Here is a 70914-nt window from a genome sequence, read left to right as displayed (position 1 = left end):
GAGACAGAGTGGTCAGTAGCTGGGAGACAGGGAGGTCAGTAGCTGAGAGACAGAGTGGTCAGTAGCTGGGAGACAGAGAGATCAGTAGCTGGGAGACAGAGTGGTCAGTAGCTGGGAGACAGAGAGGTCAGTAGCTGGGAGACAGAGTGGTCAGTAGCTGGGAGACAGTGTGGTCAGTAGCTGGGAGACAGAGTGGTCAGTAACTGGGAGACAGAGAGGTCAGTAGTTGCGAGACAGAGTGGTCAGTAGCTGGGAGACAGAGAGATCAGTAGCTGGGAGACAGAGTGGTCAGTTGCTGAGAGACAGAGAGGTCAGTAGCTGGGAGACAGAGTGGTCAGTAGCTGGGAGACAGAGTGGTCAGTAGCTGGGAGACAGAGAGGTCAGAAGCTGGGAGACAGAGTGGTCAGTAGCTGGGAGACAGAGTGGTCAGTAGCTGGGAGACAGAGTGGTCAGTGGCTGGGGGACAGAGAGGTCAGTAGCTGGGAGACAGAGAGGTCAGTAGCTGAGAGACAAAGAGGTCTGTAGCTGGGAGACAGTGTGGTCAGTAGCTGGGAGACAGAGTGGTCAGTAGCTGGGAGACAGAGTGGTCAGTAGCTGAGAGACAGAGTGGTCAGTAGCTGGGAGACAGAGTGGTCAGTAGCTGGGAGACAGAGAGGTCAGTAGCTGAGAGACAGAGTGGTCAGTAGCTGAGAGACAGAGTGTTGCAGTAGCTGAGAGACAGAGTGTTGCAGTAGCTGGGAGACAGAGTGGTCAGTAGCTGGGAGACAGATTGGTCAGTAGCAGGGAGACAGAGAGGTCAGTATCTGAGAGACAGAGTGGTCAGTTGTCTGGGAGACAGAGTGGTCAGTAGCTGGGAGACAGAGTGGTCAGTAGATGGGAGACAGAGAGGTCAGTAGCTGGGTGACAGAGTTTTGCAGTAGCTGGGAGACAGAGAGGTCAGTAGCTGGGAGACAGAGTGGTCAGTAGCTGAGAGACAGAGAGGTCAGTAGCTGGGAGACAGTGTGGTCAGTTGCTGGGAGACAGAGAGGTCAGTAGCTGGGAGACAGAGTGGTCAGTAGCTGGGAGACAGTGTGGTCAGTAGCTGGGAGACAGAGTGGTCAGTAGCTGGGAGACAGAGAGGTCAGTAGCTGCGAGACAGAGTGGTCAGTAGCTGGGAGACAGAGAGATCAGTAGCTGGGATACAGAGTGGTCAGTTGCTGAGAGACAGAGAGGTCAGTAGCTGGGAGACAGAGTGGTAAGTAGCTGGGAGACAGAGAGGTCAGTAACTGGGAGACAGAGTGGTCAGTAGCTGGGAGACAGAGTGGTCAGTAGCTGGGAGACAGAGTGGTCAGTGGCTGGGAGACAGAGAGGTCAGTAGCTGGGAGAAAGAGAGGTCAGTAGCTGGGAGACAGAGAGTTGTGTAGCTGGGAGACAGAGAGGTCAGTAGCTGGGAGACAGAGTGGTCAGTAGCTGGGAGACAGAGTGGTCAGTAGCTGGGAGACAGAGTGGTCAGTAGCTGGGAGACAGAGAGGTCAGTAACTGAGAGACAGAGTGGTCAGTAGCTGAGAGACAGAGTGGTCAGTAGCTGGGAGACAGAGTGTTGCAGTAGCTGGGAGACAGAGTGGTCAGTAGCTGGGAGACAGAGTGGTCAGTAGCAGGGAGACAGAGAGGTCAGTAGCTGAGAGACAGAGTGGTCAGTTGTCTGGGAGACAGAGTGGTCAGTAGCTGGGAGACAGAGTGGTCAGTAGCTGGGAGACAGGGAGGTCAGTAGCTGAGAGACAGAGTGGTCAGTAGCTGGGAGACAGCGTGGTCAGTAGCTGGGAGACAGAGTAGTCAGTAGCTGGGAGACAGAGTGTTGCAGTAGCTGGGAGACAGTGTGGTCAGTAGCTTGGAGACATAGTGGTCAGTAGCTGGGAGACAGAGTGGTCAGTAGATGGGAGACAGAGAGGTCAGTAGCTGGGAGACAGAGAGGTCAGTAGCAGCGAGACAGAGTGGTCAGTAGCTGGGAGACAGAGAGATCAGTAGCTGGGAGACAGTGTGGTCAGTAGCTGGGAGACAGAGTGGTCAGTAGCTGGGAGACAGCAAGGTCAGTAGCTGCGAGACAGAGAGGTCAGTAACTGGGAGACAGAGAGATCAGTAGCTGGGAGACAGAATGGTCAGTTGCTGAGAGACAGAGAGGTCAGTAGCTGGGAGACAGAGTGGTCAGTAGCTGGGAGACAGAGTGGTCAGTAGCTGGGAGACAGAGAGGTCAGTAGCTGGGAGACAGAGTGGTCAGTAGCTGGGAGACGGAGTGGTCAGTAGCTGGGAGACAGAGTGGTCAGTTGCTGGGAGACAGAGAGGTCAGTAGCTGGGAGACAGAGAGGTCAGTAGCTGAGAGACAGAGAGGTGTGTATATGGGAGACAGAGAGGTCAGTAGCTGGGAGACAGAGTGGTCAGTAGCTGGGAGACAGAGTGGTCAGTAGCTGGGAGACAGAGTGGTCAGTAGCTGGGAGACAGATAGGTCAGTAGCTGAGAGAGAGTGGTCAGTAGCTGAGAGACAGAGTGGTCAGTAGCTGGGAGACAGAGTGTTGCAGTAGCTGGGAGACAGAGTGTTGCAGTAGCTGGGAGACAGAGTGGTCAGTAGCTGGGAGACAGTGTGGTCAGTAGCTTGGAGACATAGTGGTCAGTAGCTGGGAGACAGAGAGGTCAGTAGATGGGAGACAGAGAGGTCAGTAGCTGGGAGACAGAGTGGTCAGTAGATGGGAGACAGAGAGGTCAGTAGCTGGGAGACAGAGTGGTCAGTAGCTGGGAGACAGTGTGGTAAGTAGCTGGGAGACAGAGAGGTCAGTAGCTGGGAGACAGAGTGGTCAGTAGCTGGGAGACAGAGTGGTCAGTAGCTGGGAGACAGAGTGGTCAGTGGCTGGGAGACAGAGAGGTCAGTAGCTGGGAGACAGAGAGGTCAGTAGCTGGGAGACAGAGTGGTCAGTAGCTGGGAGACAGAGAGGTGTGTAGCTGGGAGACAGAGAGGTCAGTAGCTGGGAGACAGAGTGGTCAGTAGCTGGGAGACAAAGTGGTCAGTAGCTGGGAGACAGAGTGGTCAGTAGCTGGGAGACAGAGAGGTCAGTAGCTGAGAGACAGAGTGGTCAGTAGCTGAGAGACAGAGTTTTCAGTAGCTGGGAGACAGAGTGTTGCAGTAGCTGGGAGACAGAGTGTTGCAGTAGCTGGGAGACAGAGTGGTCAGTAGCTGGGAGACAGAGTGGTCAGTAGCTGGGAGACAGAGAGGTCAGTAGCTGAGAGACAGAGTGGTCAGTTGTCTGGGAGACAGAGTGGTCAGTAGCTGGGAGACAGAGTGGTCAGTAGCTGGGAGACAGGGAGGTCAGTAGCTGAGAGACAGAGTGGTCAGTAGCTGGGAGACAGAGTGGTCAGTAGCTGGGAGACAGTGTGGTCAGTAGCTGGGAGACAGAGTGGTCAGTAGCTGGGAGACAGAGTGGTCAGTAGCTGGGAGACAGAGAGGTCAGTAGCTGAGAGACAGATTGGTCAGTAGCTGAGAGACAGAGTGGTCAGTAGCTGGGAGACAGAGTGTTGCAGTAGCTGGGAGACAGAGTGGTCAGTAGCTGGGAGACAGAGTGTTGCAGTAGCTGGGAGACAGAGAGGTTAGTAGCTTGGAGACATAGTGGTCAGTAGCTGGGAGACAGAGAGGTCAGTAGCTGCGAGACAGAGTGGTCAGTAGCTGGGAGACAGAGAGATCAGTAGCTGGGAGACAGAGTGGTCAGTTGCTGAGAGACAGAGAGGTCAGTAGCTGGGAGACAGAGTGGTCAGTAGCTGGGAGACAGAGTGGTAAGTAGCTGGGAGACAGAGAGGTCAGTAGCTGGGAGACAGAGTAGTCAGTAGCTGGGAGACAGAGTGGTCAGTAGCTGGGAGACAGAGTGGTCAGTGGCTGGGAGACAGAGAGGTCAGTAGCTGGGAGACAGAGTGGTCAGTAGCTGAGAGACAGAGTGGTCAGCAGCTGGGAGACAGAGTGTTGCAGTAGCTGAGAGACAGAGTGTTGCAGTAGCTGGGAGACAGAGTGGTCAGTAGCTGGGAGACAGATTGGTCAGTAGCTGGGAGACAGAGAGGTCAGTAGCTGAGAGACAGAGTGGTCAGTTGTCTGGGAGACAGAGTGGTCAGTAGCTGGGAGACAGAGTGGTCAGTAGCTGGGAGACAGGGAGGTCAGTAGCTTAGAGACAGAGTGGTCAGTAGCTGGGAGACAGAGATGTCAGTAGCTGAGAGACAGAGTGGTCAGCAGCTGGGAGACAGAGTGTTGCAGTAGCTGGGAGACAGAGTGGTCAGTAGATGGGAGACAGAGAGGTCAGTAGCTGGGTGACAGAGTTTTGCAGTAGCTGGGAGACAGAGTGTTGCAGTAGCTGGGAGACAGAGTGTTGCAGTAGCTGGGAGACAGAGTGGTCAGTAGCTGGGAGACAGAGTGGTCAGTAGCTGGGAGACAGAGAGGTCAGTAGCTGAGAGACAGAGTGGTCAGTTGTCTGGGAGACAGAGTGGTCAGTAGCTGGGAGACAGAGTGGTCAGTAGCTGGGAGACAGGGAGGTCAGTAGCTGAGAGACAGAGTGGTCAGTAGCTGGGAGACAGAGTGGTCAGTAGCTGGGAGACAGTGTGGTCAGTAGCTGGGAGACAGAGTGGTCAGTAGCTGGGAGACAGAGTGGTCAGTAGCTGGGAGACAGAGAGGTCAGTAGCTGAGAGACAGATTGGTCAGTAGCTGAGAGACAGAGTGGTCAGTAGCTGGGAGACAGAGTGTTGCAGTAGCTGGGAGACAGAGTGGTCAGTAGCTGGGAGACAGAGTGTTGCAGTAGCTGGGAGACAGAGAGGTTAGTAGCTTGGAGACATAGTGGTCAGTAGCTGGGAGACAGAGAGGTCAGTAGCTGCGAGACAGAGTGGTCAGTAGCTGGGAGACAGAGAGATCAGTAGCTGGGAGACAGAGTGGTCAGTTGCTGAGAGACAGAGAGGTCAGTAGCTGGGAGACAGAGTGGTCAGTAGCTGGGAGACAGAGTGGTAAGTAGCTGGGAGACAGAGAGGTCAGTAGCTGGGAGACAGAGTAGTCAGTAGCTGGGAGACAGAGTGGTCAGTAGCTGGGAGACAGAGTGGTCAGTGGCTGGGAGACAGAGAGGTCAGTAGCTGGGAGACAGAGTGGTCAGTAGCTGAGAGACAGAGTGGTCAGCAGCTGGGAGACAGAGTGTTGCAGTAGCTGAGAGACAGAGTGTTGCAGTAGCTGGGAGACAGAGTGGTCAGTAGCTGGGAGACAGATTGGTCAGTAGCTGGGAGACAGAGAGGTCAGTAGCTGAGAGACAGAGTGGTCAGTTGTCTGGGAGACAGAGTGGTCAGTAGCTGGGAGACAGAGTGGTCAGTAGCTGGGAGACAGGGAGGTCAGTAGCTTAGAGACAGAGTGGTCAGTAGCTGGGAGACAGAGATGTCAGTAGCTGAGAGACAGAGTGGTCAGCAGCTGGGAGACAGAGTGTTGCAGTAGCTGGGAGACAGAGTGGTCAGTAGATGGGAGACAGAGAGGTCAGTAGCTGGGTGACAGAGTTTTGCAGTAGCTGGGAGACAGAGAGGTCAGTAGCTGGGAGATAGAGTGGTCAGTAGCTGAGAGACAGAGAGGTCAGTAGCTGGGAGAAAGTGTGGTCAGTAGCTGGGAGACAGAGAGGTCAGTAGCTGGGAGACAGAGTGGTCAGTAGCTGGGAGACAGTGTGGTCAGTAGCTGGGAGACAGAGTGGTCAGTAGCTGGGAGACAGAGAGGTCAGTAGCTGCGAGACAGAGTGGTCAGTAGCTGGGAGACAGAGAGATCAGTAGCTGGGAGACAGAGTGGTCAGTTGCTGAGAGACAGAGAGGTCAGTAGCTGGGAGACAGAGTGGTCAGTAGCTGGGAGACAGAGTGGTAAGTAGCTGGGAGACAGAGTGGTCAGTAGCTGGGAGACAGAGAGGTCAGTAGCTGGGAGACAGTGTGGTCAGTAGCTGGGAGACAGAGTGGTCAGTAGCTGGGAGACAGAGTGGTCAGTGGCTGGGAGACAGAGAGGTCAGTAGCTGGGAGACAGAGAGGTCAGTAGCTGGGAGACAGAGAGGTGTGTAGCTGGGAGACAGAGAGGTCAGTAGCTGGGAGACAGAGTGGTCAGTAGCTGGGAGACAAAGTGGTCAGTAGCTGGGAGACAGAGTGGTCAGTAGCTGGGAGACAGAGAGGTCAGTAGCTGAGAGACAGAGTGGTCAGTAGCTGAGAGACAGAGTTTTCAGTAGCTGGGAGACAGAGTGTTGCAGTAGCTGGGAGACAGAGTGTTGCAGTAGCTGGGAGACAGAGTGGTCAGTAGCTGGGAGACAGAGTGGTCAGTAGCTGGGAGACAGCGAGGTCAGTAGCTGCGAGACAGAGTGGTCAGTAACTGGGAGACAGAGAGATCAGTAGCTGGGAGACAGAATGGTCAGTTGCTGAGAGACAGAGAGGTCAGTAGCTGGGAGACAGAGTGGTCAGTAGCTGGGAGACAGAGTGGTCAGTGGCTGGGAGACAGAGAGGTCAGTAGCTGGGAGACAGAGAGGTCAGTAGCTGGGAGACAGAGAGGTGTGTAGCTGGGAGACAGAGTGGTCAGTGGCTGGGAGACAGAGAGGTCAGTAGATGGGAGACAGAGAGGTCAGTAGCTGGGAGACAGAGTGGTCAGTAGCTGGGAGACAAAGTGATCAGTAGCTGGGAGACAGAGTGGTCAGTAGCTGGGAGACAGAGTGGTCAGTAGCTGGGAGACAGAGTGTTGCAGTAGCTGGGAGACAGAGTGTTGCAGTAGCTGGGAGACAGAGTGGTCAGTAGCTGGGAGACAGAGTGGTCAGTAGCTGGGAGACAGAGAGGTCAGTAGCTGAGAGACAGAGTGGTCAGTTGTCTGGGAGACAGAGTGGTCAGTAGCTGGGAGACAGAGTGGTCAGTAGCTGGGAGACAGGGAGGTCAGTAGCTGAGAGACAGAGTGGTCAGTAGCTGGGAGACAGAGTGGTCAGTAGCTGGGAGACAGTGTGGTCAGTAGCTGGGAGACAGAGTGGTCAGTAGCTGGGAGACAGAGTGGTCAGTAGCTGGGAGACAGAGAGGTCAGTAGCTGAGAGACAGATTGGTCAGTAGCTGAGAGACAGAGTGGTCAGTAGCTGGGAGACAGAGTGGTCAGTAGCTGGGAGACAGAGTGTTGCAGTAGCTGGGAGACAGAGAGGTCAGTAGCTTGGAGACATAGTGGTCAGTAGCTGGGAGACAGAGAGATCAGTAGCTGGGAGACAGAGAGGTCAGTAGCTGGGAGACAGAGTGGTCAGTAGCTGGGAGACAGAGTGGTCAGTAGCTGGGAGACAGAGTGGTCAGTAGCTGGGAGACAGAGAGGTCAGTAGCTGCGAGACAGAGTGGTCAGTAGCTGGGAGACAGAGAGATCAGTAGCTGGGAGACAGAGTGGTCAGTTGCTGAGAGACAGAGAGGTCAGTAGCTGGGAGACAGAGTGGTCAGTAGCTGGGAGACAGAGTGGTAAGTAGCTGGGAGACAGAGATGTCAGTAGCTGGGAGACAGAGTGGTCAGTAGCTGGGAGACAGAGTGGTCAGTAGCTGGGAGACAGAGTGGTCAGTGGCTGGGAGACAGAGAGGTCAGTAGCTGGGAGAAAGAGAGGTCAGTAGCTGTGAGACAGAGAGGTGTGTAGCTGGGAGACAGAGAGGTCAGTAGCTGGGAGACAGAGTGGTCAGTAGCTGGGAGACAGAGTGGTCAGTAGATGGGAGACAGAGAGGTCAGTAACTGAGAGACAGAGTGGTCAGTAGCTGAGAGACAGAGTGGTCAGTAGCTGGGAGACAGAGTGTTGCAGTAGCTGGGAGACAGAGTGTTGCAGTAGCTCGGAGACAGAGTGGTCAGTAGCTGGGAGACAGAGTGGTCAGTAGCTGGGAGACAGAGAGGTCAGTAGCTGAGAGACAGAGTGGTCAGTTGTCTGGAAGACAGAGTGGTCAGTAGCTGGGAGACAGAGTGGTCAGTAGCTGGGAGACAGGGAGGTCAGTAGCTGAGAGACAGAGTGGTCAGTAGCTGGGAGACAGAGTGGTCAGTAGCTGGGAGACAGAGTGGTCAGTAGCTGGGAGACAGAGTGTTGCAGTAGCTGGGAGACAGAGTGGTCAGTAGCTGGGAGACAGAGTGGTCAGTAACTGGGAGACAGAGTGGTCAGTAGCTGGGAGACAGATAGGTCAGTAGCTGAGAGAGAGTGGTCAGTAGCTGAGAGACAGAGTGGTCAGTAGCTGGGAGACAGAGTGTTGCAGTAGCTGGGAGACAGAGTGTTGCAGTAGCTGGGAGACAGAGTGGTCAGTAGCTGGGAGACAGTGTGGTCAGTAGCTTGGAGACATAGTGGTCAGTAGCTGGGAGACAGAGAGGTCAGTAGATGGGAGACAGAGAGGTCAGTAGCTGGGAGACAGAGTGGTCAGTAGCTGGGAGACAAAGTGGTCAGTAGCTGGGTGACAGAGTGGTCAGTAGCTGGGAGACAGAGAGGTCAGTAGCTGAGAGACAGAGTGGTCAGTAGCTGAGAGACAGAGTTTTCAGTAGCTGGGAGACAGAGTGTTGCAGTAGCTGGGAGACAGAGTGTTGCAGTAGCTGGGAGACAGAGTGGTCAGTAGCTGGGAGACAGAGTGGTCAGTAGCTGGGAGACAGCGAGGTCAGTAGCTGCGAGACAGAGTGGTCAGTAACTGGGAGACAGAGAGATCAGTAGCTGGGAGACAGAATGGTCAGTTGCTGAGAGACAGAGAGGTCAGTAGCTGGGAGACAGAGTGGTCAGTAGCTGGGAGACAGAGTGGTCAGTGGCTGGGAGACAGAGAGGTCAGTAGCTGGGAGACAGAGAGGTCAGTAGCTGGGAGACAGAGAGGTGTGTAGCTGGGAGACAGAGTGGTCAGTGGCTGGGAGACAGAGAGGTCAGTAGATGGGAGACAGAGAGGTCAGTAGCTGGGAGACAGAGTGGTCAGTAGCTGGGAGACAAAGTGATCAGTAGCTGGGAGACAGAGTGGTCAGTAGCTGGGAGACAGAGTGGTCAGTAGCTGGGAGACAGAGTGTTGCAGTAGCTGGGAGACAGAGTGTTGCAGTAGCTGGGAGACAGAGTGGTCAGTAGCTGGGAGACAGAGTGGTCAGTAGCTGGGAGACAGAGAGGTCAGTAGCTGAGAGACAGAGTGGTCAGTTGTCTGGGAGACAGAGTGGTCAGTAGCTGGGAGACAGAGTGGTCAGTAGCTGGGAGACAGGGAGGTCAGTAGCTGAGAGACAGAGTGGTCAGTAGCTGGGAGACAGAGTGGTCAGTAGCTGGGAGACAGTGTGGTCAGTAGCTGGGAGACAGAGTGGTCAGTAGCTGGGAGACAGAGTGGTCAGTAGCTGGGAGACAGAGAGGTCAGTAGCTGAGAGACAGATTGGTCAGTAGCTGAGAGACAGAGTGGTCAGTAGCTGGGAGACAGAGTGGTCAGTAGCTGGGAGACAGAGTGTTGCAGTAGCTGGGAGACAGAGAGGTCAGTAGCTTGGAGACATAGTGGTCAGTAGCTGGGAGACAGAGAGATCAGTAGCTGGGAGACAGAGAGGTCAGTAGCTGGGAGACAGAGTGGTCAGTAGCTGCGAGACAGAGTGGTCAGTAGCTGGGAGACAGAGTGGTCAGTAGCTGGGAGACAGAGAGGTCAGTAGCTGCGAGACAGAGTGGTCAGTAGCTGGGAGACAGAGAGATCAGTAGCTGGGAGACAGAGTGGTCAGTTGCTGAGAGACAGAGAGGTCAGTAGCTGGGAGACAGAGTGGTCAGTAGCTGGGAGACAGAGTGGTAAGTAGCTGGGAGACAGAGATGTCAGTAGCTGGGAGACAGAGTGGTCAGTAGCTGGGAGACAGAGTGGTCAGTAGCTGGGAGACAGAGTGGTCAGTGGCTGGGAGACAGAGAGGTCAGTAGCTGGGAGAAAGAGAGGTCAGTAGCTGTGAGACAGAGAGGTGTGTAGCTGGGAGACAGAGAGGTCAGTAGCTGGGAGACAGAGTGGTCAGTAGCTGGGAGACAGAGTGGTCAGTAGATGGGAGACAGAGAGGTCAGTAACTGAGAGACAGAGTGGTCAGTAGCTGAGAGACAGAGTGGTCAGTAGCTGGGAGACAGAGTGTTGCAGTAGCTGGGAGACAGAGTGTTGCAGTAGCTCGGAGACAGAGTGGTCAGTAGCTGGGAGACAGAGTGGTCAGTAGCTGGGAGACAGAGAGGTCAGTAGCTGAGAGACAGAGTGGTCAGTTGTCTGGAAGACAGAGTGGTCAGTAGCTGGGAGACAGAGTGGTCAGTAGCTGGGAGACAGGGAGGTCAGTAGCTGAGAGACAGAGTGGTCAGTAGCTGGGAGACAGAGTGGTCAGTAGCTGGGAGACAGAGTGGTCAGTAGCTGGGAGACAGAGTGTTGCAGTAGCTGGGAGACAGAGTGGTCAGTAGCTGGGAGACAGAGTGGTCAGTAGCTGGGAGACAGAGTGGTCAGTAGCTGGGAGACAGATAGGTCAGTAGCTGAGAGAGAGTGGTCAGTAGCTGAGAGACAGAGTGGTCAGTAGCTGGGAGACAGAGTGTTGCAGTAGCTGGGAGACAGAGTGTTGCAGTAGCTGGGAGACAGAGTGGTCAGTAGCTGGGAGACAGTGTGGTCAGTAGCTTGGAGACATAGTGGTCAGTAGCTGGGAGACAGAGAGGTCAGTAGATGGGAGACAGAGAGGTCAGTAGCTGGGAGACAGAGTGGTCAGTAGATGGGAGACAGAGAGGTCAGTAGCTGGGAGACAGAGTGGTCAGTAGCTGGGAGACAGTGTGGTAAGTAGCTGGGAGACAGAGAGGTCAGTAGCTGGGAGACAGAGTGGTCAGTAGCTGGGAGACAGAGTGGTCAGTAGCTGGGAGACAGAGTGGTCAGTAGCTGGGAGACAGAGAGATCAGTAGCTGGGAGACAGAGTGGTCAGTTGCTGAGAGACAGGGAGGTCAGTAGCTGGGAGACAGAGTGGTCAGTAGCTGGGAGACAGAGTGGTAAGTAGCTGGGAGACAGAGAGGTCAGTAGCTGGGAGACAGAGTAGTCAGTAGCTGGGAGACAGAGTGGTCAGTAGCTGGGAGACAGAGTGGTCAGTGGCTGGGAGACAGAGAGGTCAGTAGCTGGGAGACAGAGTGGTCAGTAGCTGAGAGACAGAGTGGTCAGCAGCTGGGAGACAGAGTGTTGCAGTAGCTGAGAGACAGAGTGTTGCAGTAGCTGGGAGACAGAGTGGTCAGTAGCTGGGAGACAGATTGGTCAGTAGCTGGGAGACAGAGAGGTCAGTAGCTGAGAGACAGAGTGGTCAGTTGTCTGGGAGACAGAGTGGTCAGTAGCTGGGAGACAGAGTGGTCAGTAGCTGGGAGACAGGGAGGTCAGTAGCTTAGAGACAGAGTGGTCAGTAGCTGGGAGACAGAGATGTCAGTAGCTGAGAGACAGAGTGGTCAGCAGCTGGGAGACAGAGTGTTGCAGTAGCTGGGAGACAGAGTGGTCAGTAGATGGGAGACAGAGAGGTCAGTAGCTGGGTGACAGAGTTTTGCAGTAGCTGGGAGACAGAGAGGTCAGTAGCTGGGAGATAGAGTGGTCAGTAGCTGAGAGACAGAGAGGTCAGTAGCTGGGAGAAAGTGTGGTCAGTAGCTGGGAGACAGAGAGGTCAGTAGCTGGGAGACAGAGTGGTCAGTAGCTGGGAGACAGTGTGGTCAGTAGCTGGGAGACAGAGTGGTCAGTAGCTGGGAGACAGAGAGGTCAGTAGCTGCGAGACAGAGTGGTCAGTAGCTGGGAGACAGAGAGATCAGTAGCTGGGAGACAGAGTGGTCAGTTGCTGAGAGACAGAGAGGTCAGTAGCTGGGAGACAGAGTGGTCAGTAGCTGGGAGACAGAGTGGTAAGTAGCTGGGAGACAGAGTGGTCAGTAGCTGGGAGACAGAGAGGTCAGTAGCTGGGAGACAGTGTGGTCAGTAGCTGGGAGACAGAGTGGTCAGTAGCTGGGAGACAGAGTGGTCAGTGGCTGGGAGACAGAGAGGTCAGTAGCTGGGAGACAGAGAGGTCAGTAGCTGGGAGACAGAGAGGTGTGTAGCTGGGAGACAGAGAGGTCAGTAGCTGGGAGACAGAGTGGTCAGTAGCTGGGAGACAAAGTGGTCAGTAGCTGGGAGACAGAGTGGTCAGTAGCTGGGAGACAGAGAGGTCAGTAGCTGAGAGACAGAGTGGTCAGTAGCTGAGAGACAGAGTTTTCAGTAGCTGGGAGACAGAGTGTTGCAGTAGCTGGGAGACAGAGTGTTGCAGTAGCTGGGAGACAGAGTGGTCAGTAGCTGGGAGACAGAGTGGTCAGTAGCTGGGAGACAGCGAGGTCAGTAGCTGCGAGACAGAGTGGTCAGTAACTGGGAGACAGAGAGATCAGTAGCTGGGAGACAGAATGGTCAGTTGCTGAGAGACAGAGAGGTCAGTAGCTGGGAGACAGAGTGGTCAGTAGCTGGGAGACAGAGTGGTCAGTAGCTGGGAGACAGAGAGGTCAGTAGCTGAGAGACAGATTGGTCAGTAGCTGAGAGACAGAGTGGTCAGTAGCTGGGAGACAGAGTGTTGCAGTAGCTGGGAGACAGAGTGGTCAGTAGCTGGGAGACAGCAAGGTCAGTAGCTGCGAGACAGAGTGGTCAGTAACTGGGAGACAGAGAGGTCAGTAGCTGGGAGACAGAGTGGTCAGTAGCTGGGAGACAGAGTGGTCAGTAGCTGGGAGACAGAGTGGTCAGTAGCTGGGAGACAGAGAGGTCAGTAGCTGCGAGACAGAGTGGTCAGTAGCTGGGAGACAGAGAGATCAGTAGCTGGGAGACAGAGTGGTCAGTTGCTGAGAGACAGAGAGGTCAGTAGCTGGGAGACAGAGTGGTCAGTAGCTGGGAGACAGAGTGGTAAGTAGCTGGGAGACAGAGATGTCAGTAGCTGGGAGACAGAGTGGTCAGTAGCTGGGAGACAGAGTGGTCAGTAGCTGGGAGACAGAGTGGTCAGTGGCTGGGAGACAGAGAGGTCAGTAGCTGGGAGAAAGAGAGGTCAGTAGCTGTGAGACAGAGAGGTGTGTAGCTGGGAGACAGAGAGGTCAGTAGCTGGGAGACATAGTGGTCAGTAGCTGGGAGACAGAGTGGTCAGTAGATGGGAGACAGAGAGGTCAGTAACTGAGAGACAGAGTGGTCAGTAGCTGAGAGACAGAGTGGTCAGTAGCTGGGAGACAGAGTGTTGCAGTAGCTTGGAGACAGAGTGTTGCAGTAGCTCGGAGACAGAGTGGTCAGTAGCTGGGAGACAGAGTGGTCAGTAGCTGGGAGACAGAGAGGTCAGTAGCTGAGAGACAGAGTGGTCAGTTGTCTGGAAGACAGAGTGGTCAGTAGCTGGGAGACAGAGTGGTCAGTAGCTGGGAGACAGGGAGGTCAGTAGCTGAGAGACAGAGTGGTCAGTAGCTGGGAGACAGAGTGGTCAGTAGCTGGGAGACAGAGTGGTCAGTAGCTGGGAGACAGAGTGTTGCAGTAGCTGGGAGACAGTGTGGTCAGTAGCTTGGAGACATAGTGGTCAGTAGCTGGGAGACAGAGTGTTGCAGTAGCTGAGAGACAGAGTGTTGCAGTAGCTGGGAGACAGAGTGGTCAGTGGCTGGGGGACAGAGTGGTCAGTAGCTGGGAGACAGAGAGGTCAGTAGCTGAGAGACAGAGAGGTCTGTAGCTGGGAGACAGTGTGGTCAGTAGCTGGGAGACAGAGTGGTCAGTAGCTGGGAGACAGAGTGGTCAGTAGCTGGGAGACAGAGTGGTCAGTAGCTGGGAGACAGAGTGGTCAGTAGCTGGGAGACAGAGAGGTCAGTAGCTGAGAGACAGAGTGGTCAGTAGCTGAGAGACAGAGTGGTCAGCAGCTGGGAGACAGAGTGTTGCAGTAGCTGAGAGACAGAGTGTTGCAGTAGCTGGGAGACAGAGTGGTCAGTAGCTGGGAGACAGATTGGTCAGTAGCTGGGAGACAGAGTGGTCAGTAGCTGGGAGACAGAGAGGTCAGTAGCTGAGAGACAGAGTGGTCAGTTGTCTGGAAGACAGAGTGGTCAGTAGCTGGGAGACAGAGTGGTCAGTAACTGGGAGACAGAGTGGTCAGTAGCTGGGAGACAGAGTGGTCAGTTGCTGAGAGACAGAGAGGTCAGTAGCTGGGAGACAGATTGGTCAGTAGCTGGGAGACAGAGTGGTCAGTAGCTGGGAGACAGAGTAGTCAGTAGCTGGGAGACAGAGTGGTCAGTAGCTGGGAGACAGAGAGGTCAGTAGCTGGGAGACAGAGAGGTCAGTAGCTGAGAGACAGAGTGGACAGTAGCTGGTAGACAGTGTGGTCAGTAGCTGGGAGACAGTGTGGTCAGTAGCTGGGAGACAGTGTGTTGCAGTAGCTGGGAGACAGAGTGGTCAGTAGCTGGGAGACAGAGTGGTCAGTAGCTGGGAGACAGAGTTGTCAGTAGCTGGGAGACAGTGTGGTGAGTGGCTGGGAGAGAGTGTGGTCAGTAGCTGAGAGACAGAGAGGTCAGTAGCTGGGAGACAGAGTGGTCAGTAGCTGGGAGACAGAGTGGTCAGTAGCTGGGAGACAGAGAGGTCAGTAGCTGGGAGACAGAGAGGTCAGTAGCTGGGAGACAGTGTGGTCAGTAGCTTGGAGACATAGTGGTCAGTAGCTGGGAGACAGAGAGGTCAGTAGCTGGGAGACAGAGAGGTCAGTAGCTGGGAGACAGAGAGGTCAGTAGCTAGGAGACATAGTGGTCAGTAGCTGGGAGACAGAGAGGTCAGTAGCTGGGAGACAGAGAGGTCAGTAGATGGGAGACAGAGAGGTCAGTAGCTAGGAGACAGAGAGGTCAGTAGCTGGGAGACAGTGTGGTCAGTAGCTGGGAGACAGAGAGGTCAGTAGCTGGGAGACAGAGAGGTCAGTAGCTGGGAGACAGAGTGGTCAGTAGCTGGGAGACAGAGAGGTCAGTAGCTAGGAGACAGAGAGGTCAGTAGCTCCATCCGTCTGATACCAAGGAGTGTTGTCCTGGATGTAGGATGAGATGTTTCATCATGGTGACAGAAGTCTCCACAACATCACCTCGTGTCCAGCTGAGCTCCACTCCAGTCCTGTTGCACAGGTCATTGAGGTCTGGCCAGTCTGCCAGTGGAATCTTCCACCTGTGTGTGTGTGTGTGTGTGTGTGTGTGTGTGTGTGTGTGTGTGTGTGTGTGTGTGTGTGTGTGCTCTGTGAACAAGTAGTAACAGAAATGAGAAGGCCCTGGTTAGAGATCCAAGAGAGAAGAAATAGCATCATTTAGCCAAAGAACTAGGGAATGAAAGAAGAATGGAGAAAGAACAGTTTTGTTATTTGAAGTTTACCTCCAGAAATATTTGTCTTCCACCCACTCTGTCTGTCTGCCCCTCGATCTGGCTCGGGAAGCTCCCACCCTCTCATCTCTCTCTCTCACACACACACGCACACACACACACACACACACACACACACACACACACACACACACACACACACACACACACACACACACACACACACACACACACACACACACACACACACACACACACACACACACACACACACACACACACACACACGCACGCATGCAGACACACCAAAACATTTCACAGGAAGTTCCTAAAGCCTTGCAGCAGATAAAGTGGAGTGGATAACTGAACCCTAAAAAACGTCTGGTACACTCCGTCTCTGTCTCTCTCCCGCTCTCTAACCTGCTTTCTCTCTCTCTCTCTCTACTCTCCTTTCTCTCCCGCTCTCTACCCTCCTTTTTCTCTCTATCTCTCTCTCTACCCTCCTTTCTCTCTCTCTCTCTCTCTCTACTCTCCTTTCTCTCCCACTCTCTACCCTCCTTTTTCTCTCTCGCTCTACCCTCCTTTCTCTCTGTCTCTCTCTCTACTCTCCTTTCTCTCCCGCTCTCTACCCTCCTTATTCTCTCTCTCTCTCTACCCTCCTTTTTCTCTCTCTCTCTACTCTCCTTTCTCTCTACTCTCCTTTCTCTCTACTCTCCTTTCTCTCTCTCTCTCTACTCTCCTTTCTCTCTTTCTCTACTCTCCTTTCTCTCTCTCTCTACTCTCCTTTCTCTCTACTCTCCTTTCTCTCTCTACTCTCCTTTCTCTCTACTCTCCTTTCTCTCTACTCTCCTTTCTCTCTCTCTCTACTCTCCTTTCTCTCTCTCTACTCTCCTTTCTCTCTCTCTCTACTCTCCTTTCTCTCTACTCTCCTTTCTCTCTACTCTCCTTTCTCTCTCTACTCTCCTTTCTCTCTACTCTCCCTCCCTCTCTCTCTCTCTCTCTCCCCTTTCTCCCATTCTCTTCCCTCTCTCTTCCCTTTCTATCTCCTCCTCTCCCTGTCTCTCTCTCACACAGAAAACGTATCTGTAGTGAAGATGGTTAGTGTTGTATTTTCAGCTGCCTGCAGGCATTAGGCTTCTCACTGGAACTCCCAAAATGATCACTGTGAAAACCCCTCAACTCCCTGCTTCCCTAAACACCACACCCTCTGTCCAATAGAGTCAGGAGCTCTGTCATGAAGAAGAATAGGGACACAGCAGTTGTACCTGTGTGTGTGTGTGTGTGTGTGTGTGTGTGTGTGTGTGTGTGTGTGTGTGTGTGTGTGTGTGTGTGTGTGTGTGTGTGTGTGTGTGTGTGTGTGTGTGTGTGTTGAGCCATGTTCAGGGTGGCATCAGGGATCAAGGGTCAGAGTGTGACCTCACATGTTAACTCACATGGCACACGTGCAGTAGGACCCTGTCAGAGAGGATGACATCACCACTCTAGGTCATTGTTGTTCTTGGTGAGTCGTGTTGGGCGAAGTCTCAATGACTCAGAAAGAGAGGGAGGGAGGGAATAGAGAGGGAGGAGAGAGTGCGAGGGAGCGAGAGAGAAAGAGAGGGAGGAAAGGTGAAGGAGAGAGAGTATGAGAGATAGAGAACTCGGTCTGAAGAGAAGGATAGAGGCAGAGTGTTAGCGACAGATAGCTGGGAGGGGCCAGTTCCAGATTTTTCTGGTCTATGAGTGACATGGTGTTTGGAGTTGGCAGATGGACAGACATTCCTCCTCATTAGTAAGAAGACAGATTGCTCTAGTGGTGAATCATTATTACACTCCTTCTGGGGAATTCCCCCAGAGCTGGTCAACATGTATGTGTTTCTGGTAAAAATCAATTCAATTATGCTTTATTGGTATGAATGGAATACATGCAGTTGGTACTTATTGCCAATGCAGAAACCTCTGCCCTCTCTCTGTCTCTGAGAGACAACACCCCAAATGCTCATCCTGATTCAGTTCAAATCAGAATTAGTTCATGAATCAGTTTATATCAGAGTCAGTTCATATCAGAATCTGTTCATATCTCAATCAGTTCATATCTGAATCAGAGAGATGAGATGTTTACAGCTGTGGGAAACTTGTTTTCCCCCAAGTCCTCAGCATCATACTCTCCCTGATCATCGTTGTCCTTACTCTGTCGTTCCATGACCCCATTCTGACACAACTCTGCTATGGCTGATTAATGTGTGGGAGCCTCCAGACCTCCAGACCTCCAGGCCCCCAGACCTCCAGGCCCCCAGACCTCCAGGCCCCCAGAAGAGAACCAGAACAGAACACCAAACAGTCAACAACAGACTTTGACCACACTGGCATCACCCTCTCAATGCACACACACTCAGACACACCCGCAAACAGACACACACAAGCATGCCTGCGCACACTCAGACACACTCACACACACACACACACACACACACACACACACACACACAGTTAGATCATCCATCATCTTTACTAAAACCATAAAACATTTCACTGCATGTATGAAACACAGAAAACCAGCTGTTGTTGCTTTATTGTCAATTGTTGTTTAAATTCCTAAAAGAAATCAAAGCACCAACTAGATGGTGGTGATGAGTTTTTACTGAGACAAAATAACATCTCTACCATGTCATCATCATTAAAATGTTATACTTGGTGAGTAAAGCTTTGTATAAACTCTCCCCACAATATAATGTTTACACAGAGAGTATAGACAACATATCTGGGTCAGTCATATAAAGGACAGTACATACATAGTCTATATGACAAATCAACGTCCCCTGAATATCCTCCAACTAAAGAGAAGACTTCAACCTGCATCCCAGAGTCTTATGAAGCAGACGCAGAGCCTTCAACACATCATGATCTATGGAGCGTTTCTATTCACACATGTTGATCAGACAGGATTAGCAGACAGATGTGGTGCAGACACCAGCCACTAGAGGGAGGTACAGGAGTGGTGTGTGATAATAGAATCACATCAACAAAACCAGAACAAAACACACTGAACTTCCTCAGGAAACACTAAACATCAGAAGTCCCTCCTGTACGTCCTGTTCTCTTCCATACTGACCTATAGATGGGTTCAACAGTCAACACTGATTAATATACAAGAGCTACTGTTCCTGATATAGACTGCATATATAACACTCTTACTAAACAAACCAACCGACCATTTATGTCCATTGCTCTCTAACCAAGCAATACAGCGGACATACTATCTCATCATTAATTATACAAAAATAAAACAATGAATTGGTATGTTAATGTTATTACTTGAAATTATGACATTATCTACAAAAAACGAATACATTATCTGCAGATTTCTAAAATATTACATGAGGAAATATGATGTAATATTACCATTATCTGGTGGCTATTACATTATCAGTTATTTTAACATTATTTCAATGTTTGGTATAAACCAGTCATCCAGTTATATCTACAGGAGTGATGACCAGTGGGGTTGAGTTTTTACCAGTGTAATTATTACCAGGGCTGAAGAATAGATAGAGTTTCTCAGTGAAGGTGCAGCCAGTGAAAGAGTAGATATGGGACTTGGCCTCCACATTGTAGAAGGAGACCAGACCCACATCATAATCCACAAACACCCCCACCTTCTGGGGCTTCTCTCTCAGGGAGAGGTGGACCAAGGGAACATAGAGAGCCTTGTACCCGTCATACCTCAGGCACACAGTCCAGTATCCATCCTCAGGGTTCAGATAAATCGTCCCCTCCTGTTGATGGACTCTCTGACCACTCCTAAAGACCAGCCAGTCTTCCCCTTCACCTGCACCTCATAGTAGAATCTCCCTGAGGAGAAACCCTCCTTTCCCAGGACACTGACACAAGTATCAAACCTCTCTGGGTTGTCAGGGAGATCCTGCCATACATCTCCAAATATAACTTGTTTCCTGTCTTCAGACAGGATGAGTTGGGGATGTGCTGTATCAGGATCTAGAGTCACATCCACTGTGGAGAGAAACACACACTTCATTAGAATTAGAAAATATCAGTGGATATATAACAAATCTGGGAAAACGCATTTGACTGTATAATACATTATTCTCTGACATATGGCTATTTTTGCAATTGGTCATGACATGTAGACTAATGTAATGGACTAGAGAGTAGACTTGATTTCCAGCGTCAGATCACTTTGTGGCAGACACAGGGCTGTTCATTAAAATGACTAACTGTAGAGTAACACACACTGACCATACACACACAGGGCTGTTCATTAAAATGACTAACTGTAGAGTAACACACACTGACCATACACACACAGGGCTGTTCATTAAAATGACTAACTGTAGAGTAACACACACTGACCATACACACACAGGGCTGTTCATTAAAATGACTAACTGTAGAGTAACACACACTGACCATACACACACAGGGCTGTTCATTAAAATGACTAACTGTAGAGTAACACACACTGACCATACACACACAGGGCTGTTCATTAAAATGACTAACTGTAGAGTAACACACACTGACCATACACACACAGGGCTGTTCATTAAAATGACTAACTGTAGAGTAACACACACTGACCATACACACACAGGGCTGTTCATTAAAATGACTAACTGTAGAGTAACACACACTGACCATACACACACAGGGCTGTTCATTAAAATGACTAACTGTAGAGTAACACACACTGACCATACACACACAGGGCTGTTCATTAAAATGACTAACTGTAGAGTAACACACACTGACCATACACACACAGGGCTGTTCATTAAAATGACTAACTGTAGAGTAACACACACTGACCATACACACACAGGGCTGTTCATTAAAATGACTAACTGTAGAGTAACACACACTGACCATACACACACAGGGCTGTTCATTAAAATGACTAACTGTAGAGTAACACACACTGACCATACACACACAGGGCTGTTCATTAAAATGACTAACTGTAGAGTAACACACTCTGACCGGAATACTGTCTGATTGTTCTGATTGGTCTAAAATACAACAAACAATAAGTAGCTAACACTACTTGAAGCGTGTTTATACCACCTTTAGGAAACCAGTCATAACATCATTATGCTGCAATATCATTCATAACAAACTTCACAACTTCTTCGCTAACTATCATTCATAAGTAGTTTTGTTTTCAAATCCCCTTGAACACATGTTTTTATCCATTGTAAAAGTTTGTATTTTACTGTCTCAGTACCCAACCCCCTGACACACTAGTCAAGCAACAAGCTGGGAGTAGCACAGCCTCAGAGCATTACCCTTGTAGGCTAGAGGTTAAATGATTTGCTTAAGACAACAATGGGAGTACTTTAGCTAGATGTGCTTGATTGAGCTTGCCTGGTGCAATGAAAATAATGGAATAGTTCCAAAAGTGTAAACCCTGTCCATCTCACAGGCTCAAGCCAAGACTTCAAGTATTATTTTAATCCAGGTCTGGATGGGACCCGAGCAATTGATAGCATTGTAACATGATAAACAACCTTGCTTGAGACCTGAAGTCACGCCCTAGTTCCACAAGCTGGTAGCCCAGGGGTTGAGAGTGGTGGGCCAGTAACTGAAAGGACTGGGTGAAAAATCTGTCGATGTGCCCTTGAGCAAGGCACTTAACCCTAATTGCTCCTGTAAATTGCTCTGGATAAGAGCATCTGCTAACTTTAAGCTAATGACTACATGCTCAGCTGACTAAAATATATATGCTTTATCTCAGGAGCCTGGCTTGCAACATTACTTTAGCTTGTTGCAGTCTGACCAAGCTTTTATCATCCCTCTCACCTTGGGTCAGGAGGCTTGATGTTGTTCTAGGGTTGCTACATTGACTTGTCACTTCATAGATGGACAGGTGGGAGCAGGAGACTCCACTCTCTCCTGCTTGACACTACACAACAAATAAGATACTATAGTTCATATATTTATAGATTCATTCATTCATTTGTTTTACTTTGACCTTTATTGTAACATATTACAATGTTTTCTATATTTACATGTTGTTATTGGTTTTGGGACGTTGTTATTGGTTATGGGTTGTTCCTCCAATTCTGTGCCTTTTGAGATGTGTAATTTAGTGGAAAAAAAACTTTTGATTTCACCAAATTTTAACATTCTGTCATAAAGAGCAGATGTTCAACTTCATAAAAAACACGTTTTCTCATCTCAAGAGGTTATTATTATTATTATTATTATTATTATTATTATTATAATACCTTTATTTCAACAAGGAACACAGACATAGACCAAGGTCTCTTTTACAGCTGGGCCCTGTTGTCACGTCCTGACCTTAGAAAGCTGTTATTTTCTATGGTAGAGTAGGTCAGGGCGTGACAGGGGGGTTTTCTAGTTTCGTTTTTCTATGTTCTCAGGTTCTAGTTTTGTATTTCTATGTTGGGTTTTGTTTGGGATGATCTCCAATTGGAGGCAGCTGGTCCTCGTTGTCTCTAATTGGAGATCATAATTAAGTAGGGTTTTTTTCCACCTTGGTTTGTGGGAGATTGTTTTTGAGTTGGTGTATGTTTCTACTTTGCGTCACGGTTTGTTGGTTTTTCGTTCTTTAGTTTATGTGTATGTATCGCATAGTTTCACAGTGAAAATAAAATGTGGAACGACACACACGCTGCACTTTGGTCCGCTCCTTCCTATGACAAACGTGACAGAATCTCCCACCACCAAAGGACCAAGCAGAGTGGAGTGGACTTGGGAAGAGATATTGGATGGGAAAGGACCCTGGAGGCAGGCTGGGGAGTATCGCTGTCCTAAAGAGGAGATTGAGGCAGTGAAAGCGGAGCGTCGATATTATGAGGCACTATACCAACCACGAGGCAAGAGGCAGCCCCTAAAATTCTTTGGGGGGGGGGGGCACACGGGGAGATTGGCAGAGTCAGGTTGGAGGCCTGAGCCAACTCCCCGTTCTTACCGTGGGGAGCGAGTGACGAGGCAAGCACCGTGTTATGCGGTGATGCGCACTGTGTCGCCAGTGCGCATTCACAGCCCGGTGCGATCTGTGCCCGCGCCTCACATTTGTCGAGCTAGGTTGAGCATCCAGCCAGGACGGGTTGTGCCAGCTCTACGCTCGAGACCTCCAGTGCGCCTCCACGGCCCAGTATATCCTGTGCCTGCCCCACGTACCCGGCCTCCAGTGAGTCTATCCAGCCTGGTACGCCCTGTGCCTGCTCCTCGCACTTGCCCTGAGTTGCGTGTTACCAGTCTGGCACCACCTGTGCCAGCCCCACGCATCAGGCCTCCAGTGCGCCTGCCCAGTCCGGGGTGTCCTGTTCCTGCTTCCCGCACTCGCCCTGAGGTGCGTGTTACCAGTCTGCCGCCACCTGTGCCAGCCCCACGCATCAAATCAAATCAAATGTATTTATATAGCCCTTCGTACATCAGCTGATATCTCAAAGTGCTGTACAGAAACCCAGCCTAAAACCCCAAACAGCAAGCAATGCATGTGAAAGAAGCACGGTGTCTAGGAAAAACTCCCTAGGAAAAACTCCCTAGAAAGGCCAAAACCTAGGAAGAAACCTAGAGAGGAACCAGGCTATGAGGGGTGGCCAGTCCTCTTCTGGCTGTGCCGGGTGGATATTATAACAGAACATGGTCAAGATGTTAAAATGTTCATAGATGACCAGCATGGTCAAATAATAATAATCATAGTAGTTGTCGAGGGTGCAACAAGCACGTCCGGTGAACAGGTCAGGGTTCCATAGCCGCAGGCAGAACAGTTGAAACTGGAGCAGCAGCACGGCCAGGTGGACTGGGGACAGCAAGGAGTCATCATGTCAGGTAGTCCTGAGGCATGGTCCTAGGGCTTAGGTCCTCCGAGAGAAAGAAAGAAAGAGAAAAAGAGAGAATTAGAGAGAGCATATTTAAATTCACACAGGACACCGGATAAGACAAGAGAAATACTCCAGATGTAACAGACTGACCCTAGCCCCCGACACATAAACTACTGCAGCATAAATACTGGAGGCTGAGACAGGAGGGATCAGACGACACTGTGGCCCCATCCGATGATACCCCCGGACAGGGCCAAACAGGCAGGATATAGTGGAGGCATCAGGCCTCCAGTGCGCATTCCCATTTTGGTGTGTCCTGTTCCTGCTCCTCGCACTTGCCCTGAGGTGCGTGTCACCAGTCTGGCGCCACCTGTGCCAGCCCCACGCATCAGGCCTCTAGTGCGCATTCCCAGTCCAGAACCTCCGGTGACGGGCCGCAGTCCGGAACCTCTGGCGACGGGCCGCAGCCCGGAACCTCCTGAGACGGGCCGCAGCCCGGAACCTCCTGAGACGGGCCGCAGCCCGGAACCTCCTGAGACGGGCCGCAGCCCGGAACCTCCTGAGACGGGCCGCAGCCCGGAGCCTCCTGCAGCACGGAGCCTCCTGCGATGATCTACGGTCCGGTTCCTGCGACGACGATCCACAGTCCGGTGGCACAAAAGCAGAGGGATCAGCGGGCGGAGCAGGGGTTACGCCCCGAACCGGAGCCGCCTCCTCTGTTGGAGGATCCGCGGGATGAGAAGGTTCTGCTTACTGCACCAGAGCCGCCATAGACATTTGTCACCCTCCCTAACCCTCCATTTTTTGGGGGGGTTCTTTGTTGTTTTGGTGCGTTCAGAGTCCGCACCTTTGGGGGGGGTACTGTCACGTCCTGACCTTAGAAAGCTGTTATTTTCTATGGTAGAGTAGGTCAGGGCGTGACGGGGGTTTTCTAGTTTAGTTTTTCTATGTTGTCAGGTTCTAGTTTTGTATTTCTATGTTGGGTTTTGTTTGGGATGATCTCCAATTGGAGGCAGCTGGTCCTCGTAGTCTCTAATTGGAGATCATAATTAAGTAGGGTTTTTTTCCACCTTGGTTTGTGGGAGATTGTTTTTGAGTTGGTGTATGTTTCTACTTTGCGTCACGGTTTGTTGGTTTTTCGTTCTTTAGTTTGTGTATGTATTGCATAGTTTCACAGTGAAAATAAAATGTGGAACGACACACACGCTGCACTTTGGTCCGCTCCTTCCTATGACAAACGTGACCTGTGTATACATGTTTACACATACAGTTTCGGTACAAAGATTAAGAAACTACACAAGACAAACAAAACAATCACAGATAACACAAAAAAATACAGCAGCAGATTATTACATTTACAGGTTATTCCTCTAACAGAACAAGAATTTGCATTACCCGAAACAGTTACAAGCAATACTAAAATAAAAATCCTCCAATAAATGGGCAAGGGGGACAAGAGTTAAATAACAAAATTACTATAGTAAGTGCCTATTAATTTCCAAATAAATTAACAGAATTTCCAATTTAATCAGCCATAAATCCCCTCGTGACATGGGCAATGGAAGCTTGTTGTGTTTATCTATGGGTAATGCTCGACCCGCTCAGTTTCCCACAACACCAGCAAATGGCCAAAAAGAGTACAACCAGCACACCTGCTTTTACACTATGATTTGACTATTAGATGTTCAATGTTTCTTTAAAATATTAAAATGGGAGTTCAGTTCACTTAACAGGTTTAACTTAAAATGAGGGACACTTTCTTTAACTTAAAATTAATCACATGAAATATATAATGTTCAGAATGAGTGTCAAAGCAAAAGAATAACTAGGGCTTTACAATGATGGAGAATACCTGGATACATGTTGGGGTTCATAGGGTCAAATCTTCTTGGAAGTCAGAGGGTGCACGGAGGGACATGTCAAAATGCTGAATTCTGGCACTTTAGCAAGTCTTAATTCATATACATTTTTGTTTGATTAATTGAATTCTCAATGTAATCTATATTAAAGGGCACTTCATTGAATGTAACAGGCTTTTAACATTCAATATTGGTGCAGAATTTCTACTTAAAATATCAAAGGGACGCAGAAGGCGCAGACTCCAGGATCTCCCTCAGGCAGCCTCTCTCTCTGACTCACCTCCTGCTCAGGACTCCAGGATCTCCCTCAGACAGCCTCTCTCTCTGACTCACCTCCTGCTCAGGACTCCAGGATCTCCCTCAGGCTCCAATGAGTATAACACGTCTCTCCAGGAGACAAATGTCTCTCTCAGAAAGGCTAACCAGTGAACACAAACACAAGCTTGTGGGAAGACACTAATCAATATGATACTGTCAGCAGAAGCCTGAACTTGTGATAGTTACTGATACTTTTATATAAACAGATAAAAGTAAGAAAACATTATATTCTGTAGGCTACTCCAGAATACAGATGTACTTGACTAACAGCTACAGTTGATACACACTAAAACTGTATCAGAAGAAACATGGAAATATGATATATAATTGGTCAGAACTACACTGGAAGTCCACTTCTTGGTTGTACAGCATGGTAGCTATTTTGATGTTTTAACATACGGACAAGAAGATAAATAAGACATAAATGCAGTTTTTTTCCCCTTGAGACACTACATGTTTGGATTAAAGTTGTATCCTCTAGGCCTACCTGTTGTCTCTGACTTACTGAGCTTAGTTGGGTTCACAAATAACAACCCAATGTATCACCAGCGCCAAAGATTTGTATAACTAAACCAAGATAGACCACAGCTTGTCATTTCCAATGAGAACAAATTAGTCATAGTGGGCAGAACAAGCAAGGAAGTGGGCAGAGCCAAGCACGCGCTAGTGATATCTTATTGGCGCATTTTAGTATACATTTGCATATTTCAGTTAGGAAACGCCTCCTCTGTGAAGTACGCATGTGCAATAACTCAATTCACCTTTGCACTCCTTCTAAATAGCGCAATCTTAAAAAAACGTTGCAAAGGGTAAAGTCTACAAAACGTAGTCCACTCATAATAGATTCTAGTTTTGGGAACAGAAAACTGTAGAGATCAAAGGTTTCGTCGATGAGAAAATGTACAGAATGTCGGACAAAATCCATCTCGTTCCATCTCCCACCAGTGGGCTTCCTCTCATCACCATATTTTGTAGTGAGTGGAAACACCAACAGGATGCTTCACATTTATCCATCCAGTGATATATCGGTCTCATTGCTCTATCCGTGCAAATGCAGTAAGTAAGCAGGGAGGCATGTTGGATTCAGGCGGCCATATTGGATTAGCAATCAACCAAAGTTTAGGGTGTCAAACTAAATTCCTGGAGAGACGTGTCTGCTGGTTTGTTATTTCCTTTAAATTTGGGTCCAATTAAGACCTAGACAACCAGCTGAGGGGAGTTCCTAACTAATCAATGAATTACCTTAATTTATCAATCAGTAGAAGGGAGGTGTAAAATTCCACAGACACCCGACCCTCGAGGACTGGAGTTTGACACGTGCTTTAGGCCCATACTTCTAGTCACACAAAGATCCCTATCAAACATATAGGATATTTACATGCAACAAATAGACAAGACAATATAAAAGACAGGAGTGTATGTAGTTTACTTAAACAATTTAATGACATTATTAATCAGTCCAGATGGAGAAGAACAGTAACGTTATGAGAAAAGCCTCTACATGTTGCTAGTGCTGTACAGTCAGAAAGAGAGACATAGAAAGACCAGGGACACACTGGGAAAATAAAAGCTACTTCATTCAACCATTTTGTTTTGACATGAGTTACCAGAAGGTGGTTACAAGTATTATGGTATTTACATAGTGCAAAGGACACACTGGTTGTCATGGCTCCAAAACACACTGATGAGAGTTAGAGAGAAACCTGCACACAGCCAGAGTACATTTTAGTTCTAGACACACCATCGTTATCACCTGTATCAGGGAAGGGCTCAATTCAACTAATGAATAAAATCCTCATAGAAAACATGGTCCGTTTTCAATTGACAGAATTTTTTTTCTTCCTCAATTACATTTTTGTCAGTTGAATTTCAATTCACTTCCTGAATTGAAAATGAATTGACCCAACTCCTAACTGTGTCTATTTAATACACAACTCCCTCTCCATCCCTCCTTCCTTCATATTGCATATGACCCAGCATGCCACTCCTATACATGGCCTCCTCCTCCATCTAATAACACATAACTTGATTTCTATATCATTTACCATCAAATTACATGATCAACTTATTCAGATATTTTCTATCAAATGGCTTTAAGAAAAAGGTGATTGGGGTGTTTAATACACTGTAGTTCAAACATGTTATTTACATGGTTCTAACTGGTGAGGTGGATAATTACTTCATGAATATTCAGAGGCTCCTGTGGTGGCTCCCCCCCTTTGACCCCTGTGTTACCAGTGAGTCACATGTCCTGGGTCAGGTTGGACTACCTGTCAGCTTCAAACCCAAATAGTCTCTGATAATAGCTAGTTACAGTACATTTACCTGTCCACCCCAACAAACACACACACACACACACACACGCCAACACCGGTCAATGGACTGGGACCTAAACCAAATGAAACCAGAGGGCTATAGTAAAACACAGAAGTCAGCTAGCAACAACAACAAAAAAACTATCCACTCAGAAAACAACCCCAAACAGATTAACACTTGTCAATATTATCATCAATATTACAGGTTAAAAGAGTCTCAGAAACAGCTGTACAGGTTATGTACATCATACATTTGTTCTAGTTTCAGTTACTGTTAGTATGTCATGTGACATGTCATTCATGTTTTCAAGGGACACGCCATTACTTTTTAACATGCCATTTTCACATTAGTAGACATTGGTTTGGTCCTGGAGATAATGACTGAGGTTAAAAAGTGGTGACATGTCCCTTTAAATCACACCCACTGAAAATAATACATGATTACTGTGATGGTTGACCAATGTCAGAAAAACATTGTGTAGGTTTGTAAATTACAGCAACTTTCCGGAATTTCCAAGGTTGGAGGATTACATATTTTCTGCTTATTCCCAACAGATTCTGGGAACCTTCCAACCGGGATTCCTGGAAAAGATGGGAATTTTGTAACCCTAACAAGGTTTTAGATTGGTTTTGGGAGACAGCCTGTGTATCCAATCAGGGTGATGCTGCAGATAGAACCACCATGAATAGACCTGATGTGATTCCTCTACATGTCAGAGAGGCATGGCTGTTCTACACAATAAGATTTTCTATCTGAACAACACAGCCCAGGTGATGGGAGTAAACTAACCTCAGGTTGCAGGTAGTCCTAAAGCCAATAGAAAACAAATACACAAGCAACCAACCAATAAGTATCCTATGCAAGCTCCTCCCTCCCAGAGCATGTTATGACGACAGTGGGGGAATAAACAAGGCCGACAGGTCAGAACAGAATGAAGTTGTATTGTATTGAGATAAAGCTGTAGCAACACAGTGGGGGAACATATGAGGAGGCAGATGAAGGTAATAAACATGGGAAGGATGACAACGATGTAACATAAGTCTTTTGATGATGGGACGGAGACACACACACTTCCAGCTGTAAACTCTCAGCAACCTTCTGCTTGGACTGAACCAGCAGACCTTCACTATGAATAACCCAGGGATGACAGAGGGAGGGTGGCTCTCTGAAAGGAGGGAGACTTCTCTTCTAGTTAAGTCTTTATAGTCAGCAGTCTCACTGACAGTTGTATCATCTCCATGGCTCTGCGTCATACAGGCAGACAGAGGGGAAGCCTCTCCTCACAGCCTCTTCCTATCCTGGGGAAACCTGGAGTGGTGGGAAGGGAACCAGGGCTTCCCTTAGCCAGACCAGACCAGTCGATGCCAGACCGACCAGACCAGTGTAGGTGAGGCAGTTGTTTCAGGTCCACATCAGTGAGAGGATGAGAGGAACAGAGCAGTCTATCCATCAGAGAGACCAGGAGAGATACTGCTGTCTGTAGTTTGAAGGTTGGTCTGTGTGTGTGACTGCGTATCTGTGTGTGTGTGTGTGTGTGTGTGTGTGTGTGTGTGTGTGTGGTCTGATTCCTGAGATACTGTCTGAAGTCCAAAGTTACAGACAGAGAGGAGAGGAGAGTTGCTGGTTCAACTGTGAGAGAGAGGGGGGGTGAGAGTGTGTGATAGAGGTGAAAGAGTGCAGGTTAGGGGAACAGGTGTGAGGGGGGGAGCGAGGAAGACAAGTGATGGAGTGTACACAGACTGAACTTAGCGAGAAACAAAAAAGAGAAAGAGGGAAAGAGAGGGATGAATGAGGTCTAAATCAGCCAGTGATATTATTGGCCTCCATCTTCTCCATCCTCTCCAGCCCAGTCTCTGTGACATCAGCAGAATCCAACTCCTCTTCCTCCTCACTCTGCACTCCCTCCTCCTCCTCTTCCTCCTCCTCCTCCTCCTCCTCTGTGCTGTCCTGGCTCTTCCCCAGCTGAAGGTTCTCCAGTGTCTTAGACACCCAGGACTCAATACGGCTGATGACCGCAGGCACCTCCACAGAGATGGGTTCTGGTGTGTACTCTTCCTCCTCTTCCTCCTCTTCCTCTGCCTCCTCCAGCATACCGGGGACCAGGGTGGAGGTGGTGGAGGTGATGGAGGAGTTGAGGAGGTCCCTGCAGCTCCCATCCAAACTGCCTGTCTCCGTGCTCTGCTGGGAGGCCAGCTCCAACCGGTCGTCTGAACGGCCCTCCTCTCTCTCCCCCGGGCCTGAGCCTGGAGCAGGGACAGCTGCTCTGAGCTGGAGGGTAGTGGAGTAAGGGCTGCGGTTGGTGGTGGTGGAGGGGGGCTGGTTGTCTCTCTGGAACCCAGAGGAAGCAGCAGGATGGCTGGGTTTAGCCTCCACAGGCTCCAGCCCATCTGACGACTCCACCATACTCCTCCAGTTTGTCTCTGAGGAGAGACATTTCAGATTATATTCACATGTAAAGAGAGAGACCTCTATGATCTCAGAGATGGGTCAGAGTCAGGGTTAAAGGTGGGGATCTTACCGTACTCCTTCTCGTTGACCTCAGAGATGGGTTCAGAGATGACGGAGCAGAAGGAGATGGCAGAAGCAGCGGAGGGGTTCCTGGAGTGGCCCATGTGGTGGGTGACCTTCTTGACGTTCTTCAGCGCCTCCTCAGCCTGCTCCTGCTCCAGCGCTGACACCATGTCCTTGTAGGACTTACGAGCATCCTCCGTCAGAGACACTAACCGGTTAAACAGACCCTAGAGGAGGGTGGAGAGGGAGGGGTGGAGGACGGGGAGAGGGGAAAGAGAGAGAGAAAGACATAACATCAAGACTTTACACACTTCCATTTGCTTTTTTCTGTCAAACAAACCACACCAACTTACAGTATTAACAGGCGTTATAAACACGCAGACAGGTTGTGTTCAATGTCTTACCTCTGCTCCAGAGAAGTTGAAGACGCCCACCACACTGACCGGCACCAGTTTGTTGACACAGCGTCCCAGAGCCTTCCTACCCAGAGCAAACACAAACGGGATCTCCTGTTCTCTGGCCATGGCTATGACGTTGTACAGAGCCTCATCTAGACCCCCTGCAATAGACAACACAGTCACTAGTTATGTAGAAGATTTGATGCAGCCTGTGCTGAGCACATCAATATGCTGCTGCCCTCTGGTGGACACTTAAATGGCGACTGGGGATGAATATTTGAAATATTCATAAACTTAGCATGCATTTGGAACCCCACACCCCAAGATCAGGGTCATGTTCAGTTAGGCACACTAGCTAAATGCTTAGCAACCGCAAAAACAAAACCCCGTTTTCTTATTGGACCTGGTTGAGTAGTACACTCCGTGGTTCACTCCTTTTCAAAAACATAACCCAGGATTAATGACCAGAATGACCCCTGACCTTTGGCCTGGATCTTCTCACAGTTGGGTGAGATGAGGACACACTTGATCTTGTGGAGCTTCATGTGTTTGGTGACCTCTCTAAGGCCCATGACCAGTCTGCGTTTGGTCTTGGCTTTGCTGGGGTCCTTCTGATAAACCCTCTCCTGAAACCGGACCAGTTCCTGCAGCAGCATCGTCACACTCTCATCTATCTCCTTATTCAACACCTGGTTACAGTACCTGGAGACAGAGAGAAACACACACTAATATCAAACACACACAAGATAAAACACATTCATCTATCTCCTTATTCAACAGAGACAGTAATATTAAAACATACATCAGACTGTTAAACAGCCGTCACTAACACAGAGGCTGCTGCCTACATACAGATAGTCACTTTAATAATGTTTACATATCTTATATACTCATCTCATATGTAAACTCAGCAAACAAAGAAACAACCCTTTTCCAGGACCCTGTCTTTCAAAGATAATTTGTACAAATCCAAGTAACTTCACAGATCTTCATTGTAAAGGTTTAAACACTGTTTCCCATGCTTGTTCAATGAACCATAAACAATTAATGAACATGCACCTGTGGAACGGTCGTTAAGACACTAACAGCTTACAGACGGTAGGCAATTAAGGTCACAGTTATGAAAACTTAGGACTAAAGAGGCCTTTCTACTGACTCTGAAAAACACCAAAAGAAAGATGCTCAGGGTCCCTGCTCATCTGCGTGAACGTGCCTTAGGCATGCTGCAAGGAGGCATGAGGACTGCAGCTGTGGCCAGGGCAATAAATTACAATGTCTGTACTGTGAGACGCCTAAGACGGTGCTACAGGGAGACAGGATGGACAGCTGATCGTCCTCGCAGTGGCAGACCACGTGTAACAACACCTGCACCTGCACATCACACCTGCGGGACAGGTACAGGATGGCAACAACAACTGCCTGAGTTACACCAGGAACACACAATCCCTCCATCAGTGCTCAGACTGTCCGCAATAGGCTGAGAGAGGCTGGACTGAGGGCTTGTAGGCCTGTTGTAAGGAAGGTCCTCACCAGACATCACTGTCAGCAACGTCGCCTACGGGTACAAACCCACTGTCGCTGGACCAGACAGGACTGGCAAAAAGTGCTCGTCACTGACGGGTCGCGGTTTTGTCTCACCAGGGGTGATGGTCGGATTCGGGTTTATCGTCGAAGGAATGAGCGTTACACCGAGGCCTGTACTCTGGAGCGGGATCGATTTGGAGGTGGAGGGTCCGTCAGGGTCTGGGCCGGTGTGTCACAGCATCATCGGACTGAGCTTGTTGTCATTGCAGGCAATCTCAACGCTGTGCGTTACAGGGAAGACATACCCTGATGTGGTACCCTTCCTGCAGGCTCATCCTGACATGACCCTCCAGCATGACAATGCCACCAGCCATACTGCTCGTTCTGTGTGTGATTTCCTGCAGGACAGGAATGTCAGTGTTCTGCCATGGCCAGTGAAGAGCCCGGATCTCAATCCCATTGAGCAAGTCTGGGACCTGTTGGATCGGAGGGTGAGGGCCATTCCCCCCAGAAATGTCCGGGAACTTGCAGGTGCCTTGGTGGGAGAGTGGGGTAACATCTCACAGCAAGAACTGGCAAATCTGGTGCAGTCCATGAGGAGGAGATGCACTGCAGTACTTAATGCAGCTGGTGACCACACCAGATACTGACTGTTACTTTTGATTTATTAAGGCCCCCCCTTTGTTCGGGGAAACATTATTCAATTTCTGTTAGTCACATGTCTGTGGAACTTGTTCAGTTTATGTCTCAGTTGTGTAAATATTTGCATGAACATAACAAGATTCAACATGTTAAGTTTGCTGAAAATAAACGCAGTTGACAGTGAGAGGACATTTATTTTTTTGCTGAGTTTATATAATGTATTTTAAACCATCTACTGCATCTTGCCTATGCCGCTCGGTCATCCCTCATCCATATATTTATATGTATATATTCTTATTCCATAACTTTATTTAGATTTGTGTGTATAAGGTAGTTGTTGTGGAATTGTTAGATTACTTGTTAGATATTACTGCACTGTCGGAACTAGAAGAACAAGCATTTCCTAATACTTGCATTATCATCTCCTTATTCAACACCAGGTTACAGTACTTGGAGACAGTGATAGAGAGAGGGACTAGGGTTAGGTAACATTTGGGGAGGCCTCTTCAACGATATGCTACTCCAAATATTGCGATATCCTAAATAATCGTTTTGCGCCGTTAATGACGGCCACTACATCATTCCAGACTGTGCAATTTTTTAAAATCTTATTTATGATATTAATCACATTATCATTAAATAATCGTAGTATGGCAAAAAAAAATAAGGCTTAGTTCATTAATTTAGGCTTAAAAATGCACAGTTTTGATTTGTACATTTCAATTAGAGTACAGTCTTGTCAATGTCAAATATTAGATTTAATCATATATCGGCCCAACCCTAAGAGGAACACACACACACAACAATATTAGAAAACACTCACATGCATACACCGACCAATATTATAAAAACACACACACATACACACCACTGTGTAGTTCAGTAGTTCCCAACTCCAGTCCCCCCAACAGCACAGAGTTTTGTTGTAGCACCAGACAAACACCTGATTCAACTAATCATCATCATCATCATCATCTCCTCAATGAGTTGAATCAGGTGAGTTTGTCCGGACTACAACAACGTGTACTGTTGGGGGTACTGGAGGACTGGGGGGGAAACACTGGTGTAGATATGGTGTGATATGGTGGGAGGAAGAGAGGAGAGGCATAGAGAGGTCGTAGGATGTCTGACACAGTGCTTAAGGGCTGGGCTGAGACAAAGGGTCTACAGTCCAAGACATTAAGAAACAAAGCAGTGTCTGTATGTACAAGTCCTTATTGTAGAGCCCTGCTCTAAACACCCATTGGGCGGATAGATATTTATGTTACTAAATGCTTCTGTGTTGCTAACCCACCAAATGAGTTTGTGACATTTGAACCACTAGGATTCTCAGTACCAAGCAATTTCAGTGTGTGTGTGTGTGTGTGTGTGTGTGTGTGTGTGTGTGTGTGTGTGTGTGTGTGTGTGTGTGTGTGTGTGTGTGTGTGTATGTATGTATGTGAGAGAGAGACTCACTCTCTGAAGCGGCGGCTGTGTATCTTGGTGATGGCGTTAGAGGCCATGGGGCTGCCGATGCCGGAGGAGCCAGGGGAACCCTGGGAAACAGGCGTGATGCTGTACGGAGAGTTCTGACTGGCCGGGGACAGGGATGCGTCATCACTGGGCACGCTCAGACCGTTCTCTACAGGAAACAGACAGAGCAGAATATCACAGGGGGGTATATTAGACAACACCACGTCACACACACACAGATCAGTAGGACCATTAGATTTGCAAGAATTCACTTTAAGACCCAGGGAACGGTCTCAAATGAGCAAACTCTGCCAAGGTCCCATGTGAGGTCATCAGTAAAGTGGAGCTCCTCCTCTCTCTGACCCCTGACCCTGTACCTACCCTCCTGAGAGGCAGGTTCCCGTGTGAGGTCATCAGTGAAGTGTAGCTCCTCCTCTCTCTGACCCCGTACCTACCCTCCTGAGAGGCAGGTTCCCGTGTGAGGTCATCAGTGAAGTGTAGCTCCTCCTCTCTCTGACCCCTGACCCTGTACCTATCCTCCTGAGAGGCAGGTTCCCGTGTGAGGTCATCAGTGAAGTGGAGCTCCTCCTCTCTCTGACCCCTGACACTGTACCTACCCTCCTGAGAGGCAGGTTCCCGTGTGAGGTCATCAGTGAAGTGAAGCTCCTCTTCTCCCTGTTCTTCCTGGCTGGCAGCAATCTGATCCACACACCCCTTCCCCCTCTTCCCCTCACGCTCCTTCAGAATGATCTACACAGAGAGAACAGAGACTGGTTAGACCAACAAACACCTTCCCCCTCAGACACACAATGGGATCTATCCTCTCACCTTCTTCAGGGCGGTGGGTCGTTTGACTTTAGGGATCTCTCTCTCCTTCCCTCTCTTCAGGCGTGGAGCACTGGAGTCCAGCATGTTGAGGGGGGCAGAGTGGGCCTGCTGGGCCTTCAACATTGATACTATACCTGACCCTGCTCCTGGCCTGGCACCTGGCCCTGAACCATGGAACGGGGCTGCTGTACCCACTGGAGAGAGAGAGAGAGAGAGGGCAGTCAGAGCGAGAGAGAGAGGAGTCAGAGAGAGCGAGAGAGAGGGCAGTCAGAGAGAGAGAGGGCAGTCAGAGAGAGAGAGGGCAGTCAGAGAGAGAGAGAAAGGGCAGTCAGAGAGAGAGAGAAAGAGAGAAAGGGCAGTCAGAGAGAGAGGGCAGAGAGAGAGAGAGAGAGGGAGAAAGGGCAGTCAGAGAGAGAGAGAGAGAGAGAAAGGGCAGTGAGAGAGAGAGAGAGAAAGGGCAGTGAGAGAGAGAGAGAGAGAGAGAGAGAGAGAGAAGAGAGAGAGAGAGAGAGAGAGAGAGAGAGAGAGAGAGAGAGAGGGCAGTCAGAGAGAGAGAGGGCAGTCAGAGAGAGAGAGAAAGGGCAGTCAGAGAGAGAGAGAAAGGGCAGTCAGAGAGAGAGAGAAAGAGAGAAAGGGCAGTCAGAGAGAGAGGGCAGAGAGAGAGAGAGAGAGAGAGAAAGGGCAGTGAGAGAGAGAGAGAGAGAGAAAGGGCAGTCAGAGAGAGAGAGAGAGAAAGGGCAGTCAGAGAGAGAGAGAGAGAGAGAGAGAGAGAGAAAGGGCAGTCAGAGAGAGAGAGAGAGAAAGGGCAGTCAGAGAGAGAGAGAGAGAGAGAGAGAGAGAGAGAGAGAGAAGGGCAGTCAGAGAGAGAGAGAGAGCGACAGAGAGAGGGGCAATCAGAGAGAGGGCAGTCAGAGAGAGAGAGAGGGCAGTCAGAGAGAGAGAGAGAGGGCAGTCAGAGAGAGAGAGAGAGGGCAGTCAGAGAGAGAGAGAGAGGGCAGTCAGAGAGAGAGAGAGAGGGCAGTCAGAGAGAGAGAGAGAGGGCAGTCAGAGAGAGAGAGAGGGCAGTCAGAGAGAGAGAGGGCAGTCAGAGAGAGAGAGGGCAGTCAGAGAGAGAGAGGGCAGTCAGAGAGAGAGAGAGAGAGGGCAGTCAGAGAGAGAGAGAGAGGGCAGTCAGAGAGAGAGAGAGAGGGCAGTCAGAGAGAGAGAGAGAGGGCAGTCAGAGAGAGAGAGAGGAGGGCAGTCAGAGAGAGAGAGAGAGAGGGCAGTCAGAGAGAGAGAGAGAGAGGGCAGTCAGAGAGAGAGAGAGAGAGGGCAGTCAGAGAGAGAGAGAGAGAGGGCAGTCAGAGAGAGAGAGAGAGAGGGCAGTCAGAGAGAGAGAGAGGAGGGCAGTCAGAGAGAGAGAGAGGGGGGCAGTCAGAGAGAGAGAGAGAGAGGGCAGTCAGAGAGAGAGAGAGAGCGAGAGGGCAGTCAGAGAGAGAGAGGGCAGTCAGAGAGAGAGAGAGGGCAGTCAGAGAGAGAGAGAGGGCAGTCAGAGAGAGAGAGAGAGGGCAGTCAGAGAGAGAGAGAGGGCAGTCAGAGAGAGAGAGAGGGCAGTCAGAGAGAGAGAGAGGGCAGTCAGAGAGAGAGAGAGGGCAGTCAGAGAGAGAGAGAGGGCAGTCAGAGAGAGAGAGAGGGCAGTCAGAGAGAGAGAGAGGGCAGTCAGAGAGAGAGAGAGGGCAGTCAGAGAGAGAGAGAGGGCAGTCAGAGAGAGAGAGAGGGCAGTCAGAGAGAGAGAGAGGGCAGTCAGAGAGAGAGAGAGGGCAGTCAGAGAGAGAGAGAGGGCAGTCAGAGAGAGAGAGGGCAGTCAGAGAGAGAGAGGGCAGTCAGAGAGAGAGAGGGCAGTCAGAGAGAGAGAGGGCAGTCAGAGAGAGAGAGGGCAGTCAGAGAGAGAGAGGGCAGTCAGAGAGAGAGAGGGCAGTCAGAGAGAGAGAGAGGGCAGTCAGAGAGAGAGAGGGCAGTCAGAGAGAGAGAGGGCAGTCAGAGAGAGAGAGGGCAGTCAGAGAGAGAGAGGGCAGTCAGAGAGAGAGAGGGCAGTCAGAGAGAGAGAGGGCAGTCAGAGAGAGAGAGAGGGCAGTCAGAGAGAGAGAGGGCAGTCAGAGAGAGAGAGGGCAGTCAGAGAGAGAGAGGGCAGTCAGAGAGAGAGAGGGCAGTCAGAGAGAGAGAGGGCAGTCAGAGAGAGGAGGGCAGTCAGAGAGAGAGGGCAGTCAGAGAGAGAGGGCAGTCAGAGAGAGAGAGGGCAGTCAGAGAGAGAGAGGGCAGTCAGAGAGAGAGGGCAGTCAGAGAGAGAGGGCAGTCAGAGAGAGAGAGGGCAGTCAGAGAGAGAGAGGGCAGTCAGAGAGAGCGAGAGAGAAAGGGTGAGTGGACAGTGTGGTTAGATGTGCGGTGCAGTGGTGTGTGTGTGTGGGTGCAGTGTGTGTGTGTGTGTGGGGGGGGTGCAGTGTGTGTGTGTGTGTGTGTGTGGGGGGGGGTGCAGTGTGTGTGTGTGTGTGGGTGCAGTGTGTGTGTGTGGGGGGGTGCAGTGTGTGTGTGTGTGTGTGTGGTGGGTGCAGTGTGTGTGTGTGTGTGTAGTGTGTGTGTGCGTGTGTGTGTGTGTGTGTGTGTGTGTGTGTGTGTGTGTGTGTGTGTGTGTAGTGTGTGTGTGGGGTGCGGTGCAGTGTGGAGTGCGGTGCAGTGTGTGTGTGTGTGTGTGTGTGTGTGTGTGTGGGGTGCAGTGTGTGTGTGTGTGTGTGTGTGTGTGTGCAGTGTGTGTGTGTGGGGGTGGGTGCAGTGTGTGTGTGTGGGTGCAGTGTGTGTGTGCAGTGTGTGCAGTGTGTGTGTGGGGGTGCAGTGTGTGTGTGTGTGTGTGTGCAGTGTGTGTGTGTGTGAGTGCGTGTGTGGGTGCAGTGTGTGTGTGTGTGTGTGTGTGTGTGTGTGTGTGTGTGTGTGTGTGTGTGTGTGTGTGTGTGTGTGTGAGATGTGTGTGTGGGTGCAGTGTGTGTGTGTGGGGGGGTGCAGTGTGTGTGTGTGTGTGGGGGGGTGCAGTGTGTGTGTGTGTGTGTGTGTGTGTGTGTGTGTGTGTGTGTGTGTGTGTGGGGTGCAGTGTGTGTGTGTGGGGTGCAGTGTGTGTGTGTGTGTGTGTGTGTGTGGGGGTGGGTGCAGTGTGTGTGTGTGGGTGCAGTGTGTGTGTGCAGTGTGTGCAGTGTGTGTGTGGGGGTGCAGTGTGTGTGTGTGTGTGTGTGCAGTGTGTGTGTGTGTGAGTGCGTGTGTGGGTGCAGTGTGTGTGTGTGTGTGTGTGTGTGTGTGTGTGTGTGAGATGTGTGTGTGGGTGCAGTGTGTGTGTGTGTGTGGGGTGCAGTGTGTGTGTGTGTGTGGGGGGGTGCAGTGTGTGTGTGTGTGTGTGGTGTGTGTGTGTGTGTGTGTGTGTGTGTGGGGTGCAGTGTGTGTGTGTGGGGTGCAGGGTGCTGTGTGTGTGTGTGTGTGTGTGGGGTGCATGTGGGGTGCATGTGGGGTGCAGTGTGTGTGTGTGTGTGTGTGTGTGTGGGGGGGGGGGGTGCAGTGTGTGTGTGTGTGTGTGTGTGTGGGCTGCAGTGTGTGTGTGTGTGTGTGTGTGTGTGGGTGCAGTGTGTGTGTGTGTGGGGTGCAGTGTGTGTGTGTGGGGTGCAGTGTGTGTGAGTGTGTGTGTGTGTGTGGGGTGCAGTGTGCGTGTGTGGGTGCAGTGTGTGTGTGTGTGGGGTGCAGTGTGTGTGTGTGTGTGGGGGGGTGCAGTGTGTGGTGTGTGTGTGTGTGTGTGGTGTGTGTGTGTGTGTGTGGGGTGCAGTGTGTGTGTGTGGGGTGCAGTGTGTGTGTGTGTGTGTGTGGGGTGCATGTGGGGTGCAGTGTGTGTGTGTGTGTGTGTGTGGGGGGGGGGGGTGCAGTGTGTGTGTGTGTGTGTGTGTGGGCTGCAGTGTGTGTGTGTGTGTGTGTGTGGGTGCAGTGTGTGTGTGTGTGGGGTGCAGTGTGTGTGTGTGGGGTGCAGTGTGTGTGAGTGTGTGTGTGTGTGTGGGGTGCAGTGTGTGTGTGTGGGGTGCAGTGTGTGTGAGTGTGTGTGAGTGGGGTGCAGTGTGTGTGAGTGTGTGTGCAGTGTGTACCTGTGAAGGACAGTGGTTTAGTATTGTTTATTTGTCTAGCCCTCATGGCCTGCTGTTGTTTCTCCAGAGCAGGCCAACATGTCTCCCAGGTCCAACTGGACTGGAGTCTTACTCTTCTTCCCTGCTGCTTTGGTCAGTGCTTCCTACAGGGAACAGCAACACTGGCTCAGCACACTCATAGTAGTACAATACAACTAGCAAACCTTTTTCCATTATCGTCCTGCGCTATGTCTAGCTGACAGAGCAATGTTGGCATCTGTAGTTTTCTGTGAAAAGCTAACAGAGTGCTTGCTGGTGCTTGTAGTTATCTGTGGTTAGCTAACTGTAATTTCCTAGCTGACAGTGTATGCTGGTATCTGTAGTTTCCTAGCTAGCTAAGATATTGTATGTTGGTACCTGTAGTTTCCTAGAAAGCTAACAGAGTGCATGCTGGTACCTGTAGTTTCCTCTGCTCCATGCTGATCTCAGAGTACTCCTGTGCTGTGGCCAGGGCAGCGGCCAGGGCCTTCTTCCTCTGACTCTTGGCCCTCTTGGGGACGGAGGTGGTGATGGGGATGGGGGTCTGGACGATGTTGATGGGAGAGTTCTCTGGAAGGTTATCCAGCTGGAGAGAGGAGGAGGAGGAGGAGGAGGAGGAGGGGGAGGAGGAGGGGGGAGGAGAGAGGAGGAGGAGGAGAGAGGAGGAGGAGGAGGGGGAGGAGAGAGGAGGAGGAGGAGGAGGAGGAGGAGGAGGAGGGGGAGGAGAGAGGAGGAGGAGGAGGAGGAGGAGGAGGAGGGAGGAGGAGGAGGGGAGGAGAGAGGAGGAGGAGGAGGAGGAGAGGAGGAGGAGGAGGAGGAGGAGAGAGGAGGAGGAGGAGGAGGAGAGAGAGGAGAGAGGAGGAGGAGGAGGAGGAGGAGGGGGAGGAGAGAGGAGGAGGAGGAGGGGGAGGAGAGAGGAGGAGGAGGAGGAGGAGGAGGAGGAGGAGGAGGAGGAGGAGGGGGAGGAGAGAGGAGGAGGAGGAGGAGGAGGAGGGGGAGGAGGGAGGAGGAGGAGAGAGGAGGAGGAGGAGGAGGAGAGGAGAGAGGAGGAGAGAGGAGGAGGAGGAGGAGGAGGAGGAGGAGGAGGAGGAGGAGGGGGAGGAGAGAGGAGGAGGAGGAGGAGGAGGGGGAGGAGAGAGGAGGAGGAGGAGGAGGAGGAGGAGGAGTTACTACTGGGATAGATTGTTTTTCTGGTCAACCGTTCTACTCATTTTGGTGCAAAAAAAACAACAACAAAAAAAACAAGTGAAATTCTCAAGAAAGGAAGGAAGGAGAGATTAGCCGGTCTCTCACCAGGTTCTTGGTTAGTTTGGTCTGGTGTTGGTTCTGGGAAGGGTTGGAGTCTGGTTTGATGTTCTTCTGTGGCCCTCCTGAGACCAGCTCTGGAAACTCATCCTCATCCTGAAACAGACTTTAGAATTTACCAAACACCTAACTTACAGCTCTAACATACCATTACACACTGACTGAGGACTAGTTCACACAATACCTACACTTTTCTACATCTACAGCCTCACTAACTCCTAATACACAGTGACCAAGATGGAAACAAACAGATACATGAAGAACTGAAATCTCCTATTAATGCAGATACAGGATTTACATGACAGTTGTATCTCAAGTAAGGATTTGATTCCAACTGAAATGCATATTGTCAAATACAGAATTTCATGTAGATATCTCCCACCTCAAAGTAGAGGGGCTCAGGAGCAAGCCCCGTCCCAGGGCCCAGTCCGGGCTGCAGCCGTCTCTGCTGCAGACCACAGCTGCTGTCTGCGGGGGTGGGGTTAGAACAGACACGCCCCCCTGAGTACCCTGCATGGAAGTCATGCTGGGGGGGGGGGGGGGAAGAGAAAGAAATTGGGGGTGAGAGGGTCAGTCAAAGATTTAATTACAATTGCCCAGGTGAGGTCCGGATTACCTCAGGTGAGGCCCATTGTACCTGCGAGTAGTTCCTCTGATCAGGGGTCTTCCCTGTCCGTTGGAACGGGGTGGTCCTGTTGTCTGACCACGGCCTCTGAGAGGCCTGAGACGCTACATTCACCCAGCTTACCGCTACACACACAGAGAGAGAGAGACAAATACACAAAGGTAATACAGGACACAGCCAAGGGGAAAGGCAATGTAATCATCTCTTATCAGAAATCAAATGATGAATCATAAAAACAAAGCCTACCTGTCATTACACCTGCATCCACTCCCTGCAGAGACACAGAGACAGAGACAGAGATGGAGACAGAGAGACACAGAGAGAGACAGATGGAGACAGAGAGACAGAAAGACACAGAGACAGAGATGGAGAAAGAGACAGAGACACAGAGACAGAGACAGAGATGGAGACAGAGAGACACAGAGACAGAGATGGAGAAAGAGAGACAGCGATGGAGACAGAGACAGAGATGGAGAAAGAGACAGAGACACAGAGACAGAGATGGAGACAGAGAGACACAGAGACAGAGAGACAGAGATGGAGAAAGAGAGACAGCGATGGAGACAGAGAGACAGCGATGGAGAAAGAGACAGAGACACAGAGACAGAGACAGAGATGGAGACAGAGAGAGAGACACAGAGACAGAGATGGAGACAGAGAGAGAGACACAGAGACAGAGATGGAGACAGAGAGATGGAGAAAGAGAGATGGAGAAAGAGATGAGACAGAGAGAGAGATGGAGACAGAGACAGAGACGGAGATGGAGACAGAGATGGAGAAAGAGAGATGGAGACAGAGAGACACAGAGAGAGACAGAGAGAGAGACACAGAGACAGAGAGAGAGACAGAGAGAGAGACACAGAGAGAGTGACACAGAGAGAGAGTGACAGAGACAGAGACAGAGATGGAGAAAGAGAGATGGAGACAGAGAGACACAGAGACAGAGAGAGAGACAGAGAGAGAGACACAGAGACACAGAGACAGAGAGAGAGACAGAGAGAGAGACACAGAGACAGAGAGAGAGACAGAGAGAGAGAGAGAGAGTGACACAGAGACAGAGACAGAGATGGAGAAAGAGAGATGGAGACAGAGAGACACAGAGACAGAGAGACACAGAGACAGAGAGAGAGACACAGAGACAGAGAGAGAGGGACACAGAGACAGAGAGAGAGACACAGAGACAGAGAGAGAGTGACACAGAGACAGAGACAGAGATGGAGAAAGAGAGATGGAGACAGAGAGACACAGAGACAGAGAGAGAGACAGAGAGAGAGACACAGAGACAGAGAGAGAGGGACACAGAGACAGAGAGATGGAGAAAGAGAGATGGGAGAAGCATGTCAGATATTTCACTTCAGTCAGGTAGGTGAAGGTTAGGTTATAGCTAGGTCTGGGGTCAGGGTTACCTTGTGTTTGAGGCTACAGTACTATAGAGTTAGGGTAAGGGATAGGGCCTACCATCGTAGGAGCTGTGGTAGAGTGTTCTGGAGCCCCGGGGCCTGCTGGTTGTGTTGGAGACCACAGTACTAAACAGCAGTATAGTGTTGGGTCTACCACCGGGTTAGAGTTAGGGCCTACCGTAGGAACTATAGCAGCGTGGGCAGTGTGTAGCGTAGCCCCCGGGGCCTGCTGGTTGTGTTGGAGACCACAGTACTAAACAGCAGTATAGTGTTGGGTCTACCACCGGGTTAGAGTTAGGGCCTACCGTAGGAGCTATAACAGCGTGGGCAGTGTGTAGCGTAGCCCCCGGGGCCTGCTGGTTGTGTTTGGGGCTGCAGTATCCGCTGTCGCTGTCGATGTCCGCCTCGCTGGAGCTCTCGGCAGGGTGCGAGGCCCGCCTTCTCCGGGGAAGGTTCTTCCACAGCAGGGGGCTGGCCTGCTCCCGTTCCGACGCACCACGACCACACGCACTGTCCCCTGGGAAGTCTACAGGCAGACAGATATCACAGATCAATCTATCAATACTCTGTGGTTGACTGTGTAGTTTCATTATGTTTCATTATGTAAAGCCTTTATACTGTAATGAAGGCTTAGACCACAGTCAGGTACATACAGTCAGTACACAACCCTTTACAGAAGTTAGAGAAGAGTTAGGCCCGTCATTCATATGTGGACATACTTTAGACCAGAATACAGGGGTTTGGCAATGCAAACCTGAGTCAAACCCTGGGCTCAACTAGTACTAGAATGTATTACAATGTACTAGTATTGGTGCTGGTACTAGAATATTACTGATATTGGTACTAGCATATGTTACTGGTTTTACCATGTTACTGATCTATATACGTACCAGTCTGTTGGGCAGCGTCCACCAGCAGGACTGTCTTGGTCCGTCCGTCTGACTCTGAGGAACACACCTCCTTCTGGACAGCTACAGTCCTCATGGGGGGCCTCCTGGCCCTCAGGGGCTGACACAACCCCACCTGCTGTTGCTGATAGAACATAGACTATAATAACATGAAACATTATTTTGTATATTGATGTTATACGACTCTGGCCAATTAATGGTATTAATTAATTGATGGTATTAATTGATAATGTAATCAATCATGTAAAATGAAGTATGGACCTGAGCACCTTGCATTAGGGTAGACCAGCAGAATAACATGTTTGACCTCTAACCTCTTACCTTGGGTAGAACGGCAGGTCTGACCATGCCCCTCCCTCCTCTCTGATTAGCTAGTCCAAACGCCTGTCCGAGAGGGGCCGGTCTCTCGCTGACGTCAGCTGGTACAGGGTTTAGCACGCCAGGCTGCAGGGGCCCGGCGTACGTTCCTGGGAAGGGCTGGTAGAAGAACAGAACAATTGTATTTTCCAGCTGTAACAAACATTCACACACACTCCACTACCTTCCATGCTAAAGGGCACATTGACAGTGAATAGTACCTGTGACAATGAACATTTATCCTCCACTTCTTCTGTTCTCCTAACCATTTCTTCAGGCTACTAGTCTTGTAAACCTCTTCTCCCAAAAACCAAAGACAACACACACTCCACTACCTACCAAGCGAAACGGCACATTGACGATGAATAGTACCTGGGATCTGACACCAGCAGCCCTCCGGGTTGCTAATTCACCTCCCTGTTCTATCTCCTCGCCCAGGATTTGAACTAGCAACCTTCTGACTACTGGTCTGCCTCTAACCCCGTAACATTTCAGCTACCTACCTGGTAAAAGCCCATCATGGGGGGGCAAGGGGCAGGCATGATCTGGTAGTAGGTGTAGTCGTTGGAGACTGGAGGCTGGGGGGAGGACAGGATGGGGTAAGCTAGGTACGGACCACCTGGGGTGGGGTTGGGCTGCTGCCAGCGCAGGTCCCCTCCTCCGCTATACATGGGGTGCTGTTGTCTGTAGAGGGGAGGGAGAGAAGAAATGATTGGTGTAGTGATGATTGTATGAATATACTGCAACATATTAGGACTAATATACCCGTAGGAGGCCAGGGAGAACGGTGTCAAACTAAGACAAAGCTTGTTACACTGCTGATATCAGTGTAGAGCTGACTGTGTGTGTGTGTGTGTGTGTGTGTGTGTGTGTGTGTGTGTGTGTGTGTGTGTGTGGCACTGGCTGATGAGGATCCAGCTGACATTTTCACAGCCAGCGGTCTAGAGCGCAGACCACTTCCTGCTATTCAAAACAGACAGGAAGGAAACGAAGAAACAGCATGAGGCAGATCACCCCTGACAAAGAGACACACAGGACACAGACACAGGTCTACAGCTCTCACATCCAGGGCATAAAATGAACACCGACACCTGCAGGTAAACATGTCTATTTCACCAAGCCCATTGACAGGTGGTCAATGTGCAGGACTCTACAGTGTGAGCATTACATTCCTGAATAAAAAGTCAAAAATCAAGTATGAGCACATGTGAGTTAGTGTTCAGAAAATGTTGCAGTATCTGTTTTCATAGTACTTCAACTATTTTGTTTCACAGCTGCTAATTCCACAAAGAAATGAGAAGTGAGAAGTTTACATACACTTAGGTTGGAGTCATTAAAACTCGTTTTTCAAACACTCCACAAATTTGTTGTTAACAAACTATAGTTTTGGCAAGTTGGTTAGGTCATCTACTTTGTGCATAACACAAGTCATTTTTCTAACAATTGTTTACAGACAGATTATTTCACTTATAATTCACTATCACAATTCCAGTGGGTCAGAAGTTTACATACACTAAGTTGACTGTGCCTTTAAACAGCTTGGAGAATTCTAGAAAATGATGTCATGGCTTTAGAAGCTTCTGATAGGCTAATTGACATAATTTGAGTCAATTGGAGGTGTACCTGTGGATGTATTTCAAGGCCTACCTTCAAACTCAGTGCCTCTTTGCTTGACATCATGGGAAAATCAAAAGAAATCAGCCAAGACCTCAAAAAGAAAATTGTAGACCTCCACAAGTCTGGTTCATTCTTGGGAGCATTTTCCAAACACCTGAAGGTACCACGTTCATCTGTACAAACAATAGTACGCAAGTATAAACACCATGGGACCACGCAGCCATCATACCGCTCAGGAAGGAGACGCGTTCTGTTTCCTAGAGATGAACGTAATTTGGTGCGAAACGTGCAAATCAATCCCAGAACAACAGCAAAGGACCTTGTGAAGATGCTGGAGGAAACAGGTACAAAAGTTACTATATCCACAGTAAAACGAGTCCTATGTCGACATAACCTGAAAGGCCGCTCAGCAAGGAAGCTGCCACTGCTCCAAAACCGCCATAAAAAAGCCAGACTACGGTAGGCAACTGCACATGGAGACAAAGATCGTACTTTTTGGAGAAATGTCTTCTGGTCTGATGAAACAACCATAGAGCTGCTTGGCCATAATGACCATCGGTATGTTTGGAGGAAAAAGGGGGACGCTTGCAAGCCGAAGAACACCATCCCAACCGTGAAGCACGGGAGTGGCAGCATCATGTTGTGGGGGTGCTTTGCTGCAGGAGGGACTGGTGCACTTCACAAAATAGATGGCATCATGAGGGAGTAAAATTATGTGGATATATTGAAGCAACATCTCAAGACATCAGTCAGGAAGTTAAAGCTTGGTCGCAAATGGGTCTTCCAAATGGACAATGACCCCAAGCATACTTCCAAAGTTGTGGTAAAATGGCTTCAGGACAACAAAGTCAAGGTATTGGAGCGGCCATCACAAAGCCCTGACCTTAATCCTATAGAAAATGTGTGGGCAGAACTTAAAAGGCGTGTGCGAGCAAGGCCTACAAACCTGACTCAGTTACACCAGCTCTGTCAGGAGGAATGGCCCAAATTCACCCCACTTATTGTGGGAAGCTTGTGGTAGGCTACCCAAAACGTTTGACCTTAGTTAAACAATTTAAAGGCAATGATACCAAATACTTGAGTGTATGTAAACTTCTGACCCACTGGGAATGTGATGAAAGAAATAAAAGCTGAAATAAATCATTATCTCTACTATTATTCTGATATTTCACATTCTTAAAATAAAGTGATGATCCTAACTGACCTAAGACAGGGAATTTTTACTAGGATTAAATGTCAGGAATTGTGAAAAACTGAGTTTAAATGTATTTGGCTAAGGTGTATGTAAACTTCTGACTTCAACTGTATATCCCATCTGGCGCAGCTGTGCGCACTGAGTGAAATGCTGATAGATACATTTTTGGAGGCACTGTGCACAGGCATAAAAGTTGGTCTAATTTCCACAAACGTCTACAAAGTGAGACCTTGTCCTCGTGTTTCTTGGCTATTTACATTGTTTTGCTCACAAGTTCAGTAGTTTATCAACGTTAGTTTGAGTCTGTTGCTTCAACTGATAGCAAAGAGTCAGATCCCAAATCTCACACACCAAGGTAACCTCCCGCTCTTAAAGGGCCAGCTCCACAATTTGTCAATGATATTTTGGTTAAAAAAAAATCCTGTCACAAAAAAATGAAATTGAGCAATATATCACATTTCTTGTTTTAGAAACGTTACAAAGCATGGTCATCTGTTTTTGGTGTGTTTTTATATGCATGTACAGAAAAAAATATTTTGGCTGGTAAAAAAATAAATGGGAGTGCCGGGTATATTTTTATGCCCTGATCACATCCCAGGGTGGTAACTGATCATTCACAGCCTAGCTGTGTAACACTCACACTGTTTATGGGGGTTTCCTTAGGTGAATCAGAAGGAAGACCCCATCAGCTTTCCCACTGACAAGGCACAGGCACATTCCTGGAGGAGTGCCAGAAACACGAATATTCCTGGACTCCATAGAGATTCTTTCCGAGCTAATGCTAGGCTAACTGTCAGCGGCTCAGGGACAGAGGCAGGGTAGTTCCTAATACAGATTCCTGGACTCCATAGAGATTCTTCCCGAGCTAATGCTAGGCTAACTGTCAGCGGCTCAGGGACAGAGGCAGGGTAGTTCCTAATACAGATTCCTGGACTCCATAGAGATTCTTTCCGAGCTAATGCTAGGCTAACTGTCAGCGGCTCAGGGACAGAGGCAGGGTAGTTCCTAATACAGATTCCTGGACTCCATAGAGATTCTTCCCGAGCTAATGCTAGGCTAACTGTCAGCGGCTCAGGGACAGAGGCAGGGTAGTTCCTAATACAGATTCATTATATCAGTGACAGTCGCACCTCAGGCTCTTAGGGTCAGTTTACCAGACACAGATTAAGCCTAGTTTTGAATGAAAAGGCATGTGCTCAAAAATTCCCCATTGAATATGGTTTTTAATCCAGGACTAGGCTTAATCTGTGTCCAGGAAACCTGCCCTTAGTGTGTAGGCTGCATGATTTAGGGACTATAAGATGTAGGGTGCATTATACAGTGTGTAGGGTGATGTACCTACCTGTTGGGTTGGTTCTCCTGGACAAAAGGGTAGCAGGTGATGAGGTAGCTGGGGATAGGGGTGGGCTCTACCCCCCCTCCTCCTTCTCCTCCACCAGACAGGCTCATGGTGACCAGCGCTCCTTCCAGACCTTTCTTTTGTGGGATAAACGGCTCCACTTCGGCTGACAGTTTCACATCCTGCAAGGAGAGACAGAGGCAATCAGACATGGACGTCACAGACAGGACAGGAGAGGACAGGACCTGACTGGACCTGACAGGAGAGGAGAGGACCTGACAGGACAGGACCTGACTGGACCTGACAGGAGAGGAGAGGAGAGGACCTGACAGGACAGGACCTGACAGGAGAGGAGAGGACCTGACAGGACAGGACAGGACCTGACAGGAGAGGACAGGACCTGACATAACCTGACTGGACAGGACATAACCTGACTGGACAGGACATAACCAGACAAGACAGGACATAACCTGACTGGAGAGGACAAGACAGGACATAACCTGACTGGACAGGATCACCTCGCAACACACCAGACAGACTCAGGAGTGATAGACCTCTCACATAAGAGCAGTTATAGTGAACCCATATTAGGTTATGTTCAGGACTCAGTGAATGTGGGTCAATCAGGGATAAATCGACATACAAGGAAAAAGATCAGTTGGTAGCGACAGCACACTCACTGTGTGAGGTCTTCCAGGAAATGAATAACCCAATGGGTGACATCAATGATCCATCAACAATCCATAGACATTTAGGTCTAAGATCAATCACACAGGACTGGAGAGTAGGCTGTCAGTCAGTAGTAAACATTGATATCTGATTAAGAGACTGATGGCCCGAGGCTATATGTCTGGACCACAAAGTCTGAATAGGCATGTTACCTAAGGAGTAGCTCGCTGGGTGAAGCCAGACTAATTATTAACGGAACTCATGACTTCATCTGGCAACATCACCACGACACAGCCAAAACAACAGAACTGGTTCCTTCACGACAAATGAAACAACTGGCAACAAGAGAAACAACTTTTCACTGGGTCTGAGAATGGAGAGTTGGAGTCAATGACGGTCTCTGAAATTACACCTTATTACAATAGTGAACTACTTTTGACCAGGGCACATAGACTAGTATCCTGGCCATAGGTATTTTTTTTTATTTACCCTTTGTTTAACTAGGCAAGGCAGTTAGGAATTGGTTCTTATTTACAATGACGGCCTAGGAACAGTGGGTTAACTGCCTTGTTCAGGGGCAGAACGACAGATTTTTACCTTGTCAGCTCGGGGATTCGATCTAGCAACCTTTCGGTTACTGGCCCAACGCTCTAACCACTAGGCTACCTGCCGGTTACTGGCCCAACGCTCTAACCACTAGGCTACCTGCCGGTTACTGGCCCAACGCTCTAACCACTAGGCTACCTGCCGGTTTCTGGCCCAACGCTCTAACCACTAGGCTACCTGCCGGTTACTGGCCCAACGCTCTAACCACTAGGCTACCTGCCGGTTTCTGGCCCAACGCTCTAACCACTAGGCTACCTGCCGGTTACTGGCCCAACGCTCTAACCACTAGGCTACCTGCTGGTTACTGGCCCAACGCTCTAACCACTAGGCTACCTACAGTACATCAAGCTGCCTAACGAACCAGGCGATAGGCTCCTGTGCTATGGGCTGTTTTAATGTGGACAAGGCTACTTCCTTATATAGGGAACAGGGTGCCAATTTGGTCACAGACGATGAAAGCCTAACAAAGTGTTGACCTTAGAGCAGTGTGATCAGGGGACATGTGAGTGTAGCAGACAGACACAGCAACATGTAACCTGGTGCAATAGAAACACTTCCTGGTTGGTCTGACACTGATCAGATCAGAGTGGTGTGGAGAGCAGAGTACTGTTTCCTTGTACTCAGAGAACATGACTGACTGACTGAGGGCCTTAGAACACACAATCCAATACCTGTGGTTTTAGCCTAACCCTTCCTATTAAGTTAGGCCAACACAATACAGCATTTTTAGGGAATGCCTTGGAACTGTTATGCTTCATTGGTAAACATCTTTTGCCCCCTTCATGCAATGATCCCCTCTCCTTACCAGCTACCACTAACATTAAACGCTAGGTAGCACTCCTACCATCAGCATTCTGTCTCAAGACATTCCTTTCCTATGGCCCTGCCTGGTCCAAGTCTGGCCCTGAAGTTGCCCCTTAGATGCTGATCTTGAGTTAGTTTTGCATTTCCCCCATTATAGGTTTAGGTTAGGATTGGGGGAGGGGGAGGGGGAGGGGAAGCTGATCCTAGATCTGTACCTAGGGGAAACTTCACCTCAGAGCCAGCAGAGAGCAACCAGCAGAGCCGGGGTAGTAATGACTCAGTCACCCAGCATCTTCAGGAGGACTTTATGGGCCAGCTATATTTAGCTGCTCATTCCTCCCAGAGAGATTACACTAGTAGCTAACTATGTGTTACATAAGGTCTCTAAAGACAACGTCAACTAGGACCCGGCCTACCCATAAAGATCCTTTCATTCAATTGTTCTATTTCATTCTGTGGGCCTACCTCTATTGCCATCATGCAACAGGGACAGAGGAGGTGGTGATTTGTGGTATGCGTGTGTGGTGTGTGTGGTATGCATGTGTGTGTGGTATGTATGTGTGTGTGTGTGTGTGGTGTGCGTGGGTGTGTGGAGGGGAGGAGGGCTGTGATGAAATGTAAAAAAAATACAGGTCATAAAATATCCATCATAAAATGTGCGTCACAAAGTATGTGCCAAACATACCTGTACAGCTAGCCTACACATCACAAACCACAGTACCATGTCAAGTCAACAGAGGCCTACCTCTCTGAAAATAAAATACAAAGGATGACAATTATCCATTGTTTCAAACAATGTCCTCCAGGGTTTGGATAGGTCAGATGAGATGCAGCCTACTGCTCTAGTATTGGTATGATCAGTGGATTGGAGGAGTGGAAAGATACTGTAGGCCACTAGATGGGACAGCAACAGGGTGACAGCCTGGGTCATAGCTGGGAAATATTTACAACGGTCAAGCAGCTCAGTGTCTTAAAGGAATGTAGTCAAAGCACTCTCAATGAGCTTTTACTAGTCTGTCTGGATGGATGGGTGGGCCTGGGTGGGTTCTGGGTGAAACTGAAGAAACACAGACTCTCTACAACCCCTCCCCACTGTTCCCTCTCCTCACCCCCCCACCCTGCTCTGTTGCCCCGACCAAATCACATTTTGCTATCAATTGAATTAATTTGTGTTTGTTTGTAGTCCTGATGAATGCTGCTTCAGGGGATTTTAAACACTGATATGGAAACACTGAAATGGGTCTGACTACTAAGTCATGACCATTGGACTGTTTATCTAGGTTCACCTCTTATCAAAACTGACCATTGACATCATGTTGACTGAATCACAGGCCTTCCTGCCCAGCTAACACATCAGGACTTGCTGCTTGAGTCCCAAATGGCACCCTATTCCCTTCATAGTGCACTAGTTTTGACCAGAGCCCAATAGGGTACCATTTGAGATGGAGTCCAGACCTATCACTGGGGCGGGCAGCTCAACCTCACCCCCCCCCTTTCATTCTGAGAGGAGGAGAGGAAGAGGGAGAGTTGACACGAGTTCACGACACAAAGACACTCCATTCTCCCAGCCAGGGTCGGAATGTATGAATCCAGCATCAGTACAGCAGTGAACACACACCACACACACCGCCATTGTTTCCCAGTGCTACTGTACTGTCCGTGGGCAGTGGGCTGACATCTGATAGATCCAGGGGTCCTGACTGGTCAACACAGAGCGCTAGGGGTGACGTAGCCAGCGGAAAACAATACCCTGCAGTATACTGGACTGCAGCCTTCTGTGGCCTAAACTATGGTGCCATATACTGTCATGGAACTAAGCCTAGTGAAAATGTGACATTTTAAATGAACCATGCTTTGTTTCATATGAGGTTTGATGGTTAGGCCTACTCTAAAGAGACATATGAGGTTTGATGGTTAGGCCTACTCTAAAGAGACATATGAGGTTTGATGGTTAGGCCTACTCTAAAGAGACATATGAGGTTTGATGGTTAGGCCTACTCTAAAGAGACATATGAGGTTTGATGGTTAGGTCTACTCTAAAGAGACATATGAGGTTTGATGGTTAGGCCTACTCTAAAGAGACATATGAGGTTTGATGGTTAGGCCTACTCTAAAGAGACATATGAGGTTTGATGGTTAGGCCTACTCTAAAGAGACATATGAGGTTTGATGGTTAGGCCTACTCTAAAGAGAGCTGGTTACTTCAGATAATCAGGTGAGGTTAGTTACACAAAACAGAGGGGTTGGTTGTGTTACTTTAGATGACAAGGATGCTGATAGAGGAGAGGTTGGTCAATTTAAACTTCAGGTGAGGGGCAGGGTGAGGGGGTTGGTTACTTTGTACGAGGGATGTTACAGGAAGTAGGCCTGGCTAGCTATAGGTGGCGTTACAGGAGGTAGGCCTGGCTAGCTATAGGTGACGTTACAGGAGGTAGGCCTGGCTAGCTATAGGTGACGTTACAGGAGGTAGGCCTGGCTAGCTATAGGTGACGTTACAGGTGGTAGGCCTGGCTAGCTATAGGTGGCGTTACAGGAGGTAGGCCTGGCTAGCTATAGGTGGCGTTACAGGAGGTAGGCCTGGCTAGCTATAGGTGGCGTTACAGGAGGTAGGCCTGGCTATAGGTGACAGGGGAGACAGTTACAGGATTAGGCCTGAGAGGATCAGGTGAGGAGTGAGGACGGTGGCCCAACCAGGATAAGCCAATTACACAACTAGCTACAACAGAGTCAGTTGCTATAGGGCTCCAGCCCTAGTCCACCAGGGAAAAGAGACTCCAAACCTCCCAATATGTGTGCCCTGGCTGGGGGAGACTCGGACAGGGAGTCCCTGGCTGTGTCCAGGTCTGGGTTCTTTAGCTCTGTGTGCCATTCTCCATTCCGCTGGTGTGAAGGTGTAGGTTGTTTGTTCAGACTGAGTTGTATGTGATTGATTGATTAGCGCCTGGGATGTGAGTGAGAATAGCAGCGATTGTGGAAAAGGCTGCAGGTTGGCGTGTGTGTGTATGCGTGTTAGAGAGAGGAAGAGAGAGAAAAGCAGCGATTATGGAAGATGCATTAGCAGGTAGCCTAGCGGTTGGATGGTAAGGCCAGTCACCCTGAAAGTTTGCTGGTTCGAATCCCGAGCCGATTAGGTGAAAAATCTATCGATGTGCCCTAGAGCAAGGTACTTAACCCTAATTGCTCCTATAAGTGGAGCTCGGCTCCAGATGTGTGGTGAAAAAAACAGGGCAGCACTGGCCTGGCAAAACTGGGTGGGACTACTGGGCCATCAACCATCAAACCCTTTGTCCATTCAAGCTTTTGTCTCTGATTCATTGTCTTCTAACATTCTCAGCTGGAAAGAGAGAAGTTGTATTGTTCTTTTACTGTTGTTAAATGGGAGGGGGCAAGAGAGGGAGCAATAGAGAGCGGTGGGTGGATGAGCGAGCTCGAGTGTGTGTGTAACCGATGTGAAATGGCTAGTTAGTTAGCGGTGGTGTGCGCTAATAGCGTTTCAATAGGGTGACGTCACTCGCTCTGAGACCTGAAGTAGTTGTTCCCCTTGCTCTGCAAGGGCTGCGGCTTTTGTGGCGCGATGGGTAACGATGCTTCGTGGGGTGTCAGTTGTTGATGTGTGCAGAGGGTCCCTGGTTCAAGCCCAGGTTGGGGCGAGGAGAGGGACGGAAGTAATACTGTTAAATGTGCATGTACACTACATTAGAAAAATATATTAAAGTCACAAGCATGAAACCATCTTGGGTCCTTGAATCACCCATGCACCATCATCACATCACTGTGGGCCAAAACTCAGCCTATGTGGCATCTGATTGTGACACAGGAGGGCTTCATCCAAATCAAATCACATTTTATTTGTCACACGCGCCGATGACAACAGGTGTAGACCTTACCGTGAAATGCTTACTGTCAAGCCCTTATCCAACAACTCAGTTCAATAAATAGCCAGCTGAAAACAATATCCTGCAGTATACTAGACGGCAGCTTTCTGTGGCCTAAACTATGGTGCCATATACTGTCATGGAACTAAGCCTAGTGAAAAACATGACATTTTAAAATGGGCACTTACAGTAAGTCAGACCACATAATAGAGTAGCTAATTTGCATCATAGTTAAGTTACTCTATGCGCAGCAGGAGTCACTCACTGGACTGTGATTAAAATGCAAAAGAACCGGACATTCCTCCAGAGCGAATCAGCTGGCTAGTTAGTTGTCAACAATCTACCACACACTCACTGCAGACTGGAAGTTTCAGGTAACTGTTCACTACCTAGCTAGTTAACTTACCCTGGTCCGTATTATAATAACTATCTAGCTAGTTATTTACCGGTGTGTCAAACATCAAAGTTCCCCAGATAGCTAAGTCAGTTCATGTCAACCGATTTGTTGACATGAACTGTCACTAATGTCAACACATTGTGACAGTATCGGTGCTGTAACTAGTTTAGTTAGATACTCAATATAGTTAGCCTCAATTAAAACATCTAGTACATAGATCAGCAAATCAGGGAGAACAGATGAGATGTGATATTGTCCATCTAAAATGACAAGCGTATGAAAGCTGCTTAGCTAAGGCTAGTTAGCCAGTTCGCTTGTCTTTACTTACACGCGTGCCTAGTACGCGCAGCGATCTAGTTAGATGACAAATCACTGACAATAATCAAACATCGGGTAAAATCACTGGCACTTCTAAAACATTAAAGGGACATTATTACCTGCAGATACGTTTTGGGCCTAGCTAGCTAGCTTCATCTTCCCATTAGCTAACTAAAGCTAGTTGTACCCTGTTACCAGACATAATCGGGTCCGTCTTTACTTCGCAGAGAAAATCCGTCTTCACCTTATCACAAGAATCCATGTCAATCGCAGAGACCGCGGCAGACCGTCATTGAGCACGCAGTGGTCGTCAAGATATAGGTGATTTATTTTTCTTCATTGTAAATGTTGAGCCATTTGTGTGAAACACACCCTGTTTTACCTCTGCCTAGTTGAACTGTTGCTGCCTAGCTAGCTCGGCTAGCTCTGAATGTGTCAACGTAGAAATGGAATGGCAGAAGAGATGGTCATCTGGGACGGAAAGCCCACAGTCTCAAACAGTCTTCGCCTTCGGCGTCTGTCACTGATAAGATTTGATGGACCATGATAAACAGGCCTACTGTGCAAAAAGTATATCTATTTTTTTGAGTAGAGCAGCTACAGTTGAAGTCGGAAGTTTACATACACCTTAGCCAAAATCATTTAAACTCAGTTTTTCACAATTCCTGACACTTAATCTTGCCACTATTTTAAGAATATGAAATGTCAGAATAATAGTAGAGTGATTTATTTCAGCTTTTATTTCTTTCATCACACTCCCAGTGGGTCAAACGTTTACATAGACTCAATTAGTATTTGGTAACATTGACTTTACATTGTTTAACTTGGGTCAAACGTTTTGGGTAGCCTACCACAAGCTTCCCACAATAAGTTGGGTGAATTTTGGCCCATTCCTCCTGACAGCTGGTGTAACTGAATCAGATTTGTAGCCTCCTTGCTCACACACACACTTTCAATAAGATTGAGGTCAGGGCTTTGTGATGGCCACTCCAATACCTTGACTTTGTTGTCCTTAAGCCATTTTGCCACAACTTTAGAAGTATGCTTGGGGTCATTGTCCATTTGGAAGACCCATTTGCGACCAAGCTTTAACTTCCTGGCTGATGTCTTGAGATGTTGCTTCAATATATCCACGTAATTTTGTACCCATTTCCTCCAGCATCTTCACAAGGTTCTTTGCTGTTGTTCTGGGATTGATTTATACTTTTCTCACCAAAGTACGTTCATCTCTAGGAGACAAAACGCATCTCCTTCCTGAGCGGTATGATGGCTGCGTGGTCCCATGGTGTTTATACTTGTGTTATGCACAAAGTAGATGTCCTAACAGACTTGCCAAAACTATAGTTTGTTAACAAGAAATTTGTGGAGTGGTTGAAAAATGAGTTTTAATGACTCCAACATAAGTGTATGTAAACTTCCGACTTCAACTGTATGTCTAGCCTACAACACCGAATCAACTCTTGGATTATAATACTGTTCTGTATGCAATGTGGTGGATGACATAGATTTTCAGTGATGGGCGTGAATCTACCTATTCATAAGTTTCTGCACACAAACAATTGACTAACACTAAGAACAGGAGTCTGTTGCAACTACCAAATAATACCGATATTTACAAATAATATAGTATGGAACCAAAGTTAGCATGAGAGCTAAAAAAGTAGACGGTATCTAGAAGACCTACATTGAAATGTCATATACAGTAAACACAGTTGGAGAACATTCGTTTTATTCACAACAGCCAACGTGCATTAAATGCTGCAGCTACATGTTGTGAAAAAGGTTTCCCAACACCAGCTGCCAGTCAACAGGCACAAATAAACCAGTGTGTCATTGTACTCAAACTGCCCACCAAAAAAATACAGCACTTTTAAAAAGGTGTTGACAGTGATATTTCTTAAATCATTTTACTAAAGTCTTGTGAAAAACAAACACGAGGGGCTTGAAGTAAACTGAGCTGACCCTTAGAGAGTGCTGATGTCTTCTAGAAAGCAGTATCTCCCCTTCTCTGGGAAACGCAGTGTCAGATCACAAAACATCTCTGTGCTGCTGTGTAACTCCACTCAGCCCATCCACACTGGATGGTTTGGTTTATATTCTGACACATTGGAACAGCTGATTGAGATTCTCCTTCCTATCTTTCAGTGCTGTCCATTGTCACATGTCAGCCAGAATCATGTGAGTTTGCTGACGATGGCTTGGTTGAGAGAGTTGAGTTGTTTTGTCCATTTGTCTAAGGCAGTGTAGCGCGCCCCTCCTCTCTTCTGGTAGTCTAGCTCCAACAGCTGGTTGACCTGGTCGATACGGCCTTGGATGGTGCTACAGGGAGGAAACCACAGCACAAAAGAGTGATCAGAGAACAATGGTTCAATAAATACAACACAAGAATGGACATTGGCATCCTAGCAACATGACTAAACATTCTTTCCATCTTGGTAAGGAAAACATTTAGAAATGGTTCAATTATGGTAAACAATATTGTATAAAACAATGCATTTTTATATAAAAATGGGAACAACAACATCAATATTTGCATTCGGTTATGGTTCAAATTACACAAATCACTGTGGATAGCATTAGTTGAAGTCATTGTTGAACTTCTTTCACTGTTTGGTTTCTGTCCAGCACCTGAACCACTGATGTGTGTACTCTCTCTCAACCAATTATCACATCTACACTAAGCTGTCTGATGAACACATTCCACTCCATACAGTACATATTCTGTTGAGCTCTGTGACAACAGTGGGAATGCAGTGTGAAATGTCACTGTTCCAGTTGACTGGCTGTAGATCTGATCTGGCTGAGGGTAGTAAACAATACACAGCAGTCTGCTACAGTAGCATGGGAAATAATATAGACATGATAAGACTTTATTTCTCCCAAAGTTTTATTTGCCCAACATTTTGATCAAAAGCTCTTCATCCGGCTGACAAGGACCTTTGGGTCAAAGCTTTGCGCAATAAAACTGCGGGAGCAATCAACAGTTTGCAGGTATCTTTTTTTCTGTAGTTTACTTTTTGTAGCCTGCAAGTTACTGGATGTGTGTGCCTACACTACTTCTAAACTAAATAATGAAACCAGTAATAAATGACAGATCTGCAATAAACTAAGCAGGGAAGAATAACACCAGAGAGAGAGAGGGAGACAGAGAGAGGAGACAGAGAGAGACAGAGAGAGACTCATGCTTGGCTCCTGCATTCCTCAAGGTGCAGGGTGGAAACTATGAGGAACTGAGAAATTAGGAATTCAAATGATCCCGTACAGGAAACATGTCTTAACACACATGCACAAGAAACATGCTCTGCTTCGTCTTGTGATGCCTCTGTGTCAGCCAGGTACACTATACACTGAGTATACTAGGGATGTCCCAACAAAAAAATAGTTTGTGTTTGTTTATTTTTCCATATATAGACAACCTATTGTTTGAATAAAATCAACTATATGTTGGCTACTGAGCATGTCTGATGCTTTAAGCACTACCAACTAAAAATAAAGACACAAATTACCAAAGAGGGAGCCAGAGATCAAAATAGCCTAACCAGAAAGACAACCTGTTCCCAACCAGACTCTCCTCTTCCTGCTGCTGCTGCCCTTTGCAGCTTCTGCCGTTAGGCTCCTGAAGTAGCCGGTAATAGGCTACACCAATGGTCAGCAACCTTTTCCATTTGGAGTGGCAAGTTATTGTACCATTTCTACTGATCTGCGTGCCAGTTATGATTTTCATATGCACATTTTTGTAGAACAGTTTCATTTAATTTATTATAAAGTCTTCATATCTCAAAATCAATGTTGTGGTCAATAAGAATTCTACCTAATGAAAAAAGTAACATCTATTGCCAATAGGTAAAAATAGCCTACATAATGCCAACAAATAAAAACATTGCAGCCCGCAGGTAGAAAAAAATCCTGATAAAAATAAATATCCTATAAATCACATGAGAAGTAATCAGGTAGGCCTTTATGACGTTTCCACCAGATCAGGGCAGTAAATGTTTTCCCTCTCATACCGAGTGTTATCGAAAGAGAGCTGGAACGTTTCTTTAAATAGGCTACGTTGAGGAACTATTGTCATTCTCAACGGATGTAAAAACACACTTTGTTTACTTGCTGTTTAAGGCGAAGAAAACATTTCTTTGAGAAGCTCCACAGTGATGGGGAATTAAGACAATCAGATCCCCAAATTGGCACATTTAAGCGCCTACATTTGCACGCAGGCCAGGTACCCTAGACCTACTTCTGTGTGTCCCCTTACTCAAGATTGACAGGAGTGCTCCAAACAAAAGAAAATGAATAGACAACTCGTAAATGGAATGGAAATACATTTCTCTCACAAGTGTAGCATAGGCTGTGCAGTCTGCTAACAATGTGTCCACTCCTACAATGACAACGGTAAGACTGGAATAATAATGTAGAGAACACATTAAAATAAATGACAGTAACCAAACAATGTAGATAAGAAATGTTGGTCATTTATGTTAAATGTACTACTGGTGAACCATCCCGCGGCCTGCAATGGATTAGTCCACTCAGACAGGCGTGAATCAGACAGGCGTGAATCAGACAGGCGTGAATCAGACAGGCGTGAATCAGACAGGCGTCTCGTGTGCCATCATTTCTTTAAATATATTTGGCACTGGTCAACTGAAAAAAAATCTTGGTCGACCAACAGCCTATTGACCAAACAATCGACTAAATGGGGTCAGCCCTAGAGCATACAAAACATTAGGAACACCTTCCTAATATAGAGTTGCGCCCTTCTGCCCTCAGAACAGCCTCAATTCATCAGGGAATGGACTCTACAAGGTGTCGAAAGGGGATGCTGGCCCATGTTGAATCCAATGTTTCCTTCCCACAGTTGTGTCAAGTTGGCTGGATGTCCTTTGGGTGGTGGACCATTGCTGATACACACGGGAAACTGTTGAGTGTGAAAAACCCAGCAGCGTTCCATGTCTCAAGGCTTTAAAATCCTTCTTTAACCCGTCTCCTCCCCTTCAGCTACACTGACTGAAGAGGATTTAACAAGTGAAATAAGGGATCATAGCTTTGACCTGGATTCACCTGGTCAGTCTGTCAATGGAAGAGCACTCGGTGTAGTATATAAGAGGTAATCAGCCTCTCATAGAAATACAGAAGAGTGTAGAGAAAACATACAAGTCTTCCATGGCGTGAATGTCTGTTTGATGCAAAAAACTTTTCCTAAGTGTATTCTACACTCCTAAATGGTAGTTTGGGCCACACATCAGATGCATGTCTAGGACAAACTTACTTGTCCAATATGCACTGCACCAACAAACTCTCCACGTCACAAACATCTATGTTCAGCTCCTGAGACAGAGAAGACAGAACACAGGGCGTTACACTATGATCAATCCAAACAGCAACATCAGTGACCTAATAAATACATGATCTACTCAGCAAAGTTCATTATCAGATACATTATCAATACACACAGTGAAGTCAATGATTAGCCTGGTCTCAGATCTGTTTGTGCTGTCCTACCAACTCTTATTGTAAAAATCATCATGCCAATGACCATAGGAATTGGCAAAAAAGCACACAAACAGATCTGCGACCAGGCTAGTTAGTCTAGAAGCCAGTGCTGTCCTCAGACTTACCTTAGAGATGAATGGGATGTGTATTCTGGTGTAAGGCTTGATGAGCGCGATAAGGACCTGGGTCCTGATGTTCCGCAGCAGCTCTGGAAAATAAGACAACACAGCATTGATCAGAGTCTCTTCAGACCTCACCCCGTCCACCAGGACACCCTCACCCCGTCCACCAGGACACCCTCACCCCGTCCACCAGGACACCCTCACCCCGTCCACCAGGACACCCTCACCCCGTCCACCAGGACACACATCTCAATATGCAGATACTGGTACAGTTTGTCTCAAGTTTGTTGAAACCTCGTCTTCAATGCAATATTTCCATGTCTCATTCATCAACAAAATGTGAGAAAGCCCACACACACACACACACACACACACACACACACAGTCACACACAAACACCACTCACCCTCTATGTGTTCTCTGATGAAGGGGTCATCCATGATACTACTATGGTTGGTCTTCAGTATCTTCTCAAACTCTGTGATGTCATTATTCTGATAGGAGCTGAGAGTAGACACACAACAGTAGAACAGTCACTGGGTTAGAATAATGACAAGTCGGAAGTTTACATACACCTTAGCCAAATACTCAGTTTCACAATTCCTGATATTTAATCCTAGTAAAAATTCCCTGTTTTAGGTCAGTTAGGATCTCCACTTTATTTTAAGAATGTGAAATGTCAGAATAATAGTAGAGAGAATGATTTATTTCAGCTTTTATTTCTTTCATCACATTCCCAGTGGGTCAGAAGTTTACATACACTCAATTAGTATTTGGTAGCACTGACTTTAAATTGTTTAACTTGGGTCAAATGTTTTGGGTAGCCTACCACAAGTTTCCCACAATAAGTTGGGTGAATTCTGGCCCATTCCTCCTGACAAAGCTGGTGTAACTGAGTCAGGTTTGTAGGCCTCCTTGCTCACACACGCTTTTTCAGTTCTGCCCACAAATTTTCAATGGGATTGAGGTCAGGGCTTTGTGACGGCCACTCCAATACCTTGACTTTGTTGTCCTTAAGCCATTTTGCCACAACTTTGGAAGTATGCTTGGGGTCATTGTCCATTTGGAAGACGCATTTGCGACCAAGCTTTAACTTCCTGACTGATGTCTTGAGATGTTGCTTCAATATATCCACATAATTTTACTCCCTCATGATGCCATCTATTTTGTGAAGTGCACCAGTCCCTCCTACAGCAAAGCACCCCCACAACATGATGCTGCCACTTCTGTGCTTCATGGTTGGGATGGTGTTCTTCAGCTTGCAAGCATCCCCCTTTTCCCTCCAAACATAATAATGGTCATTATGGCCAAACAGTTCTATTTTATCAGACCAGAGGACATTCCTCCAAAAAGTATGATCTTTGTCCCCATGTGCAGTTGCAAACTGTAGTCTGGCTTTTTTATGGCGGTTTTGGAGCAGTGGCTTCTTCCTTGCTGAGCAGCCTTTCAGGTCATGTTGATATAGGACTCATTTTACTGTGGATATAGATACTTTTGTACCCGTTTCCTCCAGCATCTTCACAAGGTCCTTTGCTGTTGTTCTGGGATTGATTTATACTTTTCGCACCAAAGTACGTTCATCTCTAGGAGACAGAACGCGTCTCCTTCCTGAACGGTATGACGGCTGCGTGGTCCCATGGTGTTAAGGGAGGAGACCAGAGCTAAAGAGCAAATGGCTTTCAAATGGGCTTTTTATGGTCGATGCCATTCAATCCAGCATCCGCTGTGTTAACGAATGTGGAGCCCGTGAACGGTAGGTTCTCACTGTTCAGAGCAGAGATAGCAGAAACCACTCCCCCAACTCTCCTGTCAACCATCGTCTGGGAATCAAACACGAGCTCACGGAGGCGTCGGCCTTGTTTTACATTTTGAGAGAGGTGTCAGAGCCACAGCCTAGGAGCGCTTCCATTTCCTTCTGCAATTGCATCAGAGCAGACCCTCTGTCGTGGATCCCAGACTGACCATAAATTAGGTTGAAGAGACGCCCCAGCTGAACCCGTGGTTAAAGGATATCTTCACTATGTTACACCTCTATCAACCACTTATATGTGATGTAAAACAATAACAGTTTGGGTCGAATGACAACTCGGCACAAATAAGTTGGAAATAGGTTGTAAATAGTAACGTTATCGTATAACTGATGCCATGGCTTTCTACCCTAAAATATCAGCAACACCACCATGGATGACTAGAAGCACACACACACACACACACACACACACACACACACACACACACACACACACACACACACACACACACACACACACACACACACACACACGTGTTCTTACCTTACTAGATTTGTCATGGCCAAGATCTCTGGGTCGTTTTTATAGGGTTTGGCCTGTCACAGAAAAACACAATAAGAACAGCCATTGTAATACAACACTTTATCAAGCAGTGTTTGCTGCAGGTGATTTGAATTTGATTAATGCAATGTTGCCTCCAACAATATAAAGGTACAGGATGCATCCACCACGTGTATTTTCCCAGAATGATAATGTTAGTAACTGCTCTAAGGGGATAAATAACATTTCATTTAACTGGACTTAACTAAACTGAATTGAATGAGTGTTGTACCTCCTGTGAGTCGAAAGGGTTGATTCCAGACTTCATGAGCATGTTGGCCAGCACCAGGTACTTCAGACAGGTGGTTCTCCTCGGGCTGCCTGACTCATCGTAGTTCTTAAACGCCTCAAAGAAGTCTGTGTGAGCCTTCTCAAACTCCCCCTCTCTCAGGTGCATCTTACCCCCACACTCTGGGGAAGGGGACAAAACAGGAACAGGCCTGTTAGTACATCACAAACACACAGTGACTGACACACACACACACATCTTTTTACCATATTTTACAATATTATCGATTTTATCCCGAGTGACAAATCTCCCAGTCTTCCTACAGGTCCGTTTACCATATAATTACTATTTTAAGGAGGATTCTATGGTCAATGTATTTATTCAATGTAAACCACTGTGTGTGGCACCAATGCAACACATGTAAAAGATAATAATGTTGACAGCTATGCTGCCTTCAGGGTTTCATCTCTCTACAGTGGTAACACACCCCTGATGACTCCCATGATGAGTGGGTGAGGGATAGCAGACTTGATGTGCAGGGACTGTTCATACAGGGCCTTCAGCTTCTTGTTGTTCTTCTGGGCTGTGTACATCTGGATCTCCAGAGCATAGATCTCCAGGAGCTGGGTGCCTTTCTTTAGGTCGTCCTCCCCGTCATCTGTCTAGAGAGAGACATAGATATACAACATTACAGATCACACACACATAAAAGACCATAGATCCCCAATATCCTTTGTCTGCACTGCACATAGATATAACTTAACAGATCCGATATGCACATAACAGACCACAGATCTTCAACATTGTCTGTCTGCAGTGCACATAGATATACCACATAATAGATCAGATATACACATAACAGATATACACATAACATAACAGACCATATATCTGCAACATCATCTGTCTCCAGTGTACATAGATATACAACAGATCATACCAGTATACAACAACAACAAAAATACTGCTAAGAGCCATATTGGGAACTTGGCTACTCAGATGGCTGTGTAAACCCCATCAGACTAAACGTTGTCTCAGACTACCACCTGTCTTACTGTACCTGACAGGACTGGTGCAGCTGTCTGAGGATCTTCTGTAACTTCCCAAATTCTTCCCTCTCCAGGTACAGCTTGCCCAGCTGAGACACAACCAAAGGACTTTAGTTAAAACAGGTTGAGAGACAACAACAACTTCTATGTTTGTGCTATCACTAAATAAGGATGTTAGGGTGTTGTTTGGCAAATAATTTAACACAAACAGATCTCGCTACCAGTCTAGGGCATTGCAGAGGTAGAAACTCCCAAACACAGAGGTCTGACAAACTGCCAGATCAGATATTGTCCTACCCATAGAAATAAACAGAAACATTGTGTACTACATTCATATGTCCCAATTCTCACTTGTTCACTTCGCTGATTTGAGAGAAAATTACTAGTCCCTGCATCCACCAATCCACTACTTTTAGATTTTTGTGGGAAGTAGTGACCGAGTGCACACTTTATGAAAAAGCTGATATTATTTGGACACACCCTACCTTTGTGTTGGTTTTGAACCAGAGTCTGTCATTCTTGGCGTCCTTCAGAGCGTCCAGCGTCGTTTCATAAAACTCCTGCAGCAGGTCCATCTGTGACACATAAAACAACCAACCACAGCCCACATTAACACCTCAGTCATCTAGAACATGAACCTCAGCCCACATTAACACCTCAGTCATCTAGAACATGAACCTCAGCCCACATTAACACCTCAGACATCTAGAACATGAACCTCAGCCCACATTAACACCTCAGTCATCTAGAACATTAACCTCAGCCTACATTAACACCTCAGTCATCTAGAACATTAACCTCAGCCCACATTAACACCTCAGTCATCTAGAACATTAACCTCAGCCCACATTAACACCTCAGTCATCTAGAACATTAACCTCAGCCTACATTAACACCTCAGTCATCTAGAACATTAACCTCAGCCCACATTAACACCTCAGTCATCTAGAACATGAACCTCAGCCCACATTAACACCTCAGTCATCTAGAACATGAACCTCAGCCTACATTAACACCTCAGTCATCTAGAACATTAACCTCAGCCTACATTAACACCTCAGTCATCTAGAACATTAACCTCAGCCCACATTAACACCTCAGTCATCTAGAACATTAACCTCAGCCCACATTAACACCTCAGTCATCTAGAACATTAACCTCAGCCTACATTAACACCTCAGTCATCTAGAACATGAACCTCAGCCTACATTAACACCTCAGTCATCTAGAACATTAACCTCAGCCTACATTAACACCTCAGTCATCTAGAACATGGAACCACTGCCACCACTTCATTCATACCAATAGGACTGACCCAGAGTCAGTAACTTAATCCTCCATATAAGACAAAAGTTGTAAGAAATTGATAGATAAAAAGGTAAAAAAAATTGAAAAACAAACACTGCACATAACTTGAGATTTGAGCCAAAATAAAGATCTGAGCTTTGAGGCCAAAAACCCTTTGTTCTAGTTCCAGGTATTGCATCTATACCTGTTTGGAGGTGGAGATGTAGTCTAGGATGGAGTTGATGGACTTCTCTGAGTAGTTTCTGGTCACAGCGCTCCTGATGTACGTCAACAGCTGCTTGTACCGAGACATCATCTCTGGGAAGTTGGTCTGCAGGACACACACAGTTCGACAGGAGACAGGGCATTGAGTTAAGTTGCAGTGGGAATGACAGTATGTCATAAAGAACAACTCACAAGCACTAATCATACTGACTCAGAGACAGAGAGTAGACATTTTGTGACAACACTACAGCGCATTTCATTTCTTACTAGCTTGAAGTTGATTTTGATCATCTGTTTTAGGGCTTTGAACCCCCATTCTCCCTTCTCTCCCTCCAGCTCCAATACCTGCCAATAGAGAGTATACATTACCATCCTACATTCATCGATCTGTGAGTGAGTGGAGCGTGTGAGTAGCCAGTACCCACCTTCTGAAAGCTGTTGAGAGCTGCTTTGGGGTCATCCTCCTTCAGTGCTTTGGAGTTGTAGTACTGGTTCTCCAGGTCGACATTTGGCTCTGAGTTACTGTCCTCGGAATATTCCTGGGTTGAGACATAAACTCAGGACATAAGTTAGCTGGCTATGAGTTAATACAACAAAGATTGATAACGTGACAGAGATGTTATGATAGGGCTAACGGCTTGCCATAGTCTAAGTAGCTAGCTAGCTGTTTTATCTAACCAGCAAGGGCGCATGCGCGGCTAAAGGATAGTTATCTACACCAAGCTAGCTAGCTAAACGGTTGTATGTTTGTGGCTAGCTATGGTAACATAACATGCTATAATAAATTGACTTGTATAGCTAACTCAGCATACTATAGCAAACTCAGTTTCCCCATGCCAAGCAGCCGAGTTCAACTAGCACTAGCAGCAACTTTGCAAGCTATCCTCGCCTTTATGCTAACGTTAGCTGAACTAGCTATCTAGGTAGTTTAACTACCTAACTAGCTAACTCCCCAGCTCTGACCTAGCTAATTAAAATATAGTAGCTAAGGAAACAGCTCTGATTAGACATCAATAAACAAGGAAATAGAAACGTACTATGTAAACTTACGCTTACCAGATCATAATCTTCTTCATCGTCGCACATGAAATCATCTTCCATGTCAGACATCTTGACGGGTCTTCGGAGACAACAAACAAATCGCAGCTCTACAGCGCCACCAAACACTACGCCGGTTTCAGCATAGTACTGCATTATTCTTTCTGCTATTATAGTTCGCTTTTCTACCAGAAGCCAGCGCTGTCACATCACATTTAGATAACATTGGTCCAGCTACAATTCAAACATAAGAAGTATAGATCTGTAACATTTCTAGTATTTTCAATTAATTCAATTTGACTCACGGATAACTATCTTACATCATAGAAATAGCCATAAAAAACTTGCATCACAAATCAAAGGGACAAGCACGAGGACCATGTATTTATGAGGAATGCTTTTCAGCTCACCTACTTCGCGTCTCACAAAGACACGGCGGTTGGAACCAAAAATCTCAAATTTGGACTCATCAGGCTAATGTCCATTGCTCGTGTTTCTTGGCCAAAGGAAGTTTCTTATTATTATTTAGTAGTGGTTTCTTTGCAGCAATTCGACCATGAAGGCCTTATTCACACAGTCTCCTCTGAACAGTTGATGTTGAAATGTGTCTGTTACTTGAACTCTGTGAAGCATTTATTTGGGCTGCAATTTCTGAGGCTGGTAACTCTAATGAACTTATCTTCTGCAGCAGAGGTAACTCTGGGTCTTCCTTTCCTGTGCGGTCCTCATGAGAGTCAGTTTCATCATAGCGCTTGATGGTTTTTGCGACTGCACTTGAAGAAACTTTCAAAGTTCTTGAAATTTTCCGAATTGACCTTCATGTGTTAAACCATAATATGGACTTGGTCTTTTACCAAATAGGGCTCTCTTCTGAATACCACCCCTACCTTGTCACAACAACTGATTGACTCAAATGCATTAAGGAAATAAATTCCACAAATGAACTTTCAACAAGGCACACCTGTTAATTGCAATGCATTCCAGGTGGCTTGTTGAGAGAATGCCAAGTGTGCTGGTTCAGAGAATGCCAAGTGTGCAAAGCTGTCATCAAGGCAAAGGGTGGCTACTTTGAAGAATCTCAAACATAAAATATATTTGTTTAACACTTTTTTGGTTACTACATGATTCCATATGTGTTATTTCATAGTTTTGATGTCTTCACTATTATTCTACAATGTAGAAAATAGTAAAATAAAGAAAAACCCTTGAATGAGTAGATGTGTCCAAATTTTTGACTGGTACTGTACATACACGCTGTAACGATCGTCGTTATGGGTAGTCCAAGGCGCAGCGTGAGTTGGGTACATCATCATTTTATTTAAGGTGAACCAGAAAAAAACCAATAAACAACACAACGAACAAAAAGACTTGCAGGCTTCTAACAGCTATACAAAAACAAGATCCCACAACAGAAGGTGGGAAAAAGGGCTGCCTAAGTATGATTCCCAATTAGAGACAACGATAGACAGCTGCCTCTGATTAGGAACCATACTCGGCCAAACACAAAGAAATAGAAAACATAGAAATACAAAATCTAGAATGCCAACCCAAATCACACCCTGACCTAACCAAAATAGAGAAATAAAAGGGCTCTCTATGGTCAGGGCGTGACAGTACCCCCCCAAAGGTGCGGACTCCGGCCGCAAAACCTGACTCAATAGGGGAGGGTCCGGGTGGGCATCTAGAATCAGTGGCGGTTCCGGTGCGGGACGTAGACCCCGCCCTACTCGCGGATCCACCATCCTCAGTGGCGACTCTTTCGGGGGGCATCGCCGAAAGCTCCGGACCGTAGATCGTTGCCGGAGGACCCGGACCGCAGACTGTCGCCGGAGGCTCCGGACTGCAGACCGTCGCCGGAGGCTCCGGGCCGGGGACCGTCGCCGGAGGCTCCGGACCGGGGACCATCGCTACAGGCTCCTTGCCATGAATCTTCGCTACAAGCTCCGCGCCATGGATCATCGCTGGAGGTTCCGGGCCATGGATTATCACTGGAGGCTTCGTGCCATGGATCATCACTACAGGCTCTGGGCCATGTATCATCACTGGAGGCTTTGTACCATGGATCATCACTGGAGGCGTCGGACCATGGATCATCACTGGAGGCTTCTTACGTGGAGCCGGAACAGGTCTCACCAGTTTAGGGAGACGCACTGGAGGTCTGAAGCGTAGGGCTGACACAACCCACCCTGGCTGGATGCCCACTTTACCTCGGTGAGTGTGGAGAGCTGGCACGGGACGCACTGGGCTATGAAGACGCACTGGAGGCATAGTGCGTAGAGCCAGCGCAGAACACACTGGACCGTGGAGGCGCGCCGGAGGTCTAGAGCACAGTGCTGGCACAACTCATCCTGGCTGGATCCCCCCCATAGCCCGGCAAGTGCGGGGAGTTGGAACAGGCCGCACTGGGTTGTGCTGGCGAACTGAGATTACCGTGCATAGAGCTGGCGCAGGATAACCTGGGCCGAAGAGACGCACCGGAGACCAGGAACGCTGAGCCGGCACAATCCTTCCTGACTGAATGCCAACTCTAGCACAGCAACTGCGAGGAGCTTGCACTGAGCGCACCGGGCTGTGGCTGCGCACTGGAGACACCATGCGGATCAACGCATAACACAGTGCCTGACCAGTCCTATGCTCCCCACGGTAAGCACGGGGAGTTGGCTCAGGTCTGAACCCTGACTTAGCCAATCTCCCTGTGTGCCCCCCCAAAATTTGGGGGGACTTCCTCTCGTGCTTGCCTCGTGGTTGGTATAGTGCCTCATAATATCGCCGCTCTGCTCTCGCTGCCTCATCTCCTCCCTCGAACAGCGATACTCCCCGGCCTGACTCCAGGGTCCTTTCCCGTCCAGTATTTCCTCCCATGTCCACTCCTGATCACGCTGCTTGGTCCGTTGTTGGTGGGATCTTCTGTAATGATCGTCGTTATGGGTAGACCAAGGTGCAGCGTGAGTTGGGTTCATCATAGTTTTATTTAAGGTGAACCAGAAAAAAAACAATAAACAACACAACGAACGAACGAACGAACGAACGAACGAACGAACGAACGAACGAACGAACGAACGAAAAGACTTGCAGGCTTCTAACAGCTATACAAAAACAAGATCCCACAACAGAAGGTGGGAAAAAGGGCTGCCTAAGTATGATTCCCAATCAGAGACAACGATAGACAGCTGCATCTGATTAGGAACCATACTCGGCCAAACACAAAGAAATAGAAAACATAGAACAGAACATAGAAATACAAAATCTAGAATGCCAACACAAATCACACCCTGACCTAACCAAAATAGAGAAATAAAAGGGGCTCTCTATGGTCAGGGTGTGACACACAAACATTGACCCAGTTCCAATCCCACACTGAGAAATGGGTCTGAACCATGATGAGAGGTTTTCAGCATTTTGATAGGGTCAAATAATTTGTTTAAAGGGATTTCAACAGGCCAGCCTTTGGGGTACTCAGAGAAAAAAGCACCCTTGACAAAGTTGGTTTGTTCTCAGCAGTCAGCACTCACTGAGGTATGAACTATGAATGTGGATCTATTGGAGTGGTTTTTACTAACATTGCGTGATAACTCTGGGAGGCCGTTTCAGAATAGAGTGGAGTCAACCTTGTGGATCAGGTTTAAAAATATTTCATGAGTATTTTAAAGTGTTGGCTGCCATTCGATCACACACACACACACACACACACACACACACACACACACACACACACACACACACACACACACACACACACACACACACACACACACACACACACACACACACACACACACACACACACACACGTGTTGGCTGCCACACTAACAGAGGCCTTTGGCAGCATGTCTCCTATCTGTAATCTCTCTCTCCCTCGCTAGGGAGCTTGTTTTACACCAGACTCACTAACATATTTTATTACTAAAGAGATTCCTTTTCTGAGAAGACTGATTTCTAATTTAAGAAAGAGGCCTGAGATGTGTCATAACTGCATTGTGGAAGACAGAAGAGCTTTAGTTGATTTAGCATAATATTTAGCATAATATTTAGCATAATATCATCTGGTGGATCCAACACCAGAGAAAGGAGAGCAGGGTCGAGATGTGTCAGCACGCTGTTACTGGGAAACAGGGATCCTTTGTCACAATATCCAGTGTGTGTGTGTACAGAGATGGGCAAAAATGACAAAATACCCTAAAGACTAATGTATCAAAACAAAATACAACAATAACCTCAACAACATTCTTAGTAACAGTAACAAAAAAAATGTTTTACTTGCTATGCCTCTAATATGTGGTTGTTTATCTACTTTAGTTGAATGCACTGACTGTACGTCGCTCTGGATGCTAAATGACCAAAATGCAAATGTAAAAATGACCACTTGCAAAGCATGGATATTATTATTATAATAAGCTATACCCCTTCAGATGGACAAAGATACAGCAAAATGTATCTTGTTATAAAATACCCTAAAAAATGTATGAAAATAACATGCCAAATACTGTTGTCAACAATACATTTTTATAAAAATATTTATTTTCAAAATACAGAAAATACATTTCAAGTAGGCAAAATAACAGAAAATAAATAATAGACAGACTATTTCAGTCAGATGTCCTGTGCAGTTAGAAATGGAACAAATATATGTGTGAACACCAAGCGGTTTTT

General features: G+C 47.9%; 2 protein-coding genes and 1 pseudogene across 5 annotated transcripts; all 3 read right to left on the bottom strand.

Moving 5' to 3' along the window:
• Positions 1–17790: 17790 nt before the first annotated feature.
• On the bottom strand, positions 17791–20230 carry LOC106562458 (E3 ubiquitin-protein ligase TRIM21 pseudogene; annotated as a pseudogene).
• A 6415-nt stretch (positions 20231–26645) lies between these two features.
• On the bottom strand, positions 26646–54939 carry secisbp2l (SECIS binding protein 2-like). The gene is given in 20 exon segments (XM_082957867.1): positions 26646–29960; positions 30059–30278; positions 30456–30610; positions 30931–31151; positions 34071–34236; positions 34685–34817; positions 34896–35089; positions 39041–39110; positions 39112–39183; positions 39477–39644; positions 40352–40459; positions 40746–40889; positions 41001–41113; positions 41235–41259; positions 42694–42914; positions 43279–43435; positions 43618–43773; positions 44157–44337; positions 47808–47986; positions 54718–54939. Coding segments are annotated over 20 exon segments (3321 nt in total). The 5' UTR covers positions 54736–54939; the 3' UTR covers positions 26646–29340.
• Positions 54940–56185: 1246 nt separating this feature from the next.
• On the bottom strand, positions 56186–66432 carry LOC106562495 (COP9 signalosome complex subunit 2). Of its 4 annotated transcripts, none has more exons than XM_045689372.2 (13): positions 66283–66432; positions 65652–65765; positions 65494–65571; positions 65207–65332; positions 64200–64298; positions 63726–63803; positions 63153–63327; positions 62669–62847; positions 62380–62432; positions 60492–60589; positions 60089–60171; positions 59740–59798; positions 56186–56792 (listed from the first exon to the last, which is right to left on the bottom strand). In XM_045689372.2, the coding sequence occupies exons 1-13, from the start codon at positions 66418–66420 to the stop codon at positions 56648–56650; spliced, it is 1425 nt and encodes a 474-aa protein (XP_045545328.1). In that variant the 5' UTR covers positions 66421–66432; the 3' UTR covers positions 56186–56647. The 4 variants fall into 4 exon arrangements, with proteins under 4 accessions (XP_045545328.1, XP_013982881.2, XP_045545327.1 ...); XM_014127406.3 differs by having other exon boundaries at positions 64200–64289; XM_045689371.2 differs by having other exon boundaries at positions 66277–66383.
• Between the last annotated feature and the right edge of the window lie 4482 nt (positions 66433–70914).

The sequence above is a fragment of the Salmo salar genome, chromosome 11, assembly GCF_965601325.2.
Source record: "Salmo salar chromosome 11, fSalSal1, whole genome shotgun sequence".
Taxonomy (NCBI): Eukaryota; Metazoa; Chordata; class Actinopteri; order Salmoniformes; family Salmonidae; genus Salmo; species Salmo salar.
This window is presented reverse-complemented; position numbering and strand designations above follow the sequence as displayed.

What these genes read in the sequence shown, in the direction of transcription:
- LOC106562495 (XM_045689372.2), bottom strand. Translation starts at nt 66,420, where the DNA reads ATGCAGTACTATGCTGAAACCGGCGTAGTGTTTGGTGGCGCTGTAGAG. An exon ending in AGCTGCACCAGTCCTGTCAG is followed by an intron (nt 63,328 to 63,725) that starts GTACAGTAAGAC and finishes GTCTCTCTCTAG; the next exon opens with ACAGATGACGGGGAGGACGA. An exon ending in GTGCAGTGCATATTGGACAA is followed by an intron (nt 56,793 to 59,739) that starts GTAAGTTTGTCC and finishes TCCTCCCTGTAG; the next exon opens with CACCATCCAAGGCCGTATCG.